Source organism: Dermacentor silvarum, chromosome 4, assembly GCF_013339745.2.
Source record: "Dermacentor silvarum isolate Dsil-2018 chromosome 4, BIME_Dsil_1.4, whole genome shotgun sequence".
Lineage (NCBI taxonomy): Eukaryota > Metazoa > Arthropoda > Arachnida > Ixodida > Ixodidae > Dermacentor > Dermacentor silvarum.
In genome coordinates, this window is record NC_051157.2 from 13,622,997 (window position 1) to 13,695,085 (window position 72,089).

At 47.1% G+C, this 72,089-nt stretch overlaps 1 protein-coding gene across 6 annotated transcripts; it reads left to right on the forward strand.

Annotated features, from left to right (window-relative positions):
* The first annotated feature begins 2,192 nt into the window (after positions 1 to 2,192).
* LOC119449472 (uncharacterized) lies at positions 2,193 to 57,127 on the forward strand. 6 transcript variants are annotated; one of them, XM_037712648.2, is made up of 8 exons: positions 2,193 to 2,345; positions 16,264 to 16,318; positions 19,345 to 19,365; positions 30,683 to 30,700; positions 32,711 to 32,835; positions 38,572 to 38,706; positions 40,249 to 40,365; positions 56,890 to 57,127. In XM_037712648.2, exons 2-8 carry the CDS (start codon positions 16,270 to 16,272, stop codon positions 57,022 to 57,024), a joined length of 600 nt encoding a protein of 199 aa, XP_037568576.1. In that variant the 5' UTR covers positions 2,193 to 2,345; positions 16,264 to 16,269; the 3' UTR covers positions 57,025 to 57,127. The 6 variants fall into 6 exon arrangements, with proteins under 6 accessions (XP_037568576.1, XP_037568582.1, XP_037568578.1 ...); XM_037712653.2 differs by lacking the exon at positions 56,890 to 57,127 and adding an exon at positions 51,803 to 52,136 and having other exon boundaries at positions 2,195 to 2,345; XM_037712654.2 differs by lacking the exon at positions 38,572 to 38,706.
* The last annotated feature ends 14,962 nt before the right edge of the window (positions 57,128 to 72,089 follow it).

The window sequence follows — 72,089 nt, forward strand, 5'->3', positions numbered from 1 at the left end:
AATGATGTCGCGGTGAAAAGCTTGGCAGGTTGGCAGAACGCGCTCTGGCAAGGAACAAGACCGAATAATTAAAAATCAAGGAGGAAAGAAACAGAACAGGAGAGGCCCTGACGTCGCGTTTTTTGAAGCCGGAAGTGCAGCCATGTTGGTGTGCCATCTGCCTTTACGCCTCCAATCGGAGGTTCTACAGCTCGCCGGAGCAGATGGGCGCGAACTTGGAACTTGCATTGTTACGAGCTGCCGGAAGTGTGTGCTGCCGACGCGCGTCAAAACAAAGCCTACGAAACTTCTGTAGCAGTTTTAGTGAAACAGACGTGCTCCTGTGTTTTTTCGTGGCACGTTGAAGAAGACGACGAAGACCCGCGCCATGATTGCTTCAGTGTATCTGTTGCTGGCTGACACTCACTCTCATAGACCCAAAACACAACTTTCAAGCTTACACACCCCACTCCAAAGTCAGCTTTTCTCGCGAACAAAAGGTGCTACGAGAAAGACACCAGCGTAAAAACCTTATCTCACTTTTCAGAGACCGAGAGCAGCAGCGAAAGCTTCAGGAGCGCGTTTGCTATGGCAACGTTGACATTTGGGGCATCCGTCCCAGTGCTCCTTTACGAAAAAGAGCACGTGACTTCCGCCACACTTTCTCCAATATGCCCGTGCGGGGCCTCTCCTGGGTTTCCTTCGTCCATGGTAAAAGTCAACGGTTGCGTGCAGTTAATTATAACTGAGGCATTTTATTCTGCTTAGATTCGATCACTTACAGACGACAGGAAAACAGAACAAGCCTAATTGACGTTCTCATTTCAACTGCGTTGAAAGTCGAGTCAGAAATTTATACATTGGTTTTGTTTGCGTGCGTGCCTGCGTGCGTGCGTTCGCGCATGCATGCATGCGTTCGCGGGCGCGCCCTTGTGCATGCCCGCGAACGAGCACATTAATTCGCGCCCACGTGGGTGCCCTACACACCTACGTACTCCGCGGCACTATTTGATTTCTACCATTCCAGCAGTGGCGGATTCGTTTCCTCGCTTGCTACGCAACGTATATACGCCGAACGCGGCTTGCCGGAAGTGGTCCCAGAGCAGCTACACGCAAGCGGCGCGCAGGTAGCCCGAGATGAAAAATTGAAAGAATATACAGCTCACGCACCCCGTTCAGCAACCGCGTGCGTGTTTCCCAAGCGGTAAATTACTCACGAACCCCCTTCTCCACAACTGCCTATTCAGTCAAGCATGTTGCGGCACGGCGTTCGAGTGAAGGAGCTCCGCGTAGCCATCGACAAGACGTCTTTGTGCACGCTCCGCTTGCGCGTGGTCCGGAAAAGGCAATCCCGCCGCATCGCTGGCCGTAAATCCGGCCCTGACTCCAGCCCCACGACGAAAGGCCAGCGCCCCACTGGGAGCGGAAAGAATGGACAAACATCCACTCACGGACGGCGTAGCCTGGAAGCGCCGCCGCTGCCTCAAAGAGTGCGGCGTCGGCGCTGTTACGGGCGAATCGTGTTCCGGCGAGACTCATTAGAAGCTGCGAGGTCGTCAAGCTAGCGCCTCTCTCAGCAGCATCAGGCTCGCTAGCGTGGCCCTTCTTTAAATGGCCGCCACCGGACTCCTCCCGCTGTCTCCGCGAGCATCACTCTTTTTCTCTCTATGTCCTCTTCCTTGTCTTTTTCTTTTTTTTTTTTTTTTTTGCGGAAGCCTATTTAATCGTTGTCGCGAGTAACTCCGCCCCTTCCCTAAACTCCTTACGCTCTCAACTGTGCACGGAGAGCATCACATCCCCCCCCCCCCCTCATCCCTCCCCTTTCCGCTGCAACTATGTTCCGTGTATAGCTAAAATCGTGCAGTGAGAGTTTGTGGGAGCCCAATCTGCCGTCAGCCAATCCTGAGCCAAATTCGTGGAGCCTGTTTTCACGCACAAACGCTCTGTGATTGGCAGGGCAAATCGGCAGTCGTGTCGCTTGCAATCAGTCGAATCGCTCAGCCTGGTCAATCACCATTCAATAATGTCCCACGAGCACATAGGTCCGTGAGTGCGATCTCTCGTCAGGCCAACAGCTCGATAGTTCCCACGTCGCTGCACGGTATTAGCGGCGAAGGAGAGGCATTAGCATGCCCACCTCCTTGCTAAGCGAGAGCCCTCTGGGTCCAAAACCTTGTGCGGCGGACCCCAGCTGTCGCGAGAAGCGAGTTGCTCGCGCCGTTTACGAGTCTCGTCACGAATAGCCATAAAAACGGCCGTCCGGCCCCCACGCAGCAGCGGCATCGTCAGACGGGGTGAACGCTCACACAATCAGCGCGCGGCGCCGAGAAGCCTGCCAAAATCGGGACGCAGCCGCGAGTGAGCAGGTGAGTTGTGTGCGGCCGTGTGGAGCGCTCGCTCGCGCGGAGAGATCAAGACACGCGCGCCAAGGCACGCACCGACACAGAAGAGGCGAGCTTGCCAACGCTCCAATGGAGGATTAGGAGCGTACGGGCGCGTCTTGCAGCTCTCTACAGGATCAGATCGTGGACTTCATTTTTTATTTTTTTATTTTTTTTTTCCTTTGCCACCGAAACTACGATTGCTCGAATGTGGACGAGAGGTAGCGGGCAAATCATTCATGTTAATTTCCTTGGCAGGCGACGCGCGATTGTAATTACTGCGAAAGCTCCGACGTGGCCCCGTTAGACATGTCAGTTTGCGTTCAACGCCACCGCTCTGCACCGATGGCAAATATAGGAACACGGCACGTGACGGCGCTTGAGCGAGATACCCTGTTGTGGCAGGAATCGCGTTGCCGGTGAACTTTTGAGCCGAGGTGAGGTACGAACAAGGAACGAAAAAGGTATGGAACCTGCGCAATTCCGTGTCAAATTCAGCATGCTTTTTGACATAGCTCTATGCATATAAACAACTTCGTCGACTCGTTGTGGATGTGACTCTTTGGATGAACTCCTTGTAGATGCGACCAATGACCTCATTTTAATTCATAAAGCTTTCACAGTGAATGAATGGTCTCACTCTGATCCAAGTGGCAAACGCTCTCCACTGACTTAGTCCTCAGCTGATGGGCATGTTAGCCACTATAGATTCATTTAACTGATTTCCCAGTAACTTGTGCTGACTCTGCTGTGTACGGAACTCGTTTGCGCATAGCGAGCCCCAGCTGTTTCGTTGCAGGGCATTGAAAAGCTAAAGCACTTGAAAGAACTTATTCTGGCCTTTGCGTGTCACGATCGCAGCGATGTCGAAAAGTAGGAACCAGGGAAACACAACACATAGAACACCATAGCGCTTGCTCAAGCTTTTCAAGATGTACCAATTAAGCCTATCTTAAGTTCGAAGCACTTGAGGGGCCCGGGCTGTGGGCGTCTAATATGATGTCATGTCGTCGTGGTCGAGCACAAAAACAAGAGCTACCGAAAACTAGCGTCTCGTTCACTTGGTATTTACCAACATTGACCTGGAAGGGTACGAATGCTTGACTAACCTGACTGGTAGGTCATGACATCAATAACATCGCATGCTCGTCAGTTACGTCACAATTAACATTAATAAAATCACGTGTGGCGCATACCCGCATTGGATATGCGGGTATATGAGCCAGGGATATGCGGGAATACGTAGAAACTCGTGAAAATCGCTTCCGAAACGCCAGTCTGGTGCCAGCGCAGCGCAAGAGAGGGCGCCGCCACCCCACAACCGCTTGATTCCTCCTCACTTGTGCAAAAACAACACAAGAATAACATCAGGGTAACACCGACGCATCACTGCTTCGCACTTCCCCAGGTTTCACGGTAGTGGAGCTGCATTAGCGCTGGATTTGAACTACACAAGCGCAGAATTTGAGCAGAATTGGAGCTACATTAAGCGCAGGATTTGAGCAGGGTTTGAACTACACAATCGCAGGGCCTACACAATCGCAGGAATTTTTTCACCCTTCTGCACGCCACATGTTTCGAAGATTTGTTCATGTTGTTTGAAATTCTTGCAATTAGCAGTACAATTTAGACAAGGTCGTTATGAAGAATGAAATGAAGCACGTGCCACATGTTTCTTTCTGTCATTACCCCATGTTTCTTTCATTACCACATGTTTCATTACCACATGTCATTACCACATGTTTCTTTCTGTCATTTCCCAGTTTGGCACATCGAAGTTCTTTTAGTGTCATATTGATGCTGGCCAGCCTTCTTTAGCACCGTAACAGCACTTACGAAAAGCTATGTGAATACGAAACGATGGGCCTCATTCGCAAAGGCTTTTCACACGCGTAAGACCTGTTCGCTATTGGCCGGCCTCCTTCGTTAACATGTCAGACACCGCGAATCCCACCTGCTATTACGAACAGTTCTAGCGTATGGATGGAACATCTTTGTGAATACGGGCCCTAGTTTTTAGGATTGACGTTAGTTAACCTTCCACTACTTCCGTTCAACGACCGGCACGAAAGTATACACATGTTAAATTTTCAAATTAACTCTATGTCAACTCCCCGGTGGCTAACTTCACAAACAAACCAGCTTGGCATCTTTTATTTTCTCTTTTTTTTTCTATTGAAAAATATCCACATATGGTCTTCATGTGCGAACGGCAATAGTTTAAGCTGTTAAGGGCGCTTGTTTCACAGCTTTCACCTTCGCGGCGTTCAATTTTATCCAATCCCAAACCAACAAGTGTATTTCAACAGCACGACGAAAAGTAATGCATGCCTAAAAAGTGAGGCGCAAATAATAATAGTAATTGCACTTCGTGAAAAGGTTTGAGGCAATTTTCGTCCTTTTATGTAGTGCCTCAGCCACTGGTGCGCGATGCACTTGCAGTTCACGTCTGAATCTGAACGTGTATGGTGGAGATGTCGCGCTGCTTGGAGAGCATTTTAAGCACGTGATAAATGGCATCACGCAAGCAGAAGCAGTTCGCATCAAAAAAGCGGCGCATCTAGAAAGAGGGCAGCCAGACTTAGACCACTAAAAATTCCCCCCGACAACGCCACTACAGCTCAAGCCATCAGCTGCGATGTCCTTCGTATGGAAGAGCGTCTACCAATTTAGCAGTTACTTTTTTTTTTATTACGCCAATAGCTGAGCGCACCGAGGCTTACTTGGTTAGTTTTAGAAGATATAAATTCATTCAAACAATTTTGTGCTCTTTTCTTTCGAACGAGAAAGAAAGATTCCACAGAACTTCATCACGGATGAGTGGGAGGCGACGAATGTTTGCACCCAGGAAAGCATGGGCGCGAATTCCATCGTTTCATCTTTTTTCCAGAAAATGAAACAAGTTTGAAGGTACTAAGTTAGTGCATGTAGTTGTCCCGCTACTGCCTCCCTCGTCAAAAAACAACGCGAGCTCTCTTTCTTGTAAAATGAAATTAACGAACTCAAAACTGAGCCGAAGCTATCCGCGCATCGCTCGCTTCGAAAGCATGCTCAAAAAAAGAAAGAAAGAAAAAGAGGGGGGGGGGGGGGGGTATCGCTCTCCGAGAAGCCGTGGGCAAAGCCGAGGAAAATTGCACTGACCGAATCTCGCTTTTCAGCTCAGCCGCTGCGACCACGTTCTAACGCACGGAGACACGTTTTGACAAACCGGAGTGAAGCGTAGAGGGAGAAATAAGTCATAGAAAGAGAAGGAAACGAATAAGCCAAGAAACGACAACAAAAATATAAGGAGCGCTCCTGAGATTCAGGGCCGCGACGAGCAAACTAAGGGTGTTTAATTGCATTGCCAACAGACGCCACATGCTTTACGCAGAAGCACACCGAGCGGATCGCATTCGCCGGCAAACGCCTACAAAAGAAGAAAAAAAATGGAGAGAGAGAGAGAGAGATGGGTGAGGCTTAAGCTTGACAACAAAAGGACAGACGCGCGGCGCCGCTCTCCGCGAGCAACGAAAAATAAAGAATAAAGCGCAAAATAAAAGAATGAGCCCGTAGAAGGGAGATGAAAGGAAAGGGGAGCAGATTTCCTTTCACGCAGGCGCGCACAAAGCAGGCTAGAAAGAAGAGAGGTGGGAGGGGATGGGGGGAGTGGGACGTCGTCGTAGATCTGTCGCGACAGCGTGTACGGGTGTCCACGCAACCGCGAGTGAGTGAGAGGGTGAGTGAGCAAACGAGCGCGTTCAAGCAGCAGCGGCGGCGGTGGCAGCGGCGGTCTAAACGTTCAGTCGCTGTAATACCGTGCAGCAATTCGGAGACCACAAGGAGCCGCTGGTCGATCACCGATGCGAGCATATGTTTCTCCGTCCAGGAGACCGCATTGTCTGCTCGGTCAAGAACAACGCACAGGCGGCGGTTCAGAGTGCGCGCGTTTCTCAGTACGAGCTAGGCCGTATCGTCTGCTTTGTCGAGAAGAGAGAGATAAACATATATTGCGCATAAATCACAGAGACCCGCAGGGGCTGTGCGCGTGAGTGGAGCTGGACCTGATGAGCCAGGGCCACCCGGCGCGCTCTCCGAATCAGACCGAGCTGGCCCCGCGACTCAACGTTGGGCAGCAAGGGTATGGTAGGCTGTGCTAGGGTAGGGTGAGGGCTACGGATGAAGGTTGTGGAGTGTAGGCCCGCCCACGTGGCGAGAAAGCAGCAAGCAAACGACGCCGCTCGATGCATGCTCGCGAATCGCTTGCAGTCAACTGATAGGTGTTTTATGTGTATCTTTGATGAGCACTTTTCATTGCAGTTCATATACATTCAAGCCTCCGTAATCTTCTTGTCCGTGTCTTCAACACTGACGATCAATATGAACGTAAGTTTGACTCCGTAACGAGAGTCATAGAACTACATGGCCCTGGTAACAGTTATTTGTCAAAAACGCCAATGATGATCAGTTAGATAGCAGGGACGTCACAGCGCCATGCAACAATTCATGTGGCAGCTCGGTGCTTCATCTACTGCACAGCTGCCTTCCCTCATGCTACTATTGTAGTTTCTTAGTCAAACACAAGTTTCTTGAGTACTTTTTATAATAGATCAACAGCGGTCTAACAAGCGATATCTGTGAAGCCAACGTTTCGACGTGTGGACGACTCCTTGTTTTATTGTCGAAATGTTGGCTTCCTCGACATGCCTTGTTCGGCCATTACTTATCACTTCAGCCTCCATCCTCCTGGGAATATCTGTCTCGTTTGGATTATTATAATAGAGACTTTCCCAAATACGGTCTATTGTGACTACGTCTGAATCTTTCACTCATGCAGTCGTCCAGCGCAGCTGCTGTAGCAGCGCTCGTGAAAAAATTATCGTCAGTCTTGGAAGCGGAGAGCATCAGTAACGTTTTCAAAAACCCACTATAACTGTGCTCAGGGGCAGCTCCAGTCATGATCCACGAAGGCCTTGTCGTACTGGCAAAATGTGTACGACAGTGAAATCATTGAGGCCTTACACCTGGGTCAGGTCGCGGTAGCAGTGCTGTCGAAAGCAGTCAGCTTTATAGCGATGACCTGCATGTGGCTCTACTTGAGAGCGAGGGATTTTAATAGTGCGCAAATACAGAACTTGAAACGTGAGGACAAGACAGTGACAGGAGGACGTGGTCGAGTGCTTGTCCGTGTTCTCCCTCTTGTCCCCTCGCTTCAAGTTCAGTATTTTCTGACAAGGCCAGCACCGGGGAAACCTCGTTTCGCTGTTTTCGAAATGGGTTCACTTGCGGTCTCCAACATATACAGAGATCAGCAGCGTATTAGTACAGAGAGCAGGCACCATAAGCACAGAACAGGTGACAAGAGAGATAGAGAGAATAAACGTTTAATGATCTGGACCTGTGAGAAAGAGTGCTTATTTTTTCAACCAAGGGTGGGTAGCTTTCGCACTCCAGGTACTCATTGGCAGCAGTTGCTGCTTCTCTAGCCTGGTTCACCAGCTTGCACTGGTCCTTCAAGTACGGGATCACGAGCGTGGCTTCCCATGGTTATTGACGGTCCTCTTCTGTGCTTATGTCTTCGGTTCTTCTTTTTCCGTCTTCATTGCTTTGATTGTTGGGTTCGGGAAGGTTAGGACAACCTATCCCCTTGTCACGAAGGATGTCCGGTGCCCCGCAGGACCGGTAGAGGTATGGGAATTAGATTGGGAGCATTCTATTCACTATGATGCCGCGTACGTAGGAATTTGTTTGGAGACGCCCCAGAGCGACTGTCCATCTTTTCTCTGTTTATGGGGTGCGGTAAGGGGTATACTCTTCTTTCCAATTTATAATGCTGCAGGAAATCCGTATATTTCTGGGGAATAGCCTCCGACCCGTCGCCTTTCGGAACCTCTCTGGCAGGAATGCCCGGCTTGTATGATCTCGGGCTGCAGCGTGTGCTGCTTCGTTTCCCGCCAGTGACTCGTGGCCAGGGGTCCAGACGACGTAGGTCTCGGGGACTTTTGTGCATTTCGATACTTCGTGTTGCAGAGCTTTGATAGATATGCTGTTCTTTTTTTCAATTACGACACGCGGATTGCGAGTCGCTCAGTATTGTGGCATTTTCGGTGCACATGGAGATGGCCAGTGCTATCGCTACCTCTTCGGCCATGTCTTGATCTCTTGCGAGGGTTGTGGCAGTGGCCTTTTATTCGCCATGGATATTAACTGCGCTTATTGCGAAATAAGTTATCCTTGGATAGTCTGCCGCATCCGTGTATCTTGTGATAGGGTCTGCAAAGCATTTCTTGTGGACTGCTCGTGGTCTTGTCCATCTTTCATTGTGAAAGTTTGGATGTATATTTTGGGGTACTTCTACCACTGATATTGAATCTCGTATATGCTTTGGGAGTCTGTATTTGTCGTTCGATCACGCAGTTGTCTATGCATCGTAACCTAGCAGAAGTAGCACGCTTCTGCCAGTGGGAGTCGATTTGAGTATTTTATTATGGCTTGTTTTGGGCACTTCTGACAGTTCTTCCCACGTGTATTTTGGAGACCGAGTGTGGATAACGGTCCCGTAAATGCCTTTTCTGGAATTACCAATGTACTCTTGGTCACTTTCGTAATCCTAATGTTTAGTTTCTCAATTTCTCCATTCTTCAGGGTCATATAGGGGGTGCCATACGTGACCTGGCTCGTGATGAGCGCCTGTACGATACGCAGCGTGTCTTTGAGGCCATGTCTTTGGCTTCCAACTCGCCTAATGGGGTGCGTCAATCGGGTCACCGATATTTGAAGTTTGGGGAGTGCCGCGGCTCCCGACCTGTCTTATGTATGACGAGGTCAAGGATTCACAACGACTCCACTCGTGGTATTTCAATTCCGTTAAGTGTAAGGCTCGAGTGGGGTTGCTCGTAGGCTACAGCCTCGAGTTCTCACAGTTGGGCAGTTTTTCCAGTTTGCAGTTTGCAGTTTTTGTGGGGCGCATTGTAGCCCGCATTTCTTCAAGTAACTTTCCATGTGATTTACTGCCTCCTGTAATGCGTTCTTTTGTTGGCCCGTAGATGGTGCTTTGGTCCACAGTGTCATATTGTCCGCACAGAAGGCGAGACTGAGCCCTTCTATTTCCTTTGGCTCTTTGGGCAATTGCATCATTGCGATGTTGAAGAGCAAATGCGAGGTGACAAAAAACAAAAGGTGTTTAATGGAAGATAAACATATCTCTATTGGTGAGCAGCGCGTCTTTGCACGTAATTAACCATCAATCATTCCAAGTTTGTGGGGTGCTACACGTGCCGTTTGGCCAATGCAAGTGATTGACGACGCACGCTTGGAGTGATCCATCAGTGCCGAAAAAGGGACGAATCCCGCCCGAGTGAATTATAATTCCGCGCCGCGCATCCTACCCAATTAGTCAAGTCATTCTAGGGTGTGTGCTTTCATTTGTGTTCTGTATTATTTTTTTAGATTTTTTGTTTTTGTTTTTAGGGTAGGAGCCACCCCCCTTGCCCTAACAACAAGAAAGGTGGTGCTGGAAGAGGTTTAAAAAAATGTTTATTTTGTCCTGACTCTCTAAACGCTAACATCTGCACATACCAAGTTCACATAGTTTAAATACATAGCTGGACAAATTAACCCGGGGAAACGAAAGTGCGAACTTCAATATCTAATGGCATAATCAATACAAAATAAAAATACAATATCGGCTGGCAAAATCAATAAAAATCAAAGTACTCATAAAATGGACTGTCACAGGTTTCCATCAGGAAAAAAATAAAAAGACACTGTTATACCGATCATAGTTACTATCCCTTCTGGGATTTGATTGCAATCCCTGATTGTGTTCCTTTAAAAAAATGGATTTGGCAAAACTAAAGGTTTTGAAGGAGTATACTGGCACTTTTTTCGTGTGCTGACGACGCGTCGAAAGACATGTTACTCTGTTTTGTCAATCGCCGTTTTATTGTAATATATGCTGTCAAAAATTTTAATCTAAGTTTCCGTCTTCTAATTTGTAGCGTTTCCAATCGTATCGCAGCCTTTATTTCTGAGATGCTGGCAAAGGTATCATAATTATTGCTCCCGAATCGGACTGCCTGGTTTTCTCAGTCTCGTCCCAGTATTGTCCCAGACAAAGCATGCATAGTCAAGCATTGAACGCTTGACTACGCATTTAAATATTCTGCGAGTAAAGAAAAACATTTTGCCAGCCTTTGACACCATTTGATCGATGTGCCTGCTTAAACTAAAAGATTCCGTCAAATAAATTCCCAGGTACTTACATTCCAATACATCTGTTACTGCTACACCGTTGATGCTGTATGTACAGTGAAATTTAGGAAAATGTTTCATAAAACTAACATGATTACACTTGAGATATTTACACACATATGCCAAATATCACACCAACGAACTACCGTATTTAAACCACTCTGAAGTAATTCAGCTCAGCTATTGAAATAATTTCTCGATTAATTCTCGAGCACAGTAATCTGCGAACAATTATATCTGAGATTGCATATTATCTACTATGTCGTTTATTAAATGGAAAATGAGACATCCAATCAAATCTAGACCAAAAATAAGATCAGACCCAGGACGCTACTCTGGGGCACATCAGAAGTCATACTTACGTACGATGGCTTTTCTGCATTTAAAACGACACGCTGTTTACGACTACTTAAATAATACCGAATTCAAATTTGTACTTTTTTACTTTATGTTTAAGGAAGCGAGTTTAATGTGTAATAGTTTTTGTGGACCGGTGTCGAGTGCTTTACAGGAATTAAGAAATGGAGCATCAACAAAATTGTTGTTGTCAAACGCTTTTAAGTATGTCATGTTGAAATCTGTTGCGACTCGGGATCCGGGACGAGAGATTGAGTCTTGAAGCAGGCGAAGAGGAGACGAAAGCTTTATACAATATGTACAAATATGTACAGATATAGCAGGAATAGCAGGTAATAGCTGGTAATAGCTGCCCTTAGCTGGGGATCGCTGGTCAAAGCAGTAAGAGCTGGTAAGAGCGCACCAGACCGACGGGGCGGCCGGTGGCGACTCTCTCTTTAACAATGGGCCGGTTCCTCCTTAAATCCCCTTGGCGGCGGCTCCTCGTCGACAGGAGGAAGAGGGGACGGTTGCTGACGTCACTCGCGTCGCATTGTGTCGTCGCGTCCCCCTGGCGACTCGTCGACAGGACCCCGAGGTGGCGATGATGGCCGGGGCTGCTTGCACGTCGGCAGGACACAGACGGGGCAGTTGCCGAGGTCCCCCCGCGCCGTATTGTGTCGTCGCTTCCCCTTGGCGACTCGTTGACCGGATCAAGACGGTTGCTGAGGCACCCGCGTCGCATTGTGTCGCCGCGTCCCGTTGGCGACTAGTCGGCAGGACCTAGAGGGACGGGTGGCGATGATGGCAGGTGCTATGGCACAACAGCACCCCCGCCGCCAGACAATGCATCCAGAGGTCGAGCTGTCCGACGCAGCTCGGAAGATTGGATGCGCCGGTTGGGCGACGTCCAGGATGGTCTGGAGGTATGGGCTCTGCCGCTTTTCCCGCCGGTGGTCTTTTCTGCTGCTCGGTCCTGATAATGTCCACTGGAACGACCAAGAATCAACAACGCCAAACCACTCCGGCCAAAGCAAGCACCCTCCGAATGCTCTCCAAACCGCCAGACCAAAATCATCGAACAAAGCATTTTCCCAGATCTGGCTACGCTAAACAAAACAAAACATCAACAAAAAATTCCCGAACAACACGAGACACGTATCTGAGAGAGAAATTCGAGATACGGACCTCTTTTTTTTTTCTTTAATTGACAATGCGTGAGGGTTATAATCAAATCAGAATTGCTTTGTAAGCGATTCTTAACCGTAATGCAAGCAGGTTGGCAAATATCAAGGTTGCCGAAGATGACTTAATTTTGCCCCCGAAAGCCGTGACGCAAAGGCTGAGCGCCGCTAATCTTTGCGCTTGGGCGCCACTTCGCAAAAGTGCTTAATGAAATCCGACAACTGTCACCGCATAAAGAAATAGCCCTCCACTTAGTGCTGTCAAAATGCGCTCGGCAAAACGAGCACCACATTTATAAAGCACAGAAGCGGTGCTAACAAAAAAACAAAGAAAAAAAAAATACTAAAACTCACACTAACGACATGAAAGCAAAGGTGAACACTGACACTAACTAATGCGTACAATACAAAACAAATCACAATTAAAATTACGCATTTAGGCTTTGTCTCGCCTAGGTAAACGTAATAACAACAAAACGTGAAAACATTGACGTCTTCTCTACTCGAGAGTTCAGAAATCAGGCCTCAGTAAATTAATCATTAACAAACTAAAACAATGTCGGTGTGTCGCGAACAAAAGGGACCAGAGCATAAAATGTGCTCTCCTTGGCATCGCAACTTTTCATACGCTCAACACGCGACTGAACTTGAACGCAAAGAAGAATAAAAATGAATACTAAAGGACAAATAACAGAAGGTGCTTTCAAAATGCCTTGGCTTTCAAAATGCGTGGTGTTCGCAAACACGCCCTTTCAGACGCGCTCGAGCGGGTCGCCCATTCTCGGCTCTACTCGTTGTCCACTCGCGACACCAAAACCAAGCTGATATGTCCGAAGCACCTGCGACTTTCGACCCGTGGCCTCCAAATACTGCGACAGTGACACATTCACGGACCCGCGTGCACGCTGTCCCTTTGACCGCTGGGCAGTCGCCTGTCTTTCCCCCAGGAAGGGAGTGGCAATTAAAGCAGACTATCAAGCATACCAAATGCGTCGCTACGTTCCTCTGCTTACAACTCCTTGACATCGCTGTGAACCGGCGGCATTTGCGGCGTCTGAATTTCCGAGAAATCCTGCCTTTACAGATGCGCGTCACGCCTATTATAGATCGCAGCAGCCGCCTAAGCCTCGGGTTCACCCTACTGCGCTTTTTACCAACGTGTTGGCGCTTGGCGCGCTTGACCCGGCTCGTATCGCCGCCCGAGTCCGACTTTCTCGGCTTGCGCCTTCGTCGTTTGCCCTCGGCGCGGCTCACAGGGCTCGTGGTCTCGGCACGCGTACTCGTAGGTACGCTGCCCTCTCTTCGCAGCGATATCGCTCCGTGCGGCAAAACCAAGCTAGGCTCGTGGTCGTCGCTAGATGTCTGTGCCTTTGACAGAACATGACTGCATCCGACGCCATCTGCGCTAGCCGGCTCGCCCTGAGGTCTCTCCTCAACTGACCGAATTTTATCACTGCTATCGAGATCAAAGGGGCCACTGTCGGCCATTGTTTGCAAAGCGGCCTCTCTAGACGGCGAAACAACAGTGTGTTCGCGCTCATCACTTAGCGCGGGCAAAATTGGCGCCACAGCATTTCCAATACATTCCGAACTAGCAGCCATCTCAATGGGCGGTCTGTCCTCGTCAAGCTCGGCATTGTCGCTATCAACCCGGCCTTCGCAGTCGGCCTGACTTAAAGCATCAAAATGCCTCAACAGTGCCATCTTTCCCTCATCATAGTGCCGATTCTCTGCATCAAGCAGGTGTTCCAGAACACACGAGAGTCTACGAGGAAGCAACAGGATCAACCGCTCGGACCAGAGGTCCCGGTTGACACCTTCTTTCTCGCAAACCTTTTCAAAGTCCGCAAGAAAAGTAACAATGCTATCGCCCGCCTTGAAACTACAAAGATGGTATCGCGCTGTGCGCCATATCCATGTTTGATTCTGTCGACGGCTCTCTCGTCTTGCCCTTTCCTCGGGACTTACGTGCTCTTTCGCTTCAAGCTCGCGCCTCTCACGTCGCTCGCGTTCCTTTGCCTCCAGCTTTCGCTCAACAATCATCTCCCAAGCCTCTTCGGCTTCCTCGGTCGTCACGTCCTCCGCTCGCATCACGTCGAGAATCGCTTTCCTTGCTTTTTCGGAGCCGGCGGAAATGCCCAACTCCTCGCAAATTTGAATGAGGTCCTGAACTTGGAATTCCTCCATCGCGATCTCGTTCCTCGTGTTGCTTGCCCACTAAATTTACCCTTACCTTAAACTAGAATGGACTATTGAAGGAAGGTAAATTCGTAATGCTAGCTTACCAAAACAACAAAACTCTACTAACATCTGCCTGTGCTAGAGAGGTCTGGCGACCAGAAAAGCAAACATCGGGCACTCACCCAGCCAAAGTGGTTGACGCCGGTCGATCTGGTAGCTGCCATCGAGCGGTGTAGCAGGCGTCTTCGCTCCTCGTATCTCGCAGCTTGCCATCTGCTGTTCAGATACTGGTTCGCCAATCCCATAGCTGCCATCCACTGTTGCGACTCGGGATCCGGGACGAGAGATTGAGTCTTGAAGCAGGCGAAGAGGAGACGAAAGCTTTATACAATATGTACAAATATGTACAGATATAGCAGGAATAGCAGGTAATAGCTGGTAATAGCTGCCCTTAGCTGGGGATCGCTGGTCAAAGCAGTAAGAGCTGGTAAGAGCGCACCAGACCGACGGGGCGGCCGGTGGCGACTCTCTCTTTAACAATGGGCCGGTTCCTCCTTAAATCCCCTTGGCGGCGGCTCCTCGTCGACAGGAGGAAGAGGGGACGGTTGCTGACGTCACTCGCGTCGCATTGTGTCGTCGCGTCCCCCTGGCGACTCGTCGACAGGACCCCGGGGTGGCGATGATGGCCGGGGCTGCTTGCACGTCGGCAGGACACAGACGGGGCAGTTGCCGAGGTCCCCCGCGCCGTATTGTGTCGTCGCTTCCCCTTGGCGACTCGTTGACCGGATCAAGACGGTTGCTGAGGCACCCGCGTCGCATTGTGTCGCCGCGTCCCGTTGGCGACTAGTCGGCAGGACCTAGAGGGACGGGTGGCGATGATGGCAGGTGCTATGGCACAACAAATCCTACAAGCTGCGGAATGCATGAGCGACCCCGCCGCAATCAGTGCTGGGAGTTAGCAAAAAAATTAATAGATTCAAGTTCTTTAAACGATGCGCTGTAAAATACATGGTCTAATAATATGCAACAAATTGAGATTAAGGATATAGGATGGTTATACTGTACTAGTTTTTTACTACCAGACTTATGCACAGGGGCGATGTTTGCTGTCTTCCACTCATTTGTAACCTCAGTTTCAAGAGACAATTTGTGCATAACGCATAAGTATGGAGAAACAATAACGTGGTTAAGTACATAGGATGATATCCCGTCTAACCCTGTAGTCTTGTATAGGTTTCTAGACCACACAGCAAACGATCCATGCCGGTATGGTCGAACTCGATATCAGCTATTTCATAACCCAGTTTCTTAGGAGATAATGCTGAAGAGCCTCGAGTCCACTTAGTAAATGCCAACTGAAGATAACTGTTAAATGGTTGTGCTTTTTCTATATCGTCCGTTATGACTTTGTCTGCAGTTATTACATATGGAATAGCTGCGACATCTTTTGTGACTTTTTTTGCATATTTCTAATATAATTTTGGATTATGCTTAAGGTCACTCTTAAACTCGGGAAAAAATAATGTTCTGCTTGCCTTTGTTTTGCAAGTACTTCCAACTGCAATTCGAATTTATTTATTTATTTCGGGCAAAACATTCAGGCTATAAGAGGTCAACATCAGTCGTGGCATTCAGAATGCTGCACGATTTTTTGGGTTAGGGAGCGCGGTGTTTTGCGGCGGAACGAACGGAACGGCAGCAACACCTGGCAGCAGCAAGGACCTTATGTGTCACTCAAATTTGCCCCGCCTAGCGGGCACGGGTTCATTGATTGGGGTTCTACCTGAGGTGTCTGGTAGGAGCCGAGCGCGCGTGTGCAGCCGAGCCGCGACATCGTCGGCGCTGTCGGCGAGCGACAACCCGACGAACACGCCTGCTCGCACCGCGTTTCTCCACGAAAGCGTCTCGATCGGCAGCTCCCCCCTCCAAGTGGTGAAAACATTCGCACCGCCCACTTTCTCTTTTTGCAGGAGGACATGGCCGACGCCTTACGAACCGTGGCGGTGGTCGCAGCCGCATTGCTCGGTGAGCCGCCATTGAAGCAGCATTTCCTTTAGGAGCACAGCTCATATAGGCGAAGATGGGAAAGACCGCATGCCTATACGAAATGTTGCGCCACAACAAGGTTCAGAAATGTTACCGTCGCCACTAAGTTAAAGGAGGGTCTGTTTCTTTACCGCAGGTTATTTTAGCAAAGGTTACCATCAAATTTTTAATCTGTAGGTGCCCAAAAATGGTTAAAATATGCCTCTTTAGTGAATATTACCGAGCTAATAGTAAATTGGGCGCTTTGACGCTTATCTCCATCGCTAACAATAATCGTTAACATTCTTGCAGTCATGTCCTTTCTATAACGCTGTTCCTTGAGTACTTTCAGGTTACGAAAGGCATGCGCGTGCAACTATATATGACATATCGTTCCTGACAGGAAAGTGTCGAGAATAGAGTACTGAATACGAAGGAAGTGTACGCAAGATTGGTGACCATTATCGACGGGGACAAGATAGGCCCCAAATGACGTAAATGTTTTTTACTGTCTCTCATAGCAAGCGGCGCTCGAGCATGTCACCATTAAGCGGCGACCAAATGAAACGCATTCCGGCGTATATTATAGTCGTGAAAACATACATCGTCGGGGCCGCGTTGACCGCTTTCTAAAGCAGGGGAAAACGCATTCCGTATGATTAGTGGCTCAAACTGAAATAGCCTGCCAGTGATAGGGGGTTACGTAGAACTCCATATTGAAGTTGCTAGAGGGAATTCTGGCGCTTATATCGTTCAGCTAACATGAAAATGTTAGTTAGTACATGGATTTATCTAGTCTTCGTGCTGGTGCCTTCGAGCGTTCTTGTGACGTCATTTATTATATCTTATCCTTGTAAATTTTCTACCCCTCGTAGTATCATAAACACGATAAGACTCGGCGCAACTAAGGAATCATGGCGAATTGTTGCATTTATAAGCCAATATTTTGTTGGAAATAATCAATTTGCAAGGTCACGAAGTCGTTTGAAGCCATAAGGACGTATTGTAAGCAAATCAATGCACTGTTAATCATTCCCGCGCTGGGGTGCTATTCTGGACCTTGTAAAATTCCACCATATCGTCAAATTCTTTGATGGTGGCATTTTCAGCCAATCAGAGAGGCTGCAGCAGCCCTATGGACCAGCCAGAGTTGATGAAACCACGAATTCGACAATGTGGCTGAATTTGCAATATCCAGAATAGCACTTCTAGTTGAGCTGCCATACTACCAAGAGAAGGGAAGCGCAGTCGAGGACGGCAGAAAACTAGGTGGGGTGATGAAGTTAGGAAATTTGTAGGCGCAAGCTGGAATCAGCTAGCGCAAGACAGGGGTATAATTGGAGATCACTGCAGGGAGAGGCTTTCATCCTGCAGTGGACATAAATATAGGCTGATGATGATGATGACTATATAGCTACACTATAAGGTCCCGTAGGCACTATCACTAGAGTTCCCTCTAGTAATTTTGGTTATGAAAGTCTGTGATGGTACTCTCTTAGGAAAAACATATCATTGGCAAGTTATTACGACAACGATAGCAGGTAAAGTTTGACATGGAGACTCAAAGGGGGCCAGGGACTGTACTCTCGGTCGATTTCACTTTATGGGACACTCTCAGTTCTGCGTGACGTAACGTCGAGAAACAACACCTCGAAATTCGTGCACGGGCATCCAGTGCTACTACAGCTTATCCAATAAATGCGCATGCGCACTCGTTAGGTATTCCTTTCAGTGCACAGAAAGGGTTATCCTTGAAAGTGATCGACTGAGAATACGAAACCAGTCTCCTTGAGAAATGTTGGACTTACGCGCCCTATATCGGCCACTTTCTTCAACAAAGGAGAATAAAAAAAATTCTGAGGTTTTACGTTTCAAAACCACGATCGCATTATGAGACAGACTGTAGTGGGGGACTCCGGGTTAATCTTGACCATCTGGGGTTCTTTATTATGCACCCAATGCACGGTACACGGGCGTTTTTTGCATTTCGCCCCCATCGAAATGCAGTCACTGCGGCCGGGATTGGATACCGCAAACTCGTACTTAGCAACGCCGTAGCCAAAGTAGAATAAAGTTACGCGGTTTGGAATGCTGACAATAGTGAAACACTCTGGGGCCCTATTCTGAAACGTTCCACTTCGGGGAAATTTCTTTTTCGCTTTCAGGCACGCGATGATTGGCTGTTTAAGCAAAATTGGATGAGCTGATTGGATGATTGAGCCCAACGTCATTCAATTTTGCTCAAGCAGCCAATCAGTGCGCGCCTGAAAGCGAAAAAAAAATTTTCGCCGAAGTGGAACGTTTCAGAATACGACCACTGTACGCATATCGGCAAAAACATTTTAAAAAAATTTAAAAGCGAGCAAAATGTAATTATGGCAGAGTAGAAAATACCACGCTGCCTCTAATAATTGTTTGTTTACACAAGCACTTCGCAACGCATTTACGTCGGTTACAATGTGTTTATATAATGTTGCGATGATTAGATTGCTCATTCAGTGAACATATTTTCTGCCAGGTGTTTCAGGTCTATCTATTTTTCCCCGCAGGAGAAATTTGGCTGCGCTAAGAAAGGAAAACTTGATTTTTCACTGTCACCCATAGCATTGCAGCACTTGCAACGCCAAACTCTCCTTCTCGAAACATGCGCAAGTGGCTTCTTTCATCGCATATGCCTGTTTATTTAGAATCTGCTTGCGGGAACTTAGGCAGAATTCACAAAGTTCTTTGTTCTTAAGAACTATGTGTCATTGACCGGAAACATTTGCTAATCATGCCTCCAAAATTACGACTGGCTGGCACCTACTCTTAAGAACAGTTACAGCGTAAAATCCCTGTTTTTGTTGTGTGTGTAAATACCATCGTGCAGTTCGTTGACCCAACCCGGATGATTACAGCGTTGATAAATTTTGTCGTGATACATTATGCAGGGTCACTCAACGTGCAAAAAAAAAATTTCTCAAAGGTCCATACACGAAGCATTCTTGTTCTCTTTCTTTACAACCTATTTAATTTTCTCTTAACAGCAATGCTTGCAGAAGCCTCTGGTGAGTACATTGATACCATGTCTGCATTTTATTTAATTCCGCACTACTTGTGGGGGTCCTTTAAAAGCTAGTCGGCCTCCTGTGTATACAGTGACACCCTAGGAACCTTATACGTTCTATGAATAATTAACTGCCGCGCTATTGAGAAATGGAAGTTTGAATAGCACCACCACGTAAGATTGCACTATCTACGTTGAATGCACAACTTAACAGTTAACGGGGGTGCATTTTTCCTCCCCGAGTTTGTTTTTCTCTTGCTCGCAGTTATTTTTTCGTAGACTTAGTATGCTTGTGTGTGTGATACGTGTGTGCGTATTTCTCAACTGTGTATTGTGATAGCCGACTCTAATGGTATCCTGCTTCCCACCGTTGTGCAGTTATTAAACCACATCAAATAAAAGAACAGCCACGCGGCAATGCGTAAAAAATCTACGTCTTTCCTACCACTGAAGCGATGACATCAGTCCTGGCTATTGGCGTAGCAAGAAGTTGTCAGGTCACCAGGATTTGGGAATGAATTCGTGAACTGAAGCCGCTCTCCAGTGCCCTTCCTGCACGCCACGTGGAATAATTCTGTGCGTGTTTGCGTTGAGAGTTGCTGAGCAACCAGCGTATTACATCAATACGATTAGCACCACGAGAAACTGAAACACGTGCGTTGTGTGTTTGCAAGCAACACGCAACTAAATCAGTGCTTGCACGGGTACTGCAGTGTAAGGCCAGTGCACTGTACATTTATGCATCTACTACGTTAGCAATCCTTTCGATTCACCAATGTTCATGTGGCAAACTCTGCAAACAAACCAGACACATTGGTCATATAGACAGCTAGGGACGTGTGCACTTCCGATCGCTTTTCTACCGACCTTTTTTAACAGCGCAGCTGTTGTAGGTCGCGGCTGCCCGTCCGTCCGTCCGTCTGACCGCAGGCGTCACGCAGGTCACGTGACCAGCAGAGGAGGAGACGTGCTGGGGGAGGAGGCGACCAATGAGAGGCCGCGCTGAGCGCGAGGAGGAGAGACGATGGGTATAAGAGGTGTTTCTGTGTGGCGCGCCCATTCGGATAACGTGCAACGCGCAGAGCTGCTGCCGACGCCTTCCGCGTTTCCTCGCGTTCGCGCCGAACGCGCGCGGTGTCCGTGACTGCAGCCGATGCCTCTGGCGGCGGCTCGGCAGGTTTCGACCAGAGAACTGGCCACTCGTCGAGTAGTGTCGGAAGTCACTGCCTCTTCTCGCCTCGCAATGTTTCAATATAAGTTCGTGTTGTGGGTCTGCGTTTACTTGTGTTTATGCAATTGCATCACGTGCAACACATGCACATGTAACACTCGTAACACTCGCTGTAACTAACACAGCTTCGCTGTTCGACCATCTTCCTTGAGTGGAAGGGAGGTATAATTGTTTATTACATTCGATAACAAGTCATACTTTGCGTTTGCGCTGGTTCATAAAGCCTCTTTTCTGGAGCCTATTATGTGTCATGTGGGCCTCCGAGATATGTAATAACGCAAAATTGTACTTCTGATAGCAAATTATACCTAGCATTAGCGCTGGCTCGTGCCATCTTGTCTGTCTGTGTGCTGTACGTCTAATCACGCAATATACAAGAAAAAGGAACGGGAAAAGGTGCGAAGGTGTGCACTTAGATTTCAAAGGCAACAGCCGTCATTCGCGGTATGCCCTCTAGACGGCGCCTCTATAAACACGCCGCAGCAAACACAGAGGTACCAAGGCGCGTAGTATCTGCACTTTGCTCTGGAGTGGCGACTCATGCGCAAGAGCAGCTACGTCAGCCCCATGTCTAAGATAGCCCTGGACTCGCTAGATAATCTCTTTCAGTCACTGTTGTACATGAAAATCCTCCCCTTACTTTATTTTAGAACTCACTTTGATGTATACCTGACTTTGTATGTCTTAGGCACGCACCCATACAAGAGTACTAAGTTCGTAACTGGGCAAGGAATTGGTCCAATTATGTACTCTATTTATCTGATTCGCTTAGTTTGCCACATCCTAACGCCCCGAGCAATCCAAACACATTACGTAAGCCTTCTTTCATTTGATACGTCACGATAATTCAGCACGTTTACTAAGAAAGCGTTAAATTGGGGAAATTCAAATGTATTCGTACGCCACTTAGAAACGCCCGCAAAAGAAATCTCCAAGCCCAACACTCCTTTTTCTCTTTCTCTTTTTCTTTCTTCTTTGGTTCTTTTTTTTTATTCATTCTTTTTCTTGCTGTCATAAAACGCAGGCTTCCTACCAGCACAGTGTTCGACGACGAGTACACGTCATGCAACAATTATTTCGCAGAACTGATCACGAAATATGATCTTACACCACCATTTCTTGAATATCTCGTATACTTTCCCTGAAGCACCACACACACCTTTTCGCTGAAAGAGCCGCTCTAAAAGCCACACACGCAACAAATAAAAACAAGAAAATGAGCCGGCGCCTCAGATTTTCTCAACGGCACATCTTCCAGGTGTGAATAGCCCATTAGTAACGCATTGACGATATCTTGTATGCGCACCCGTTTCTCGGGAATGACCACCGCCAAAGAACGGCTTCCGTCGGCTCAATGCCGCTCGATCGCGTGCGGCTAGCAGAAGGCAGCGTCATGCCCATCGCCTTCGAGGCCGCGTCGTTATTACATCCATCGCACCTGACGATCCGACCAATGATTCACCGTCATAAACAGGGCGACCGCAACTTGCGACAGGCTCTGCGATGCCTCTTTTGCCATCCCTCTGTATGGCACCCATTTCGCGAAAACGGCGATAATTAACGATCACGGTCGCCTTTCACGCCTCGAATACCTCGTTAGCAACGTGGTGCTAGAAGAACAGTCGGGACACCCAGAAAAGAGAGAGAGAGAGAGAGAGTGTGTGTGTGTGTGTGTGTGTGTGTGTGTGTGTGTGTGTGTGTGTGTGTGTGTGTGTGTGTGTGTGTGTGTGTGTGTGTGTGTGTGTGTGTGTGTGTGTGTGTGTGTGTGTGTGTGTGTGTGTGTGTGTGTGTGTGTGTGTGTGTGTGTGTGTGTGTGTGTGTGTGTGTGTGTGTGTGTGTGTGTGTGTGTGTGTGTGTGTGTGTGTGTGTGTGTGTGTGTGTGTGTGTGTGTGTGTGTGTGTGTGTGTGTGTGTGTGTGTGTGTGTGTGTGTGTGTGTGTGTGTGTGTGTGTGTGTGTGTGTGTGTGTGTGTGTGTGTGTGTGTGTGTGTGTGTGTGTGTGTGTGTGTGTGTGTGTGTGTGTGTGTGTGTGTGTGTGTGTGTGTGTGTGTGTGTGTGTTGTGTGTGTGTGTGTGTGTGTGTGTGTGTGTGTGTGTGTGTGTGTGTGTGTGTGTGGGGGGGGGGGGGGGGGGGGGGGGAGAGTGCATTTTCGTGGTAGCTCGTAAACCTAGCTTTACCAACGAATGCCGAAGGAAACGCAGCCTGAGGCATCGGTGTGCCAAGTGGCGTAGGGACCATGTTGAGGCCAAAAAGGAAACGCTGGCCTAACTAAACCACGTACTGATCATGTCGATTGCAAAAGGAAAAGTAACTTGTTAGCAGTACAGACTGATGCAATCTCCATATATCTATGAATACAAAACCATGCGGGAAAAGGTGTAGTCCACGACATTGGGAGAACGACTGTCTGGTCCGTAATCGTGGACGTACCAGAAGCGCCAACACAGTTGAGCTCTTCCGAAAAGCGAAAGAAAACGAGATATGAGCTCATTTGGCCTAATGAAGGAAATGCGAGTCGCGTCTTTTTGGCGCGACAGTTATTGACATTATGTGTCTTATTTTTACATCCTCTGCCCATTATACGATTTCTCTGGAAAGCAGTTCTTCGAAGCTGGAAGGACAGCGCGTAATCAGGGTGTTATGTTTTATTATTATTATTGTCTCGGTGCCAATCTTTCGTACAACTACTAGACAACCGGCATATAGCGCCAGCTCTGCTTTTTCGTTACTAGTTTTAATCTCGTCCGTTCATTAGCACTTGCCTAGTTGCGGATAGGCTGTCTCAGTTCAGTTGTGCATGAATTATATGCGTGAAGTTGTCTGAGGTGTCTAATAGTCGCGATATAGCTAGCATGCCAGACGACATTCTGCGATTCCTTCTACTGATGGCGTCACTGCTGCCTCTACGTTTTCTGGGAACTGCACGTAGCCTGATGAGCTTCCTCATTAACAATTTATCAGATCTCATCGAAGCCCTAAGCAGAGTTAATTACTCATGTTAAGAAGAATTTCTTAGAACCTTCGCCTATCCGCTCTCTTAAGTATTTTCCAGTTACAGACTTTCTTATGTTGTTAGTATTTTAGAAGAAAAAAATATGTATTGGTCCTAAAGAGACGAAGATATTGTTCTGGGTCAGGAAATGAGAGAAAGGTCTCAAGCTACGCATTCTCGCTAGCTGCTTAGTGTTTTGATAGGGGAAGAGGAAAGAGAAAAATTAGATTAGGGTCATCATGACGTTGATGCTAACGTCATCAGGCAGGCTGGAATGTATATATATGGAGCCAACAGGTAATAATGTGAAGGAAAGCGTAGGGCTAATTGCTTACTTAATTACTTAATTTAAAATGTTGAAATTATATATAAAGGGAAATGAAAGTGGATGAAAAAAAAAACAATTGGCCGCAGGTGGGACACGAACCCACGTGTTCGCATTACTCGAAGACGTGGGTTCGTATATTGGTTCTATATGATTATGAGGAGGAGGAGAGAAAGAGAGAAGGCAGACATGTTCACTAGAATGCATCTGGTTGGGTACCCTACTCTGGTGGACGGGAAAAAGGGAATAGAAAGAAAAGGTAGAGAGGAAGGGGGAGGAAGGACACGGTGAGCTCGCGCACGCACGCACGCAGAGGGCCTGAGCAAGTCAAAGTCGTTCACATAGGCCAGCCGCCGTCAAGAAAGACAAGATTGCTTTCACAGTTTTGTGGGCCTACGAGCGATGTGGACGGTCTTCAAGTAGCACCTGCACGGACAATGGCCGATCATTCAGTCATCGCAATGTGTTAGATAATGTTTGTCTTTCCGACTGAAATCAATCGCAGTGACACAATAAATGTTATATGTTCTCTTCGTCGCCATAGACGTCGCACGCAGCACTTTCGGTCATTCCAATCAAAGCAGAGTACGCCTCCGTGAAAGCCACTCCCAACCACAGCCGGTATAGAAGCAATGCCTCACATCGGTGAAGCCCGTGGGGGAGGGGGGGGAGGGGGTTAGGGGGGGAGGGGGTCGGAGTTGGAGCGAAGGGTTCAGTTTGTTTAGCCTGGTGCGCCTTATATTTGGGGTGTTCCACTCTGTTAAAGAGGGCTTGCGTGCCAGGTGACGAAGCTGCCTTGCAGCGTCTGTCCTGGAAAGAGGACTGGGAATACTGTGTTGTTCTTGATGTGACTCACGGGCAGTTTTGTCTGCGTGATCATTTCCACTGATATTGCAACGGCCAGGTAGCCACTAGAAAATAATTTTGTGGCCTTTCTGTTTGACGCCGTGGTGAAGTTTCATCATTTCGTACGTTAGTTGTTCGTGAGCTCCACATCGGAGAATAGACTGCATACTATGTAAAGCCGGTCTCGAGTCGGAAAACATGGCCCATGTACCAGGACTCTCTGCGTCAATAAATTGAAGTGGGCTGTGCAGAGCCGCGAGTTCTGCAGGCGTGGAGGTCATGACATGTAACGTCTTGAATCGCAGTGCAACTCCTCTCGTCGGTATAAACACAGCACCTCCAGAACTGGTCGATGTAGTCGATCCGTCAATATAGACGCGTATGTGACTACTGTATCGCTCATACAACAGGGGTAAGCTCAATTGTTTTAGAGCAGACGGTGATAGACCTGACTTTTTCTGAAGTCCTGGAATTCTGAGCTGTACTTCAGGACGGCACGAACACTATGGAGGAGACACCGGCCTGGCCGCAGGTGCGTACCCCGATGTAGGCGAGGCACGGTATGCACTGACAGTTGTGCTATATAACGTGCGGGGTCTTTCCACGGTGAGTGCGGCGAGGTGGTGGCAAGGAGTCCGGGCAATGTGCCTCACATATGTACGCATTGTCTCGACGGCGATGTGCGTCGTGATTGAATAATGTTGAGTAATGGCTATAGTTTCAGCCGTTGACGCACTGCGTGGTACTTCAAGGCATACCTTAAGAGCTTGCACCTGAATGCTCTGAATTGTACGCAAATTAGCTTTGCAGTTGTTAGATATAACAAGTAGGCTGTACCGGAGGAATCCAACAAACAACACCCTGTACAAGTGTAACATGGATTGTGTGGACACCCCCCCCCCCCCCCCCGTTCTTTTCTGCAAGGAAATTGAACAGGTGACAAATAGCCATCAGGCGCTTTTTCACGTGGTGAGCGTGAGGAGTCCAGGACAGATCTCTGTCAATCACAACACCCAAGAACCTGTGACTTCTGCTTAACGATATCATTTGTCCGTTGATTGATATGCCGTATGCAGACATTGGCTTCCAGGTAAATGCCACCACTGCGCACTTTTCCCCATTCACCTCCAGTCCTTGGTTACGAAGGTAGCACGATTTCGATGAGGCCACCTTTTGAAGTCGAGCGCGAAGCTGAAGCCATGTCACCCCCAACGTCCAGATACAAATGTCGTCGGCGTGGATAGAGAGTCGAACTGTGCTTGGCAGGTTCTCGATTAGTCCAATAAGGGCTAGATTAAAGAGCGTTGGGCTTAGTACTCCGCCTTGAGGGACTCGGCGGTTACTGTAATACTGGGGTGTCGGGCCATCCCCGGTGAGCACGTAGAATGATCGCATCTGCAGGTAGCTACGAACCCAGAGATTTGTCTTACTTCTAGCGCTTTAAGGATGGCTTCATGAGTGGCGTTGTCGTAAGCCCCCTTAACGTCTAAAAACAAGCCAGCAGACAAACGTTTGCAGGCCTTCTGGAATTCGACGTACGTTACCAAGTCAACAACGTTGTCTATAGACGAACGGCCGCGCCTGAATCCTGTAAACGTGTCTTGGTATATTTCATAGCGCTCTAGGTACCACTCCAGTTGCGTTAGAACCATCCGTTCCATTACTTTTCCTACACAACTAGCAAGCGCGATTGGACGGTATGACGAAATCTCCAAAGGCGACTTGACAGCTTTGAGGAGTGGAATCAGGCGACTTGACTTCCATTCCTGGGGAACGGTGCCAGTCTGCCACGAGTCGTTGTACAGGAGCAGGAGTGCCGTTCGATCTCGTTCACCAAGGTTACACAGAGTGTGGTATGTAATACCATCTGGTCCTGGCGCTGAGGAACGCCTGCGTAAAGCAAGCGCAGCTTCAAGTTCTTCCAGAGAAAAAGGGCACTCCATATGGGGATCACGTGAGGATGGTGAGTGGTCGGGAGTCCGCGTTCTAGAGGAACTTCCTTCACCGGCAATTCTCCTACAGAAGGATTCTGCGGCGTCAACCTCGCTGCATTTTTGGTAAAGAGCCAGGGAATTAAATGGGTGGTGCTGTCCAGGGGTTGCACGGAGGCCACTAACAGTTCTCCATATAAGAGACAAAGGCTTTCGGGGATCCAGATACTCGCAGAAAGACACCCATCATTGTGAAACCAGCTTATTAATACGACGCTGTATTTTCTTCTGTGTGCGTCTTGCCAATCTCAAATCGTGAATGGACTTTGTGCGCCTATATCTTCGGCAAAGTGCGGCAAAGTGCAAAGCGGCAAAGCGCGCGAAGTTTCTCTAGCTCGAAGTCGAATTCGGTGTTTGTGGAGTTTTTCAAAATCGAATATGTAGCAACCTGTAAGGTACCTTTTATTGGGTCCCCAAGGCTGGATGGTATGTCGTCTCGACAGCAGTCTTCCAAGAATGACTTAAATTTCGACCAGTAGATGGATTGGACGGCACCGGATAACTTGGAGCTAGTGAGCCCTCAATCCTGAGATAAGTTGGGATGGGGTCACTTCCCCGCGTTTCCAAGTCCGAGAACCATTGAACTCTGCTGTTAAAGGAGCGCGAAACAAAGCTAAGGTCGAGACAGCTACTATACGCCGTTCCTCGCAGGTAGGTGGGTCTTCCATCATTTAACAAGCAAAGTTTTCGTTCGGAGGCAATCGGCACCAATTTTCTGCCCCTCGAGTTAATCTTGGAGCTTCCCTGAGGTAATGGTGGGCATTGAAATCCCCAGTGATCACCCATGGCTGTGGAGTCGTTAAAATTTCCCGTAAGCGCTCGCAGTTTAGACGATATGATGGTGTTAAGCAGGCTCCCAGAATTGTGAAGCTGACCTTGCTCTTCTTCACAGTCAAACACACGTACTGGTTTTCATTGTCAGGTGACACTGGTTGATGAACATATATCAAGTCACAGCGTATGAAAACAATAATCTTGCTGCATTGCCCGTGGGTGGAGGACGTAATGCACTCATACCCGGACAGCCTGATGGGAGATGAGAGGTTTGGGTCACAGATGACAATAATGGGAAACTGATTCACGAAAACAAATTATTACAAACTGTCGAAAGTCGGACATGCGTGACTTAAGTCCTCTGGTGTTCCATTGAAAGACAGATGCATTCTGGGCCTCCTTTCGAAACGATGGCTTCTGGCGTGCCATTGCTTTACCCTATGGCCGCAAGCACTGGACCCAGGGTGTTCAGCACCTGCAGCGCGCTCTGCGCAGACGGGGTTTTCATGTTGCTGAGTAGAAAACGAATAGCATCCATCAGTGACCGCAAGATTATTATAACCTGGCGATCATCAGTCGTCGTTGCAGCAGCAGTTGGTGAGGGTGTCGATGGAGGTGACATTCGGGGTGTCTCCGTGGCAGGTTGTGCGCTTGGAAGTGCGGGCCACTCTTCAAGATGATCGACTCTTGCCACTTTCTTCGGTTGCACGGCATCTTTGATGGTGGCGCTCCACGTTGATGCAGCAGCCGCTTTGGCGGAAGACACCTTGCTTGGTGCGGCTTTACGTTGCGCTCTTCGGTGGCGATAGCGTCGCCGCCTAAGTGTAGCGCCAGCCTCGCTGTGTGTGGAATGATCCCGAACCATGCGCTTTAGGACCGCGAATTCCTTCCACACCCGCGGGCAGACCGTCGATGAAGCTTCCTGGGAACCGCGGCAATTAGGGCACTTCAGGACGGTCGCGTGGCAGGCGTCTTCTGAATGGGATTCAGCGCACCGCGGGCACACAACATTGTTCACACAAACGCTTTTTACGTGGCCAATCTTGCAGCGCTTTTGACATTGCCAGGGCTTCGGTATGTATGGTCGAACTGGATGACGGACATGACTAACTCAGACGTGAGAGGAAAGGCAGTCTCCCTCAAACACAAGCTTCACGCAGCGTGTGTTTTTGAGTCTGGTGAGATGAGTGATGAGCGTGCCTTCTGTTGCTGGCTTTATTAATATTGACAAGTCGTCGATCGATATGGAAATGTCGACGTCATAAATGACGCCAACAATATCCTTACCGCATGTAGGAATCAGTGATCGCACTTTTACTTTGTCAATTTCCGTGACATTCCGAATGCCTTGTAGTGCGCTACGATGTAAAACGTCTACAGCCAGGACATTCCTCCGTGAGTTTATTCTCAGGTCATTAATCTCATTTGGCGCAATACCCTCGCGTAACGTAGAAAGAGCCTGCCTATTCTGGAGCCGCAAATTGGTCATAGGGTCCACGGGCAAGAAGAGCACAGTGTGCGGCCAGCGCTTGGGTTCACGGTTGAAACACTTGGCCGGTGATGACTCCCGCAGCAGTCTTCTTTTTGCCGTTCTGCTCATGACAACCTTGAAGCCGTCGTCCGAAGAATCGCAGTTGTCCGAGTACAACTCGGCGGCATCGCTGTCTGTGTCACTGGACTTTCTCCCGCGTTTCCTGGACGCGTTTCAGGAAGGTCGTCGGAAGTATGTTCGTCCATTGCCGCAACAAGGGAGCGGCAGCTCCCAGAGTTTTCAACGAAAGAAAACGAAAACGCAGATACAACAGTGCAAGCGTTCTAGGAAAGAATCACTTCGTATCATTGGCATTTACAAAAAATCACCCCTCTGTTGCCCTGCTTCTCGTACACACTTCCTGTGCCCTGCTCTCTCTCTCACATACACACACACATGCGCACGCACCGATATTTGCAGGGGCTTTCGTTGCCCAGTGAATATGACCGACTGCCATCCGCGCCCAAGGGCCAGTCTGTTCTGTAAAGGGCACTTCCTATGCGACTATTCGTCTTCCGCTAGAAGAAAATAGGAAGTAGGGTAGAAGAACTTTCTGTGGGCCTAGTTGGTGCATACTTGATACACTTTTTAAAGCGCAAACAAGAGACAAGGCACGAAAGAAGGGTCAGACACAGGACAGGCACTACTTTCAACTGTTTATTCCACAACGTCGTCAGGAAATATATATGAAAAAGGCACATGCGCAGAAATTTTAAAGAACGGGAAACATTTAACATTTCTGCGCATGTGCCTTTTTCATATGTATTTCATGACGACGTTGTGGAATAAAAGTTGAAAGTAGCGCCTGTCCTGTGTCTGTCCTGTGCCTTGTCTCTTGTTTGCGCTTTAAAAAGTTTATCAAGGAAGTGGGGTGTCGGGGTGGAGTTTGGTAGGAGGGTGATGCAGAAATTTGACAGCCGAATGGACAGTCAGTGAGTGCAGAGGGCACGTGCAAACCACATGACCAATCCTCCCCGGCACAACGCGCTGCTCACAGTCCAGATGGACAATGAGGTCACTCAAAACGTATTTGAAAGCAGAAATACGTGGACAGATCTAGCTTTTGTTCCAGCTGCGCGTTTTAATTTACGCTCTTCACACGGGAAGCATTCTTCAGTAGCTCGTTAAAATTTTTTCCTTTATCTATACTATGGCCTACGCGTCCAGTGTGCAGAAGATCATTCTCTCTTGGTTGCATTCGTGCCATCGGTAAAGGCGTCCTGGATAGTAGAAAGCCTGCGATAGTTTAGCTTAGTTAGCTTAGTTAGTTAGTTAGTTAGTTAGTTAGTTAGTTAGTTAGTTAGTTAGTTAGTTAGTTAGTTAGTTAGTTAGTTAGTTAGTTAGTTAGTTAGTTAGTTAGTTAGTTAGTTAGTTAGTTAGTTAGTAACCTAGAGGGCCCTATGAAAGAACATTACACGAAATATAGGCGAGCACAATTAGTTAATGAGTTGGTGGATCTGAAGCGATGCTTTGCTCGCCAGAATTGACTCCTCGCCCTAAATCACTATTGTACTTTCCATTTTTCGTCACACTTGAATCGCTATTTGTACAGGTGGTTATTTCCGCGACATATTATGCTTGCACGAAATTTGATATTCTTTGTTTTGTTGTTTTCTTTTCCCACTGCAAGTATTCAACGGTCGCATGGGTAAGCTGACACCACAACACCCAACACTTTCAGTAGTAAACGTTCGGTTAAGCTTCAAGCACATTTCAGACTTCATGAACTCGCAGCTTATTAATTACGCAGCATGCTGTTTTCTGCAGTAGTGACCGGTTCCTTGTCATTCATTTGCGCATAATGTAAAGCATCATGCTTTTAAAGTGAAGGGGTCTTGGATGCACCTGCTTATCTCAAGAAAGGTTGCAGATTAACAACCAAGTTATTTCATTCTTCGTTAATTTATTCATTAGCTTGTACTGCTTCTTCTGGAATAATATGGGTAGAAACTAAAAAAAAAAGAACGTTACTTAAACCAGGCTACCAGGCTAATTAGGCAAAAATGTACATGAATACATTTTATTCGTGCAGGAATGCTACGCGAATAGGAGATAACACGAAGAAGCAGATATTTAAACGTCTTGGTTCGCGCTTGCGAATAGGCCAAAACACCGTGTGCAGTTTATAGAGTACAGAAAATACACTTCTACAATTAATCAATGCACATCTCCAAAGTGCAGGGGACGCACTATGTTCAATGTTACAAATGCACTATATACTATATAAGGCTCTCTTTTGTTTTCTGCATTTTATTTCGTGTACTGATATAGCCTTGTCGTGTTCTGACTGTCAGATGTGCTTTTAATGTGGAGTAAAGGCCTTGACGTTTATGTGTGACCCGTATCTCGTACACTTTGACCATGCATAGAGTATGGGGCCAGCTTTTAACATAGTAATCGCAGGCTACATTTCACTTATGGGATGTCTCATTTCATTTTTTACCACCTTTCTCTATTTTTTTTTTTACATTTATTTGTCACTAGCGTTGTTTATTTCTGATGAATGTTGAATAGCTGGCCCTTCGGTGGTTCACCTTCCCAGTTTCACGTTATTTAATAAACAACAAGTAACAAGAAAAGAGTAACACACATGTGTCGCAAGAGCACGCATCCGCAAGCCCGGTGGTAATAAAATAAATGTAACAATACCGCGACACTTCTAGCGACGTTCTTACGTTCTACCAACCATTTTCTAAAGCACCTCCCTGTCTCTCTGATGAGCATATTAAGGCACACGAGACGGGGATTATGCATACGACATGTGATAAAAATCGTACTTAATATGCGCACGAAGTCGATAACGTACAGCTCGCGTACTAAGGTACAAACTGCAAAGACGGGCGACTGCATTAATAAGCAATTAGGAACAAATCTGCATTATCATCATCAGCTTGTTTAAATCCACCGCTGAATGAGGGCCTCTGCCAATGATCTCACGTCATCCTGAGGTCAGCCAGCTGCACCTTATACGCGCGAAAATGTTCTCTCCAATTTATCCTCTCAGATCCGTGCCTTCGTATACGTGCATTCGTTTTATGAAGTCAAGATAACAGTGTTTTAGCTTTGCGTGATCATTACCGTGATAAGTGATAAACGTCAAGACATCTGCTCATGCGCTGCCTCTACACGGAATCCCTGTAAACATGCCGAGATCAACGTTTCAGCATGCCGTCATTGCGCACCATGCTATATCATAGAAATAAATTAATGATGCAGTGAAGAATTGGGGTTTTTTTCTTGTTGTCATGACAGAGAGCAAGTAACCAGTGTGAATTCCGATCGAAGCAGACGGTCTGGGTGCTGCCATGTTACGCAGCCACGGTAGACGTCGCGATAGACAGCGTTATAAGGCGCATGCGCAGTAGGGCCTTACGCATGACGTTTCAGAGTAGCGTATCATGTATCACTCAATGCTAAAACGCTATTAACTGAGAGTTGCGGCTAATAGAGCGTTACGACACCCAGTGTAGTAGTGGATACCGGAAGCGTCGATGTTTGTGCCAGGCTGGTACATCATTATAAAAAGTTTAAATAACGCAATACGCACATTCTTTCAGTCGTGTGTGTATCGCGCTGTATTTTAGCCTTTTAGTGGTGTATATGTGGATCAAGTGGCGCGCTTTAATTGTGCCTGTCCGCCGCGAACTGCTCTTCGCAGGGGCGCAAATGGGGATGGGCGCTGGATGCGTTCCCGGTCAGTGCTTGGCGCAGTGCCAGAGCACGGGGAGCGGCGTGGGGACCTGCTCACCGCAGGGGTGCATCTGCGGCGCCGCTCCCGGAGGGGTGAGTGCTAGTGCTTGGCCTGTTGACAGCCGATACGCCAATGCGGAACACATCGGTACAAGAATGGTGCAGATAGGCATCTTGGTTAAAGGGCTTGGTCCAAGTCCCATCACATATCGTTGCAAAGCATGTTCAGAATGTTATGAATATATCTACAAAACTTAAATAATTACGGATAACACCAGAAAGCTTAGACACTTGGGAATGTGAAAGAATTTTATACTAGCAGCTCTTTCGAGCATGAAGGAAACACCTTCTTGCCCTCCGATTCCATGGGATATGCCCTTTATTGAAAAGGGACTCTGAAACATTTCGGCAGCATCCCAACTCATTTCATCATGGCAAGCGCTTTTCATCAAATCCTTCTACACTCTTATCGTGGTAGCAACTGCAGGTTTGCATATTTTCAGATCTAGAAGTAACAGCTTGCTGATCTTTATGCACTAATTATTTTTGGTTGGTTTTAAATAGCATAGCAGTTAAATTTACAGAAACAAGTTATAGGCAACTACAGCGCCAGATGCCACGTCATGTATAGCATAAAACATGGTGCCGCAGTGGCCTGTGAACTGCTCTTGTAAACTATACTGTCATAAATCATACATTTACACATTACAAAAAAAGAACCACGAAAGATTAAAGTGAGTGAGAAAACCTTATCATTCATTAGTTTTAAGGTACAGCTGTTACATTTAAATGCGTAGATGGACAGCTCTATAATGACTACCGTGACAAGAGTGTGTGATGCGAACGTAAAAACCCGAAATACTGGGCCATTTTTGAGCAACCACGCTGCTCCTTTTGCAGGCATGATGGCGCGTGTTGTGCATGTTCTATCAAATTTGGTCGAATAGTGAAATAACAGCAAACTGAAACAAATAGTCGTGTAAGAAAACGCACATGAGGCAGAGATACAGGCTATCATATTCTTAGTAGCTGACCGCATAGCCACTTCTCATAGGTCGTTTGTGGCAGCATGCGAATATAACAGTGGAGCAGACAAGCTTACACGTCCTTTAAATGCGTGGGAAAAGCGAACACTTAGGATCTTTACCGGCGGCACAACGGATTTTTCTGTCTCGAGGCGGCATATATTACCGACCACATTGTGAATGTGCGTATTTCTGACATGTCAGTGTCCTCCCTCACTATTTGTCAGTGTCCTCCCTCCCCCACCGTAAGAAGCTAGTTTGCTGGATATTTAAGTCTTTATTATCGGCTACTCATCTACTGGTTATTTTTGTCGACGCTCAAATGAACCCTATTTTAATTAACGCACCGTAGTAATAGAATAGTAACATCAAAATTCCTATTATTGGGGCTTTGCAATCCACATTTATTAATATCAGGGACATGCGTTTTTGACAGCGACCTTTCTTTCTTCTACATCACAAATTCTACCGAGTACAGCATGCCAATTTCATTTTTGCTAGCGCAGTTATACTAACCCATGCCAGAAACTGTCAGTTCTGAAACTGCCGATAATGGGTTATTTACATACCCACATAATCCATACGTTCTACAAAATTAAGAAATAGCAATCTGATCTACCCTGTTATCTCGGCGTGCTAATCAGCGTTCTGGATCTCGCTCCTTCAGTTGCTCTCCTGCACAAATCACTAAAGATTTCAGCACAAGCGCTGCTAATTTTGCACATTGCCGAACGCTAGCCGCCGAATTTGTTTTGTCAATGCTCGAGTCTGAAGAGCCGGCAAAAAATATCGGATAGCGCGCTGGTGGAAGAGGACAGAAAATCGGTATTTGCACAAAGCCGAGAATAGAGCGGAAACCTTTCCACAAACCTTTTCGCTGAAATGAAAAAAAAAAAGCAATGCTCCAGTCCTGCCGTGCCATTTTTATTTCCCCGAAGCTGCTCTGATGCATCAAGGCTATTATACCCTTTTATCCCCTACGTTGAGCCTGTAGCGTTGAACTGGACGAGGCACAGTCAATAATCGTGCAATCCTCAGATTACTTCTGCGAAAGCTTGCGTGTAAACGAGAAAGAAACCGCCCTCACATATTTGCAGAAGTTGGTCGTAGCCCTTGAACAACTTACGTAAGATGAGCAAATATTAACACTACTCGCTTATTTTGGCTATTCCGTTAACGTTCCATCCATGTAGAGGCCAGAAATGCGTACTTCGCTTGTCACCAACAAAACGTCGAACCCCTTGAATCCCCTTATTCTCCTGGCTCACTACTATTCTGATATTCTGAAGCAAGTTCTCTCAGAATATCGTCTCATCCCTCTGTCAAAGAGGGAAGCTATGACTTGTTAAAATTTAGGTTCGAGAAGTATAGGAATCGCTGATTAAAATTTAAAAAAAAATAGCGTAGCTTGCACTGGAGGCACAATGCTAAGGAGACAGCGAAGCTGATGGGCAAGTGGCTAGGCAAGCACTACCAAGTCATCCCCAGTATTATCCGGAATTTATTAACTATTGAACGATTATCGATTACCTATTGATTAGCTATCGCAAAGTATTGACCACGTATTTGGTAGGCTAAGCACTACCAAGTCATCGCCAGCATTTCCCGGAATTTAATTATTATTGATCGATGATCGATTAGCTATTGATTGGTTATCGATTAGTTATCGCAAGGTAGAGGCTACGTATTTTGGCTAGGCTAAGCACTACCAAGTCATCCCCAGCATTTTCCGGAATTTATTTATTGATCGATTATCAATGAGCTATTGATAGGCTATCGCAAGGTATTGGCCACGTATTTGGGCTTGGGTAAGCACTACCAAGTCAACCCCAGCATTTTCCGGAATTTATTGATTTTTGATCGATTATTCATTAGCTGTTGATTGGCTATCGATTTGCTATCGAGGACTGACTAAGCTTAAGTAGTCCCAACCATGCTTGGCTCGACTTAGCCAGACTCAGCTTCGCTAGTTCACAGGGATATATGCCATTGCGCTTGGACCCTTTCTGCACTACCGCCAGGATCGGCCCACATTTTTTGTCCGCGACGGACGAACAGCCGGCTTAAAAGGGGCACTGAACCACTTTTTATCGAAGCGGAGAAAGACATTTGAAGTGAAAATGGTTTATTTCAGAAATACTTTGACGCAAAAAGTACTTCAATGCGTTCAGCAGAACCGGAGTTATTGGCAACCAAACACGGCTTCCGCTGTGTTCCCCTTCCTCCTTCAATGCCTTCTACTGCGAAGGCTATGGCGGAGTGGGGCGGGGCCACAACGCTCCGCCTTCGAAATGTCACCAAGGCGCGCCGTTCAAATTTTATTTTGGATGTTAACATAGACGCCAGGACTTCAGATTTTGGTGCCTACGACGCACTAAACGTAAGCCAAACGCAGTTGTCCACAGCGAGCACCAGTGGACTCGTGGCGGCACCCCTCGGCGGCCGCGGTGTAGCCGACCGCAACGACCAATAGCAGCCGTATATTGGAATGTGCCTTATTACGTAATAAAGCACACAGAAAAGAGTGAGGATCATGGCTTTTGTTGAAACGAGAGCGTTTAAGAGAAAGGTAACTTCGCGCTCCGCTTGCGAGCTTCACGCACCGCCTACGACAGCAAAATTTGGCTAAGATGTTAACAGCAGCGTATGGCTACCCGCGGACTATAATATTTCACCAAGCCCGAGCGGTGGTTCAGGGCCCCTTTAAACAGCTCTGCTGTTTAAATATTGCAGATCCTACACACTCTGAGAATCGATTTTATGCGAGCCATTTTGCAGGTAGCGGGTTACAAGTAAGGTTTGGGCTTCTGCATAGCGCTACCAGGTGGTCGAACATATTTGTGCACAGCAAGAAACTATGTGGGCGTGACGCGAGCGCATGTGTGACGACAGCAGCAAAGCGACGACGACGGTGGCAACGATAACATGATGGCGATGCCATGGTGACTGACCTTGTTTCATGACTGTCAGTGTCAGTTGCACTATACAGGGCGTTTCATTTTAGCTGCACCATAAAAATTGCCTGTGGCAGATAGCACAATTTTTATCCTTGATATAAACTACTCGATGAGGCGGTCATTACTTCCACGAGAATCAAAACGCCTAAATGAATAATTAACATAATTACGCTAATTAACCTTTAATGAATTCCATTACTCCAGATATTTCAATCTATGAAGTCTAGCCGGTAAGTTCGCAAGGCATATCCACTTGAAACGAATTCTCCGGACTGAACCAGTTTCGAGATCTCAATTTTCAAAGTGTACGACGAAATGTATTGGCGTTCTAGTTAACTTTTTATAGAAAACGCTGTTTTATGTATTGAAGCACAAAAGTAACTGGAACACCAATGCACTTCGTCGGACACTTTGAAAATTAATATCTCGAAACTAGAGCAGCCCAGAAAATTCGTTTGAAGTGGATACACCTTGGAAACTCAGTAGCTACAGTTTGTTGATTAAGTGATGTGCTGTGAAATAATTAATTCGAAAGTTAATTAGCGTAATTAAGTAAAGTATTCAATTGGGCATTTGGATTTCTCGTGGAAGTAATGCGCCACCTCATCGAGTAGTTAGATCAATGATTAAGATTGTGCTATGTGCCACAGGCAATTTTTAAAAGTGTGATGCAGCTAAAATGAAACACTCTGTATATATACATTTCAAAGAATAGAAGCACGTAGGAAAAAATATAACAGGACTTTACTGACGTTTACTGACTTTACTGGCCTGGTCTTCAACTATATATATATATATATATATATATATATATATATATATATATATATATATATATATAGTACAGCCGACAGTGGTTTTCTCTGGACCACCGTCAGTTGCGTTTCGCTCCACGAAGAGGCAGAGCGTGTGTCCAGTGAGCTCCTAAACAAGCATTTGCAATGTGGTGAACGTGGTTTAAATCATGAATCCGGGACCTCAAGGAGATGCGACGTAATGCTAACATATTTCTCTCAAATTTACCGCTAAAGCTCCGCTGATTTATATATATATATTTTTTTACTCCGGTGAGGGAACGTTATGGTCGTGGGCCGCACAGGACGCAACTTTAATCTTGTGCTATGTTTATGCTTACGCAGCCCACCGTTCACATGCCAGGCCGGAATGCAAACACAAATCAGGCTGGTGCACGGTGCTAGCAGCGGCGTGAAGAGGACTAAGAGTGTTTGTGACGCTTGTCAAGGATAACGTGGTCATGAGAGGTGTATGCCACATACATTAAAATATATTTAAGCATTCTATACTCCTTGTGTCACTATGGTACAAACCCATTCTGGAGGAACGGCCATGAATAGGCACGAACCTATAGTGACACCTAGTGGCCCAAGAATGGGATAGCCCAACTATAGGAATCTCGGTCGGTTCACTCACATTCCTAAGTACTGCTGCCTTCTTGTTGACTGAACGTGTGCTAACTTTGCTTTCGAAGTTCCCCAAGCACATTTCGAGCTACATGCTTCGCCGCGAAGCTTGAAAGCGATTTTCTAGTGGTACTAAACAGGCGGCGCCATTTCGCACAAGGCATCACCCAGCCGCCAACCACCGCTGTTTATTACAGCGTTTGCAGTAAGTGTATCTCATCAATGGTCTGTCAGCTTGTTAACGTGACGTCTAGGTCCCAAAATTGTAGGCCTCAATTGCCTTACATATCGGAGGCGGTGTTCCGGTTGCTCATCACCACTAGGACACCTTTAACGGCTTGTCGTGTTTTTTGTCCCGTTCTAAGAGTGTCGCAGGGCTTCCTTAAGAGTAAGGCTTAACGACTCCTTGTACACCTCGCTTCGCAGAGCGTGCCGGGGGGACACCCAGGCATGCCGTGCAATAACGCGCGCTGCCTGGTGACCTGCCGGGAGTACAACCCTTCCGTTGTGAGGGCTTACTGCAGTAGCACGGGATCTTGCAAGTGCGAGTGGCTACAGCCGGTACGTGCGACAATCGATTCTCTTGACGTATACACTTTGTACCTCAAAAAGAGCTGCCTTGGCGCTTGGCTTCGCAGTGAACTCGCAACAGGTGGAATATCTGAATACGCACTGTAATAGCGGATGCTCCAGGTTGTTATCATTGAAGAATGAAGAAGATCCTTATGCTGTCTTATCAATGTCAGACTATGCGTCCATATCCTCGCCAGTCACAGACAAACAAAAATTGTTGTTAGCAATGAGCAAATTAAGTAGAAACTTTCGGATTGTATTGCCCAGTGTCGCAGATAATAACGTATGAAATCCAGCGCGCGACATTAATTGCCTCAGAGAAGATGAAAATTCCAGAAATGGCACAGGCAACTACTTCTTTCTCGAAGCCACTGGGTCACCGGCAGAGCCGTTGCCCGGCTTGGCCTATAATTGCAGCACGTCGGGCGCTCATCCCCTAAGGCGTTCGATGTGCGGAATGTTTTGTGGCCGTCTCGATCCCACATACTTTGGCTTCTATTTTCGTAGCTCACGATTTACATCCGGCACGTCTACTGACTTGCCATTACATTCGACGATTATATTCCAGCCGTGCAGTGTAGCTCGTACTTTCGTTACTTCAGAGAAAGTAATCCGTAATACAATACCAACGAAAGTACGGCAATAAATTTAGACTTCGTCCATCAGAAAACACCATTGTACCGTCTCAATTACTAGGTTATTGTATGTGCAATTTCGTATGCTTTGCTATTTCTGAGCCTAAAGTTACCAAGTAGGTCTATCTCAGACAACCGAGGTTAACAATAAGCGAGCAGTTGGCCAGTAATTCGCGCTCATGCTAACTCAACGTGACTGCGGCGTCCACAGATTCGTTTTGTAGCACAAAATATTGATTTCCTTCTGCGCATGGCCTTTCAAAAGGCTTTTCAAACAGTACTACTGTTTCGCTAGAAGTGTCGATTTGGCTCGATTGAACTGTGGTGTCAAATCTCAAAGTACCCAGACGCCAAGCAGAGCTCTTTTTGTGGTTACTCTTTTTGTTCCGGTAAACAACTTTCATTTTCAACACAACCTCGATTTTCCGATAATCCAGCCACAAAACATAACACCTGTGCATTGAAGACGCCAATATGGGACCAAAATCACGAACAAAATCACGCACAAGCATCATCTATACGTAAAACACAAACACTCCGGCTTGGTGACTCGCTCTGAAACTTGCGTCTTCTACCATTTATATCTTTTTAGTCAAAGATTATATAGTTAAACACCATGAATCAATTAATCAATCGACCAAGTTATTTTCCCCACTGACGGCAACTCTTAGATTACTCACGGAAACAACATGAACATAACAGCGATCCCCAGCCACAAGCAACTTAAAGACTCATTCGCCAATACAACACCTGTTGTTCACACGTATATCAGTAGTGATAAGGTAGCCTTCACTGATACTATTATGCGCCTCAGTGAGCGGCAGCGCTCTTAATTAGTTTCGCTAACAGCGCACATGTATCAAATCATTGCGTCAATCCGCCTGTTCTATTGCAGCCTCACGAGCCGTGCAACGTCCTCAAGTGCGACAGACAATGCCGCATGGATTCCAGGAAGCCGCTGATGAATGCCCGCTGCGCACCCAACGGCTCCTGCCGGTGCACCTACCGGGAGGTGAGCAACGCACTCGCCAAACGCGAGCCCGAACCACACCCACACGCTCTGAATGATCGTTGACCAGTGGGTGGACACGCCGGACCAACGGCTATTCTCTATTCGACAAACAAAACACGATTTCTGTATGACGAGCTGCAACACACTAGGTACTTTGCTTTAAACGCATCGTATTTCCAGGAATTGCCTTACCGTTCTGGTCGTTATTGTCAGGGCTGGAAACGATGAAGAAGGAATGTTTCCCCAAGCACCATAAGCGTATTTTCATTTGAATTTAATTCTGGGGTTTTACGTGCTAAAATCACAATTTGATTATGAGGCACGTCGTAGTGGGGAGACTCCAGATTAATTTTGACCACCAGGGGATCTTTAACGTGCCCCCAATGCACGGTACACAGGCGTTTTTGAATTTCGCCTCCATCGAAATGCGGCCGCCGCGGCCGGGATCGACCTCGTGATTATAGCAGCGCAACACCATAGCTAAGCTATGGCCGGGTGTATTTTCATTTCCGCAGCCTGCATTTTTACGCATTGCTTTCCAATCACGTCAAGCACACACTGACAGCTGCCACATTATCTTCGTGGCAATTGCATGTCAAACGTCTTCATTGTTGTGGAAATTGTTGACTGTTATGGAAGTATACTGTACTTTGCGTGGTTACAAACTATTTATGTTGGGGTGCTATTCTGGGCACTGCCAAATTCCACCATATCGGCGTTTTGAGCCAATCAGAACTTACAAGAAGAGCGAAGTTGACATAATAGCGTCCAAGCATTCCCATGATCGACCTAATTCTGCGGACAAGTATCATGACGCTGCTCAGTGCCACCGAGTGACGTCGCACAAAAGGACGCCGCAGGCGAAGAGCTAGCGGCGCGATTCGTTGCAGCTCAGCTGACTTAGCCAAGTCATGTTCGTCAGCGTAATTCGGCCCGTCGCGTGAATCCACATTTAGCGTTTAGGGCGAGAAATTTTGTGCAGACGGCACCAAGAAGATTTCTAAAAATTGAGTACTACGGAGAGGTGGGAATAGGCGTAGCCTCTGAATCAAGCACATTCGAGCAGCACCTATACCGGTGGCGCTCAAAGCAACCGCAGTATTCCAGCGAAAGAGAGAGAGAAAGCATGCATCGTGGAATACCCCGTGCATGCATGCGCGCGACAACGCAACTGCCTGCTTATACTATAGATTGTGCTGCGAAACTTCAGGATTCAGGACTGAGCGACCAATTAAGTCAGGCAAAAGGTGCGACAGTGGGACGCTGACGACACGCAAAAATTTTAACGTTTTACGCCACAATTTCAAGACAGAGAATGCAATTTTTTTATGTGGTTTAACGTCCAACTAAAGTTGGCAGCGTTAATGAAAGCGGGTTATTTTCGCCCTACGTATTAACGTTTGAATTCATGATTCGTGTACCGTCTTTAAAACTGCTCAGCAAATGCTATTATAAGTGGCATAGCATTTCCTCTTCTTTCCTTTTCTTTCTTTTTTTTTTGATGCATGTATACTTTAATATTTTATTTCTCAAGCTACCGCGAGTTTTCACAAAAAATAACTAAATAGCAAAACAAAGGCGCCCCTAAATGAACAGCGCAGGTACGTGAAGCAGCAGAATTCGTGGCGCAAAATTATATGAGGAGGCCGATTGTTAACATTGGCTCAGGAACATGGGAGGAACAGACAACTAGAACATAGGTGGTGATTCATTGCTAAGACATTATAGAAAACATTTCCCGCTTGCGGCTCGCTGAAATTAAGTAAACCCCATTGTCGCGCTGTGGGAATCAACGTTTCCGACACTATAAGCAATTGGTTTCCGCTTCCCGCACAAGTTTCCCGAAACGTGCTCGTTGCCTTAACATTCCCATACGCCTGCTTTCCCACCTGTTACGTGACAAGAATCAGGCTAGCGAGAAAAATGCGCATCCTTCGCACTGGGATTTCAATTTATTTACATAAAACCATTTTACACCATAAATTTATGGCGCGGCTGTTTCTAGCCGGCTTTAGGACTTTAAAGTGCTGCTTAACTGTCGCGCAAGAAAACTTTACGAGCCTGTCTTCACTGCTTTTCTTTTTTTTTTCTTTTTTGCCATGTTAAGCTCACAGAGGACGCAATGAGAGCATTTTATGTCCTACAAGAGTTGCGTGAACAAAAGCACTAAAGCTAATTGTGTCTTATAAGCCGACATGGTTCTCTGCTGAGATTTCAAAAAGAGCACAGTTTCGGGAACTCGGTGATAAACTTGTAGCCGGAAGGCCAACAACAGTTTTCGCTGTGGCTAAGTAGTGGCCGTAAAGACGCGTAATAAACGAGGTTTAACGGACATTCATCTCTTTTACGCAGCACTATATGCGGTCAAACAGCTTCCCGTGAAGCTGGCGTTAAAATTCCGTGCTCTCTTTAGAACGCCGACCACTTCTTTCGTCGTCCGCAGAAAACACGCGTAACGCTTTCCTGGTTCGTTTGCATCCCTTAAGGCCAGTCTGTCCGGTTTATTTGTTTGTTAGGAGAAAGCGTTAGCTAGGTGAAACTTGAACTGCCCTATTCGAGTACGCGTGAGACGAATGAAGGCTCTCATTGGGTCAGCTCGTTTCAAAGACAAATTCATATTCTGGTGACACCTAATTGTCATTTGGGAGCTCGAACGTCTATAAACGTTGAAGAAAGTCACGCGGCTTCAAGTAACTCGAGACACCAAATTTGCAGCTTCACAACTCCGCAGCAATGAGATATCGCCATTCTGTAAACTACGTCTGACAAACTGCATGAAGGGAATAAATTCGACAAGATACATTTGGCAATAAACTGCGCAGTTACCATGTGAATACGCCTTTCTTGCATATCTCACAAAGAATATAGAACAAACGCAAGTAAAGCAATGCGACCTGCCGAGTCTGTACACTTTTTATTTCTCAGCGGCGCAACTTACATGACCTGCTCTGGCACGGAGTCAAGCAGTTTAGAAAAAAAAAAATTTTTTTTTTGCTGACCATTCTTGTGAATCTTTATAACGTACCCAACCAAACTAATTTGAAGATTTCTTTTAAGTTGCTTTTATAATGGTTCAGCGATTGCTTTCAAAGAACTTGAGAAGTTTGTCGCATGCTTCCGTTCAAAACTTTATTGTACTCCCGTCGTGCTCCTTACCCGATTCTCCTAAACAACGTGTCCTTCGTCAAATCAGATTTGCCGGTAATTTACCCCAAAAAAAAAATATATTATTTCCCAAATCTCCCCACAACCGGTAAGAAAAATGGGATGCTCGCCGAAGCGGTCTTCTCTGCATTCTTTGTAAAGTTGAGGAGAAGCCACTCGCGACCACGAGTGAGCGCCCGAATTCAGAAAAATAAGTCGTTAAAGTTTTATTGGTCCGTATATCACTTTGCTTACAAGGTTATTGTTGGATTTGCGCCATTACTTATCTTTGCCTCTGTAAACAAGGAGCTCTGTAATCAGCATCCCGACAACGTAATGCACAGCCGCAAAGAACACGTAAGAGAATGTGATTAGAATCATTGCAAAAGTATGATCGGGGAATGCACCACAAAAAAAAATACGCAAACATTGTCTTAAGAAGCAATGTTAAAACCAACGCCTTAATTGTCGTTCAGAAGGCCTGAAGGATACACGGCGGCCACATTTTGATGGGGGCAAAAATGCAAGAGCACCCGCGTGCCGTGTATCGGGTGCACATTAAAGATCCCCAGGTGGTCATAATTAATCGGTAGTTCCCCACTACGGCACGCCTCATAATCATATCGCGGTTTTGGCACGTAAAATCTGCGAATAAAATCAACTGAAGGTAAAAAGTACAGCTCTTTCTGCGCTACAGCTCTTTGTAGCGCTAAAACACGCATTGATTTGGCATCAGCCAGCTTTTGATCTTAGTTGATCGTCCAGGTCTCTCACTCTTCCAACTATACGTATACTGTCCAGACATCAAGTGTTGTGTCCACATCTTGATTCATTTGCCCGTCTTCACAATGTCACAACCACGCCTGCTGTATCAGGGCGAGCGCCGCTGCCACCTCCTGAATTGTCATCGCTGATAGTGAGCCCGCGCGCTCACCGGTTATTATTATTATTATTATTATTATTATTATTATTATTATTATTATTATTATTGTACTTAAATTCTCGTTTTTAATTATATGCGTGATTTATTTATTTATTTATTATTTATTTATTTATTTATTTATTTATTATTTATTTATTTATTTATTATTTATTTATTTATTTATTTATTTATTTATTTAATTTATTTATTTATTGCGGAGAAAAACACCACACGAAAGATAAAGAGAAGCAGACTAGCAATAGACCGACTAAACGATGAGTTTCCCTGCGCCGCCGCTGCCACAAAGAATGCTGGTTGCAGTAGTCCTTCCTCCTTAACGGGCTCAAGGAGAACCTTGTTATAAACCACGTTGTTTTTGTACCAACCACGAGATCAAAAGGCAGAGATGTGAGAATTTAAAGAATGTGGGCAGCTTCACTAGTGGTACAAGGATGGAGTAAACAGGGGAGCTGGTGAGCGACCTAGCTTCTTACAGGTTTTACTAGGCTTGGCTACGTTTAGCTAGGACATGCTAAGCGCTGCTAGGCACGGTATTCTGAATCGGCTCGCCGTCGACGCACTGATTCTCGCTTGGCCACGCGACGCGCTTCAAGATGAGCGGCTTCTTCTTCGGGTGTTCGAATCTTCTTTGGTCGTCCCATGTCAAGGCTACATGTACTCGCCACAGAGTCAACGAGAGTTCTGCCGCCATCGCGGCGGCTCCGAGCTTTATCTCCCCGGTGATGTCACGGCGAAGCTGCGCCTCCACACTTGCCGGGGCGTGGCTGGTCGAAACCGGCCGAGCCGCCGCCAGAGGCACCGGCTGCAGTCACGGGCACCACGCGCGTTTGGCGCGAACGCGGGGAAACGCGGACGGCGTCGGCAGCAGCTCTGCGCGTTGCCTCGTTGGTGCTGCTACAATTTCTTTCTCTCTCTCACTCTCATTTTCTCTTTCTCTCTCCCGAGCATAGCATGCGCCGCGCGCATGCTCTCCTTCCCTCTCCTTAACGTTGCATTTCAAGGCAACATGTGCACGGCACGGAGAGCAGGCGATGCAGACGCCGCTCCGCGAGGTGGTTGCTAGGCAACGCGCGGTGACGTCATCGCCAGTAGCAGTTTTTGTTCGCACTACGAGGCGCAACCAAGAGCTTAAACAGCTCCGCTGTTAAAATATTCAGTAAGAGCGGGGTAGGGTAGACGTACCACCCAGCATCCCCCTACACTTTCCTGCAAACATTTACAGTGGCAGTGTCCTCGGCATTCCGCTCAATGTTACATTCAGCTCAAGTACTGCGAAAAAGCGGCGACGAGTGCGGTCATCACGTCAATCCCCGTGTCACTGCGCATGGGCTCTGAACGTGGTGAAATCAGTGTATCTTGTCGTGGGAGCGACACCACACTCGCCTGCTTCGAGAAGACGAAAGAGGGAAGAAAAATAGAGAGGACCGCACGTCACGTCATACACCAGGCAGAGTCAGCGAGCATTGCAGAAGAGAGAGCCCTGTTTCGTAGTTCAGAAGAAATCTACGGCACCCTCGAGTGGCCTCGTATGGAGCTGCAGCTCGATCTTTTAGAAATAAAAAATCGGTAAGGATACACTTATAAAACATCATGCTGTTGGAACTTGTTGAGCAGCACACTAATACGACAATCCACAGTTGCTATACTATGGATCCAGCACCCCATCGTACTTTACACCTTCCCTGGACTCTACGGTACACATTATTGCGATAGCAATTATATGGACACTCAAAAGCAGATTTCTGCCGTCGGCGTCGCCGTCGCCGTGAGGTTCCGTATGACGTCAATGGAGATGAAATCGTCGCCGCGCGCCGAACGCTATATGTGCGAGTGAAAGGGCGCGAGGGACGCGCGCTTTCACGGGGAGTGAAAGCACGGCGGAGAACAAACGCGCGTTCTGCGCTGTGCTCCCTTAAGGGCTGCAGAAGTAGGCGTCTCGTTCCTCCTCTACAATCACCATATATGTAGAGCAAACGTACCTTCTTCCGACGCGCGAAAGGCCATGAGGGAGAGGGGGGAGGGGGAGGGAAGGGAGGCGACGTTTATCTGCGGCACCAAGTGCCTATTTATATCAGAGGCTCCGGCAACAGTCACCAACGCCGCACGCATTTTGAGCGAACGCGGGCAAAACGCCGACGGCGTCGACAACAGTTCTGCGTGTTGCCGGTGCTGCTGCATGTCCAAGTTTATACAGCTGATAAAGCTGCTATCATTACTCCGTATAGCTCTCTTCAAATTTGCTATCGCAATTGATGCTTCGCCTTTCAGGTGAAACTGCGACAACTTTTATTTTGCTTTTGCTTTAAAGATTTCGATAGAGGCGTTTCAACTCCACCTCCAAGTCATACAAGTATTGTGATGATGGTTACGAAAGGTGGAGTAGAACGGTTATTCCACTAGACGTAATAAAAAAATTGTCCTTCCCGTCCCAACGTGGAAGCGGCCCGTAGTCTTGCCCCTGTAAAAACAGGGGGAAGGTTCTTCCGGACCTCAATAAAGTTTACTACCTACCTACTTACCTACCTACCTAGCTACCTACCTACCGACGATTACGATAGTCCCTAATGCGAAATTTGAGCGCACCTCTGTACGTGTTTTCATTTTGCGATATATTGGCTGGCGCGGACAGTCTATCTCTTGCGGCACGTTGCAAACGGAGTGAAGTGTGGCACGACTGCCTCGCTAATCCGAAGATCACGAGAGGCAGCGCGTGGGTGACGCGTAGGCGCGATTCACAGCAACCGCCGCATACAGACCTCCGTTCATGCAGCGCTTTGTTTTCATACAGACGACGCGCGCTACTCTGGCGCCATCACGTAGGCATCGTCGCCGCAAAACCCGTCTTCCGCGGCACTACGCTTTTCCTCTCACGCTTTCCCCATATCCTCCTCCTCCACTTTCCGTCTCATGGTTCCGCTGCGCCCTCCTCCTCGCGCTCTCTTCGCTATCGCCGTCTTTCATCTCCCGCTCCACTCCGAATTCGCTTATATCCTTTGCTGTGATCGTTCGCTTGGTTACGAGGGACAACGCCGACGCTCGCCGCAGGAACGGGTGCCTAAGAGCTGCGCTCTAAAATGATTGCCAGTTTAGATTAAACGTTGATAAAATTACAACAGGCTTAGAACTAAGGTCTATTTGTGGGTACAGTACGTATTGTCACATTGTAGTGACAGTGAACCACAGTGGCACAACGCAAGGCACGAAACTATCTCTTTATTGGGCAAACATGTGCCCCGCAAAACAAGTAACACCCTGCACAATGACAGTGGCGAACACACTCGTCGATCGTAGAAATCTGATTTGCCGGACAAGCGCGTCGGCTTTTTCACACGACTCGTGGAAGATTCCAACGTAATCGCTGGTGCCCCCGTGCTTTCCGAAAAGTACTACACAATTCGCGTCGCGAATACAATGAGATTACACAAGGTTCGGTGACAACAGACAATGGATAGAACCAGCGATAACATTCGAGAATCTTCCGATAAAAAAAGGCATGCCTTGCGCTGAGCGATAACATTGCAACACAGACTGGCTCGTTAAAAACTCTCACCAAAAATATACATAATTTATACGCATGTTAATAATGTCATATTGTTTTCCTCTGTTTTGTTCTCTCTTTACATTATTCCCACTGACTACGTTTAGTGAACCGTTCAGTGAACATTTACCAAAGCATTACTGATACACACGCAAGATAATCTAGCACAGTAATTTATCGTTCCCAGTAAAGATTGGCGAGAACTCGCATATTATATGTCTGCATTGCCCCCCCCCCCCCTCCCTTTATAAACAAAACAAAAATATGCCATTTCTTCACCACCGTAATGATACACACTTGTGGAATTATACGTTGGCGGTTATGTCCACCTTTCTTTTTTTTTTTTTCAATTTATCTGCCTACAAATTTCAATCGTTGCCGCCCACGTGTTCAGCTTTAACACTTACTGAACAATAATTTGATCATATATCATAGTGCGTTTCAGTGCAGACCACGCAAATACCTTGCATCACCAAGAGTTTTTTTTTTCCTTTAATATTATTCTTTTCTCCAAACATTCAGCCCAGAAGTGCCAGTCTTCTGCGCAAGGTTATAGGCTGGGACTGGCATCTACAATTCGTAACGTGCATTCAATGCAACGCGCCGAGTCTCCGGACAGTCAGCTGAGTCATGTGCATGAATCAATAGACCCTTTTCACTGGTTAGTTCGCTCACTGTAAACAGATGGCGCTTGCGACGTGTCTAGCCATTTGTTGCCTCAAGACCCACCACGTCGCCTCCGCGGTGGTTCGATTCCCTGTATGCGGCCGGCGCGTTCCAATAGGGGCGAAGTGCAAAAACACTCCTGTGCTTAGATTTAGATGCACGTTAAAGTTCACCAGATCGTCGAAATGAATGTGGAGTCCCAGCGCTACTGCGTCCCTCACAACCCACTGTGCAGTTGGAGAAAGCTAAACCCCAGAGTTGTTTACAGCGAACCTGTTAAGGGCGAGTTCCCTCAGGATCGTGTCCGCGTGTAGAAAAAAACTATCATCATTAGCATTGGCTCGAGCATCGTCGTCTTCTTCCGCAGCTGGCTCGTTGGCGCCCCTCGTTTAGCTCGTGCCGTTAGATGTTGGGCTGAGCACGCGCTGCACGCGCAGATTGCGACCGTAGACCGACCGGCGTGTATACAATAATGTCGGCTCCATGTGCGTGGCGGTTTCCCGTCAGTTGTGCCTTAGCACAGGTGTCAAAACGAATGACTAACATGACTGATAGGTCATGAGATCAATAACATCCCATGCTCGTCAGTCACGTCACGATTAACGACAATAAAATCACGTGTGGCGCACACCCGCATTGGATATGCGAGTTTGCCAGGGATATGCGGGTATGAGCCAGGGACAAGAAAGAAAGAAAGAAAGAAAGAAAGAAAGAAAGAAAGAAAGAAAGAAAGAAAGAAAGAAGGAAAGAAAGAAAGAAAGAAAGAAAGAAAGAAAGCAAGAAGGTGTGGCTCATACCCGTGTTGGATATGTGGGTATGAGCCGCCGAGAGCAGGAGCGGGAGAGATCTCACAGGATCCTGATGCTGCAATGCAGTGTGCCGCGGCTATGAACGTTGTGGCTTATACGCTATAGTCTATGACGATGGGGCGGACTTGGCGCAGCAAACGCACTACTTGGCCATCGCGCCGAGCAAGAACAAGACGCTGGTGTGCTTGCTCTTTGACGAACATGCCGAAGACGCTCAATATAATGAATAATGATAATGTATAAATTCGCTATAGCAATATTAAATATACCAGACCCACCATAGTCCCAGCTTCGCTGGCTTCCATCTTCACTGTAGTGGAAGGGCTCTGATTATATTCTTTTATCTGCTGAACAGGCTGTACAAGCGCGTACACATTTGAATGAGGCTGCTTCCTGATCAGTGGATTGACAACTGTGGCATGCTCACATGGATCTTTGTATTAAAAGCTAATCACCTCGTAGCGTTTTCTGTCCTGCTAACTCTGCTTTACTGTAGCTACTGTCCTCTCAGGTTTTCTTCATCCTTGTTTCTTTGTGCCACAACCCTGACATAAAATGTCGAACCGTCATCCAACTCAAACAAAGGTTTTGCTGTAGCGGAATAATTTTGGAATTATTTTTGATCGTTCCGGTACAAATATGATAGCCAGATAGCCCCGCAAATTCAGTAGACCTTCGCTCGCGCTTGTAAATATTATTCTTTAGGCCTGCACTAACTTCCAGCCCCATTCACTGAAACTCACTGCGACTCCCACTAACGTATCGTACATACGAATGAACTCGTCGGAGAGTATGTTGACCAATGAGTGGTTTACATAAGTTACGTAATAATGTTTGAAGCTGAACGTCTCGCCACGAGCCACTACGAAAAAATGTGGTGAAGGTATTACGCCTTTTCTGTAAGCTACTTCCAAACATTGTTGCTTTCAGCTCGGTGCGCGTCATAAACAAATCTAGTGTAATTGACACACTCATGAGTGATTACGTATCAAGAAATAAATAATGTAATGGCGTCGCACCATAAAAAAACTCTACTGATCCAAAATCGTGACAACCAGTGGCTTACAAGCCATTGGCAATAAATTTAGAAAATGAAGAGTGAATGACAGTAATCCTGATTTAATACAGTACGTGGCCGAGAGTACGTACCAGTTTGCCTTGAAAAACAATTTACTACGCTGTCTTCTAGAACGCGCACCGTATGACCATGCTCGTAGCATTAGGACAAGGCATGATGAGCTCGGAAGGATGGCTATACGGCATTTACATGTCTCAAAGCTTTGGCCAAAGTTTCGTGCCGTTCACGCTGTCGCTGTCGGCGACAAACACCGGAACAGAGGCTTGCTGCGCAGCACCTGCATCGTGCGCTGCCGGTGTAAACGGAAACAGCGGAGGCCGGCTGAGGCAAGGAATGGACGCGCCACCACGGGACGCTGGCTCATCGCGGTGAAAAGGGTCTATAAAGAATGGGCTACGACTGGTACGAAGTGGAAGAGTGACAGAGGTCGACGTAATAGTTCAGCGGAAACCCGCCAAGTGGAGAGAAGTAATTAAAGGGAAAAAGAGACATCCACCTATATGCACCAATTTCTACAAAGGAAACCCATACGGGTTCCTCGAAAGAAAGCCTCGCAGTTGAAGAAAAATTCGTCCTGGTCCGGGACTCGAACCCGGGACCACCGCCTTTCCGGGGCAGCCGCTTTACCATCTGAGCTAACCAGGCGGCTAGCAGATGGCAGGGCTAAGTCGAATTTGTCAACAACTCGAAGCAAAGGCAAGTGTTTCACGTAATAGTTCAGCGGAAACCCGCTAGGTGGAGAGAAGTAATTAAAGGTAAAAAAAAAAAAAAAAAAAAAAAAAAACTCTGTCCCTTTAGTGACGGAGGTTGACTGATGATACTGCCCGTCTCGCCAGTGAACCGTTGTCCGAGAATGTTCTAAATTGGGCCCGTGGCGTCCTGTTTTCAAGCCATCCAGGCCTTACTTGACATATTTAAAGGTACCAGCCTGGACTCCAGGCTATGAGTATACTTACCCATTATGTGTTTTGCCCCTTCCTTCTGTCATCATCGTCAGCCATCTGCACCTCTTTAATTCTCTCCCACTTGCCATTTCCCCAGCGCAAGGAGAGGAGAAAAAATGAGAGGGAAAGAGAGGGAAGTTAGCCAGTGTAAGTACTGGCTGCAAAGTAGCTCGCTAGAGTAAGGTTCATCAGGCGGATCGCTCTGTTTTTCATATCATTAAACTTTTTTTCTCTTTCATTATCTCCTCCACGTGCTAATTAGAACATGTTACTATTCTTGTGTGCTATACTACTGACATATTCATTCTTTTCTAGATGTTCGGATGACGCTGACCAGCAAAGCCGTGCGAAGGTGTTCCTGCAGCACTGTCTAACCTTCACCCACGAATAAAACGAAGTTCAGCTGAAGCTTCGTGAAAAACCATTGATCCAACGCGTTCCATGGCAACACTGCTGTTACCTTTCGCTAACTAAAAAAAAAAGAAAAAAAATTCAAATGTTTGACTACGCACGATTGATTGGACGCGTATTTGCGCGCATTCTTGTTGCGAATAGGAGCGATCCAACGTTTTACAGCCAGCAGCAGGCGCTTCGGTAGTTTCAGTACATCGTTGCCTATTTAGATGCTCGAAATAAAACTTGAAATGTCGTCTCATCGTTGGCATTTACATTGAGGATTGTGTGGGAGATAGGAGCGAATTTGTTACGTATTTGTTATGAGAAACCTAAGGTTTTAGAACTTTTGCAAGATATAGTTTTATCTGCTAGGGCGCAAAAAGAGCTTGAAACTTGGTTCTCAGATGACTGAAGCAATCGGACAGATTGTGTCGCAATTCAGGCTGCAGAAAGTTCTGTACACGGCAAACATAGCAGCCGGCCGTTTTCGGCGAGCGGCTGCGATCATTGTTTCAAAAGCTGTGTCACACGTGCACAACGTCGAGCGGAGATGTCAAAACACTTCCGTCTCTACTTCCGGTTGCGGCATGTTCATCGCTTCCTACATAAAAGTTTACGCTATAAAGCTTTTTAAGGGAGCGCGAAATTATTGTGAACACATCTCCGTTCTCTGCCTTCTCGTTTTGGTGCACGGTATTCCGGCAGTTTTTTCTTATGGCATCCTGCTGTTACCCTCAGGGTCTGAATATAGTTTCCCGTATAGAACGACAAATTTTTCTCCCTCTCCCTCTTATTTTTTTATTCGAAGAAGGCGCATATTCCAACCAAAATTACCGGCGTCATCATGCAAGAGTAAGGCAGGGATTTTTATACTCCTTGCGAAAAAAACAATCCATTGAGTTGACCAAAACGGCAGTCGGGCTTTGCTAATTTTCGTTTATTTTTCCTGCATTGCGCAAGCCGCCGTCACCTCACCGTAACATAAAGGGCAGAATTGGTTTCGAATAGAAAATAAATTAACAATCTTAAACTGCGCATATTTTTTCACTGGGAATTTCAGGTAGATTCTTTGTAACGCCTTACAGGCTATTGACTGCACAACAGCGCAGCTCTGTATAAGAAAATGTGCGATGAAATTCTGAAGCAGTGCGTAGTTTATGCCGCAACATGGAACGCAGGGCTTATTTCACGCCGACGAATATGGTACCAGATCCGTGCAGTTCCACATTTAGTGATATACACTAAACACTAAATGGCATTTGCAGAATCGGATTAGAGCTACGGTGCACGTCGGCCTTACATGCTTGTTAACCTATAATAGCAAAATCCAATGACGTACGCTAAACTGCCACTTATTCATCACCACAAAATCTCCGAAGCACGATGCTCCAAAATCTACCACGAATTCACCAAAGTAAACTAAAGAACCTGGAAGACACACACTTAATTAAAAGAAAAATTAAATTCTGCTGTTTCACGTGCCAAAACCACTGATTATGAAACACGTGTGGGAACCCCGTATTAATTTTAACACGCTGGGGTTCTTTAACCTGCACCTAAATTTAAGTACACGAGCGTTTTGCATTTCGCCCCATCGAAACGCAGCCACCGCGGCCGGGATCGAACCCCCGACCTCGATCTCAGTGGCGCTACCGCGGCGAGAGACGTATACTCTCAAGCACCAGAGCCGAACAAGAGTGTATTTTCAGCTCAGTACCACCAATGAAAACTTTGCTTTCTCTCGGGTAGCCAACCGGGTTCGTCTGGGTAACCTTCCTGCCTTTCTCTTGTCATTTCTATTTCTCTCTCTCTCTCCTGCCTTCTCTCATCGACATTTGTCACCAGCCTCGTCGCTGTTTACCCGCAATTCTTACAATGAAGACATGTCGCTTTGTCTTTCTGCCACGAGCCACTTAAAACGCGTCGAAAACCACTCGAAGCAGGACTAACAAACACAGAACGTTTCATCCAACTGCGCCTGTAACTCGTTGAAATACCGTGACGTCACACTTAGTTTGTTTTAGCCAGTTTCGCTAAATCTACATCTACTACTATGCAATAGCCAAATTATATACAGGGTGTCCCAGCTAAAAGTAGCCGACATTTTAAAAACGACGGATTGGGCTAGGAAGCTCAAACCAACTCAGCGGTGTTCAGGATCACGTGTCCTAGTCTGCAGTATTTTTTTTTCGCTTTGCAAAGTCAATTAATTAGTATAAACTAATTGTCTAACTTTTTAAATATTGGATTCACCAAGAAAGTGCGCCAATACGAAAGTTGTAGATCACATTTAAAAATGGCCGACTGAAGTGTTTGCAACTAAGTACCACTGATGAAGCTTCTTGTAATTGCCTTTAAAGAAAGCCCACGAAATACTAAAGACAACCGCGTGATAGCGCCACTATTTCAGTGCCCCCAGGGCCGGTATTTTGTAGCGATGCGTTATGCTTTATTCTATACTATAGTCTTATCATCCACCGCTCACGGCCGGCTGATCCCGTTGATAACGTGAGCGGACCGTTACTCTGACCACTGACCAAGCGCGAAAAGCGCGAACATGCATTAGCATCGGAAAGGCACCGCTACAAAATACCGGCCCAGACGACCAATCAGTAAAGGACATAGTTTGCATGCCTTTTTTTCGAGACTACTCACTCGCGTGCCCTGTCGCGATCGGGCGCACAGAGCGAGCGGCGGTGATGGTGTGTCGCGCTTCGACGTGACGTGGCATAAACATATAATTCTCTCAACTTGTGGAATGAAGACCGAACGTGCAAGGCAAGAAAAAGAAAAAAAAAAAGAAAAGAAGCTCGGGCTTGAGTAAATGTTGATCGCAGAACTGTTTAGTCGGGAAGAAAAATGCAATTGTCATGTTCTTCTATTCGTTCGCGATCATATCTCACAAGCGAGAGTTGCTGCCGTGCACCTTGCGGCCACCGGAAACGCCAGGCCCGTCCCAGAAACACTGTGTAGATATGCGGATTTCGTTTCTTGATCGGTCGTTTGGGAGTGCTGAAATAGTGGTGCCATCACGCGCTTGTTTTTGTATTTCGCGGGCTTTCTTTAAAGGTAATGACAAGAAGCTCCATCAATAGTACTAGTTGCAAACACTTCAGTCGGCCATTTTTAAATGTGATCTACAACTTTCTTGGTGAATCTAATATTTAAAAAGTTAGTCAATCAGTTTACACTAATTGACTTTGCAAAACGAAAAAAATACCGCAGACTATGACACGCGATGCTCAACACCATTGAGTTGGTTTGAGCCTCCTAGCACACTCCGTCGTTTTTAAAACATTGGCTACTTTTAGCTGGGACACGCTGTATCCATACATTGAAACATTATAGCTTTACTCTTGATGGATCTCTCCTGAACTTACCTTGCCGAGTCGTCAATCTACGTCCGGTCGCCGCTCTGTTAATGCGTTCCGGCAGGTCACTGCCACCGTTCAAAGCTCAACGCGCAATATGCCTTCCATGCGTTTAAGTGTTGGCCAGCCATACATCTTTGCAGCAGAGCGGATAGTTCAACGGTGTTGTTGCACAGCTACACATCAGCTGAGTGAACCTTTTAGTTTTACCAGGCACTGCCGACACGTCGTTGCTCGGTTGAACGACATATTACAATACTTGTACCTTCAGTTTGGTCTTCTGCATTCGGTCTTCCCGCTCACGTACCCTAATCCTCTAAGTATTCCTTCTTTCTTCTTCTTCTTCTTTTTTGCCACAGTTATCTTATATTCCGTTTTGTAACGTATTCTTCGCAATAGAAGTTTATCTTCTCACGTTTCTAGCTGCTGTCTTGTTGTTGCTGTTGCCTCCACACATGACTCGTACTGTCTCGTTGGTATTATTGGTATTAAGCAGAAGAGAATGAAGTGTGCGCTTGGACGAATGGCAGAATGTACTGAAGCCTACGTCACCCTTCTCTGTTCTGTTTTGTCGTAAATACGCCGTTAGCGTTAATTTATACTACACTGACCGCGTTTTGAAAAGCCTGACAACAACAGCAAATGTTGCGTTCATTGTTGTATCATTTGAAGTGGCGAATGTTTACAGCTTTTTTTTTTTTTTCCTGGTCGCGCACTGTATGACTGGGTGCTGTGCCCTTTCACGCTGTCCTGTGAAATTACCCGGCTTCGTGCGATCATTTGCGCTAGTTGAATCCACGGAACAACGCAAGGGTTCGCTATCTCACATCGTGCTCATCCATCATCGACCTATATAACACAGAACCTGCGCACTTGGAGGATTGTCGTAACAGTAGTAGACCAACAGCCACTTAACACAAACGTGGGAATGACAAAACTGTAGGAGCACTTACTGGGATCTTCCTTTCATCACACGACGGTTGGCAATGGAAATGTAGGTTCCTTTGCGTGACGTTACTTTTCCAACAGCGTAGGTTTTGTATTATTTAAGTAATGGCGGCGGAAAATGTAGGTTATAAGCGATCCGGCAAGCTAATCACCGAAACCATGTTTTCTGAGCGTAATGTCGGCGAAGTTGGGCGAGCGACAAGCATTGCATTGCCCGTGCTATGTCGGGCTTATACTTATAGATGGTTTCACGAGCGCGATAACAGTACCGAGCATGCAGCCCAAGAAATTGTCGGTCACGTGTCTTAGCAATCTTTACACTGGAACAAAAAGCATGTTTCTCAGCTTAAATGTACGCAAAGTCTCTTTTTACGTTTTCAGGTAAAAGAAAGGCAGATAATGCCTAAAGACAAATGCTAATATTTTTTCGTATAATTAACGGCAAACGTGACTATTAAATTTGTGGTTACGTACCAGGGAACGGTTTAGAAAATCTGCGGGCTTCCGTTTTTGTGCACTCTTGCTACTCGCCATGGCCTTCTTTGTCCGCTGAATTTAGCGGGCTACGTCAATGGGCAAAACCGGCTGCCGTCCAGGGCCTATGTTTGTTACCAGCGAAAGGGTGTATACCCTCGTAGTAACTTTGCTCCCGCACTCTACTTATTTGTCTTCTTTGTTTCTTTGTAGGTCTGCGACGAAGGCATGTGCAGGCAACAATGCTTGTCACAACAAACTGGAAATGCGCGAACAGAGTCGTTCTGTGAGCGCAACTCGTGCCACTGCAGGTACAGCAGGGTAGTGTTCACACCAAACAAGCGCTAGATGACAGCCATGCACCACGTTGACCATCTGCAGCCTTCCTTCGTGAGGGAGTCGCTAATAAAGCGCCCAATTTCGTAAGCACGAGCATTGTGTGTCTTCTTTTTTTTTTTACTTTTCCTGAAAAAGAACAAAGAAGATAATTATAAGAAAAACACGTCGAGCCACCACCAGCGCGCGGAACTTGTTTCGAGCGATACACATTTTTACATGATTTGTTCGTATACAAAGATAGTCATTTAAAACATAAGAATTCATCCCCAAAATCGTGGGGAATGTGCACACGTTTGTTGATACTCCCATTCTTTCTGCTTGCCATTCAATGACACGCATTTGCCTTAGTCAGGCACTGCAATGACTTGAACCTCTTTTTTTAAGCGTAGAGGAAGGCTCTCCGTGTACGAGTGGGGCAAAACCCATTTTTGGGTGGGACGAGATTGATTTGTTGGTTCGTTGGTTAAGATGTTTACTAAAGGCGAGATAAACTGGTAGTCTGTGCCGGCAGTTGCTCCACCTGTGTGTTTCTTTCACTGTGCAAGGATTTGCCACCACATGTCTATGGGTTCAGGGTCAAGTAGATATGCGAGTAGAAGACATTGATTTGGCCCACGTTGGTGCACCCTGTCGGGCGGTGAGGCACGCCTTAAAGTACTGACACATATTTTAGAAGTTGTAGAAACTACCACACGCTTCTCGCTCGTAAAAGGTGACACTTAGCAAGTCTGAAGGTCAGCAAAAGATTACAAACATATTAATTTGATGTTAACGTGTGTCTCGAAACGACGGACGTGGCGTCATCGACATTATTGTGACGCCTGGTCCGTCGTGTGACGCCAGGTCCATCGTCTGGCAGTAAGGCAAGGCATGATAATGTTCTTCATAGAAAAATAAAAGTGTTTCGCGCGTTTCGTGTGGCTTTTCTCACGTGTGGCAGCCGCTGCGATCGCATGTGGAGCGAGCAAGTGTATCATTCATGACGCCATTACACGCCGACCTCCCGGATACTGAAACTGGTTCGTACAGACAAATATTATAAATTATTTAGGACGTTATGACGATTAACTGTATTTCCCCCCTAAATTTCTGCCCAATGCATTGTTGGCGCTGGTTGGTCTGTCATGCTTTGCAAACAACGCCAGGAATACGCAGGACCAGATAGAACAACCACAAAGCATCTCGTGGTCGCATGTGCCATGCATAAAGCGCCTTGTTACCACAACGTGGTACTAACGCTGGCAAGAATAGTGATTGATGTTCTTCAACAGAACATCAAACGTTCATTTATTCGCCCCATTGACTTCTTCCATAAGCTTTAAAATATGTTCGTTTCCTCCATCAGAAATGACAGCACGTCGCCGAAATGCCCTGTATATGCCTGAGAATGTATACCTTTCAATGCAAACGCTTTTGCTCACATTCCTCTTGGACTAGAATTTCATAGTAGGTTAACTCAGACTAAGACCCTGCCTCCATCAACTATGTTTTCTTTCCTTTAGTACGCATGCTGCTTCTTTTAAGTGATTAATGATGGTGGATTGTACATTACATGACTTGCCCGACTTGTCTTTTTTCCTCTCAATCTCGTCTAGAACGTCTACCCCGGTTCAATATCTAAACCAGGTTGCCGCCTTGCTATCCTTTAAAGGGGCACTGTAACACTTTTTGAACATGTTAAGAGAACGTTCGCGATCTGTATACAATGCTGCCATGAACAAGCGAGTCAAATATTATTCGGCGCTTGTACCAAGAATATGTTACCGTACCAACTCGCCCAACTATCCATCCTTTTGCAGTATTATTCCTATGCATGTAGCAGGGAGCCCGCAATCTAGCATAAAAGATCATTCTCTGTTTCCTGCGGCTTTCGAGGCCCCCTCAATAATGCCCCGTCTAAGACATCCTATAGGCTTCGCGCGACAAGCCCGCCGACCATGCATAAATACACTAAGGAAAGAAGATAATCTAAGAAAGGAGCAACAAGCAGAGCATTGCTATATGCGCAACCCAAGCTGAGGGGAAACGTTGTGTTGGTTGGAAATGGGGAAGGTAAACATTGTATACTCTTTATACCTTCCTTACTAGTAGGTACTTCTCAAAAAATAATTAAGTGGGAATATATTCATTTGAAAGGCATCACAGTCACTTCAGTGTGTTCTCAGCGTGGAAAGAATCATCGTTTGTTCCATAGCTCGCTGCGCATTCCCCAGCTTGCTTTCAAGTTTCTTTGTCTTCCTCTTAATTTTAGCCCCATGGATCAGTATACTCAAATATTCGGCTTTAAGAACCTAAACATGCGAAATACAAGAGGTAATATAGTTCACATACATCCCATCCCGTTGGTGCTCCCTGTTAGTTTCCAAAACTCGGCGCCGGATTTCGAAAAACAAAGAAAAAATAAGAGAAAGAAAATAAAGCTGCGACTTTTGGACTGCTAAGGCTATCTCTCCTCTTTTATATATTTATCGTTCCGAAAGTTCTCTTACCTCACCATGTACTTGAATATTTGTGCAGTCAGGCACTCTTGTCACGGTCCTTGCAGACTTCTTACCGCTATAGAATTCCCGAAGCACATTTAAAAGTTCCCCGACGTGTCATTTGTACACCACCTAAAATATGAAGTGAATCCGGCTGGAAAAGCGGGGAGAAAAAAAATGCTGTTACTGAATAAGAAGAGCGCCAGTGAAAGGAGGCCCACCTCAAGAACACTTCCCTGCGCGGAACGAACGCACGAAAACTGGAATCCACCGCCAACTCAACCTGCGTATACTTGTTGATCTGCGTGGTTTTCGTGCAACGTCTAAGCTCTGAAAATATCTGCATCTGTTACCTCTGGCATACACAATTCGACTCACCGTAGAATATTTGATACCTAAATCTAGCAGTAAAATTACACTGTTCAGCTCGAGTTGTAAAGTTCCGCAGTCACCCATTCGGCTGAGAAAGCTCTAACAAAGCTGAACGCTGTTCGTGATTCCTTGTTCGGCATCAAAGCCACTTACAAGTATATAAGTGAACGACAAAATCCAGCGCACTTTCCCGATTAGTTGAGGCTCAAAGTTGTTGATTAAGATGTACCCATGAGTCAATGCCGCCATGGCTGATTACCTTGCGGCCCGCTGGGGTTCCCGGCTGTCCCAAGTTGCGGCGAGCTGTGCGCACATTCGCGCTGTAAGTGCTCCGCACACGTTTCCCTAGCCTGGTTCACATGCCCAAGTAGAAAAAGAAAATGCAAAAGCGGCGGAAGAATGCGCGGCCCATAAATCACTCGCAGTTCAGGCGAACGTCGCGCAACCATACAGCACTGACCCAAGAGGATCCGTGTACAACACTCGCGTACGTTATCTTCCTTCACAGCTGGCTCTAGAAAGGAGAACGTGCGGCGGAAGTCTTCTCGGCGTTGGAAGAGCGTTAAAGGGCGTTAATCACGGGGCCGCCTTTCATCTCGCTTCCAGTCCCGCCAAAGTTTCGTCTCCGAGAGTGCGCGTGACTTCCATATTATATCGCATATGTATATCCCACTGCGGCCCCGCGGAACGGCTGCTGTTGGTATACACACACACACACACGCGTATTTCTTAGACGAATATACACTTGGCGGAGAACGTCGTCGTAAAGACCACAGGCATCACGGTGAAAGAAGGCCGCGCAAGATGAGAACGAACGAACAAATAAATTCAGGGTGCGCAGCAGTGAAATGGCGCCAGCAGCATATGGTTTTATTGCGTGCGCATTCTAGGGCTACTTCCCTAGGAAATCTGTACGTCAGTCCGTCCGTCCGTCTGTAACGCGTGACACAATGCGCTCCATACGTATACATGAAGTCCTATGGAAGTATGCGTATACAGGGTGATCATTTTTAAGTTTTAAGTAATTTTAAATATCGCCTGTGGCAGATAGGATAATTCTTGTCGTTGAGCTGGAAATTTCGAAGAGGCGGACATTACATTACTAGCACGAGAAATCTAAACACATATTCAACTAAATGCAAAAATTGATAATTACATTCTTAATTATAATTACTTACGGCACATATTGCAATTTACGAATTGTAGCCTGTGAGTTTGCAAGACTCATCCACTTGAAATGAATTTCTAGGATTACACCAGTTTCGAGATATTAATTTCCAAAGTGTGAGCCGAAATAACACAGGCGTTCCCGTTATTTTTGTGCTTCAATGCATAAAATAGCGTTTTGTTAAAAAGTAAGTGGACAAACAGTACATTTTTACGGCTAGACTGAGTAGAATTGAATTCTGTGGTTTTCTCGATCCCCGGCGCATTTCCTTATCCCGCAGTGCTGGTGGTGCTCCACGTGGATTCATCGCTGAATAGCGCGAGGACGACTTTCTCACTTAACGGCATCCATACAGGGAGGCGTGGTGACCTTTGAGTGGTGGGATAGTAATCGGCACTATAAACGAAACCAGAAAATAACAGGTCTTCATTGTACCACGCTGCTTCAGCCAAGTGTTTGTTTTACACTAAAACCCAAGCGAGTGCATTGCATTTTGATGAGTTTGCTCTCCATAGTGTCAATTTGCGCTCACACAAATTGATCGAAATGTATACCCGCACTGGAGCCTTGGTGATTAGCTCCTTGGTGGTTAGCTCCTTGCTGCGCTGGAAGGCCACGTCCTGCTCCTTCTTCCAGGCCCATTGCTGACCATCTCGAAGCATAAGATGGAGGGGCTGTAGATGCGCCGACAGGTTCGGCAGGAAACTCCTGTAGAAGTTGATGAGGCCGAGGTAGCATTGAAGCTCCTTGTTGTGAGGCCTTGACGCCTTGAGCACAGCATCAACTTCGCGGGGGGGGGGGGGGGGGACGGGCGGGGACAGGCCGGCCTGGGAAATGACGTGTCCCAGGTACTCAACACTGGGGACCAGGAAAACACACTTTTCTAGCTTGAGCTTGAGACCGGCGTCCTGCAATCGTGCTAGGACGTTGTGCAGGTTCTGCAGGTGGTCCCCGTCGTTGGTGCCGGTAACCAGGATGTCGTCCAAGTACACCACCACGTGCCTCATGGCCGGGGCTGAGGCCACGCCAACTGCATGGTAAGCGCGTATACTGGAGGAGCCCCAAAGTTGTCGATATGTGACATACGTCCGGGAGGCATCCTGGAGCACCAGCTGCTGGTAAGCGCCTCTGAGGTCGAGCTTTGTGAACTTCTGTCCCCCGGACAACGCTGACCAGAGATCTTCAATCTGGGCCAGCGGGTACTTCGCGACGGTAGCGACGGGGTTAATGGTAACCTTGAAATCCCCGCAGATCCTCACAATGCCGTCTCGCTTGAGGACTAACTATGGGAGCGGCCCATTCAGGCGTCTTGACGGGCATCGGGATACCCTCTCGCTGTAACCGTTGCAGCTCCTGGGTAACCCCGCCCTTCAGGGCGAAAGGCAGTGGGCGAGGATACAAAAAAAAAAAACACCGCATATCAACGAAGTGAATGATGATGAATGGGCGAAGCACCGGGGTATCATTCGGTTAACCGTGAATCCCCCGACGCTGGCAAGCGGACCCAGAGGCGGCGAGAGCGCGGGAAGCGGCGGCAAAACGCCGGAAGCGTTCTCTACCTGAGGTTGGTGGCGCCGATGCTCGGTTCAAGCGCGAGCTTCGCGAGCCCTCAGCTCCGGGTCCGCTTGCCAGCGTTGCCGTACAGCTGCAGCTTTGCGAGCCCTCAGCTCCGGGTCCGCATGCCGGCGTTGCCGTGCTGCTGCAGCTTCGCGAGCCCTCAGCTCCGGGTCCGCTTGCCGGCGTTGCCGTTTTGCTGCAGCTTCCCGCGCCCTAGACTCCGGTTCCACTTGTTGTCTGCGTCGCCGTGCTGCAGCAGCTTTCCGAGCCCTCGACTCCGCTTGCAGTTGAGCCGCCACTCTCGCCTTTTCATCCATAGCGGGCGCGCCGTTATCAGAAGCGACCGTTATCATCCATGGCTGAAGAAAGAGAGTGCGCGTCGGGAAGGATCGCCCTTGCTTTGTCAGATGGAAGAGAGGCCAGCTCAAATAAGTGCTGTCCCGTAGTGAGAATTCAGATCTCAGCCGACCATCATCATCCGTACAACCGCCTCAAGCAAGGCCCCCAACACCGCATGGGTGAAGGAGATTTTCGGTTAGAGGCGGAGGTCATGTTCGGAACGAGTTCAAGCCTCCATACTTCGGCACGAGCGGCTCGCGGTGCCAAGGCACGGCATGTGAGCGCGCTACAAGCGCCTTCGTAGTTGGTGCACAGGTTCTTCAGAACTCCACAACGATCTTTCCCTGTTGTGAGAAAATTATCATCCTTGTGCACCGACCGTTATCATCCATGGCTGAAAGAGAAAGAGAGCGCGCGTCGGGAACGAACGTCCTTGTGCACCGCAGCGACGGAACAGGGCCTGTGTGCCACATGTCGAAGATTGGCAGATTCTCGGCCACGACGTGGAGCCTGACCGCGGAAGGACCCGAGCCTGCTGCAGCACGTCCCCGTAGCGAACCCTTGCGACGGTTACCCTGAACACGGGCTTGTGTGGAACCTGGGCTTGATCCAGGCTACTGCTGCTGCTGTCCGCTGTTCGTCCTCCCCCCTCGGCAAACCCGTGCAAGGTGCCCTGTTTTTCCGCACGTGAGGCATTGTGCTTGGGAGAACTGGCACTATGAAGGGGAGTGGTCACCACCGCAGCGACTGCACGTACCACCCTTAGTCGCCATCTTGTTGACCGTCGCTTCCGTCGACGGTGAGCCGGTCCAATGGCCGGTCGCGCGTGCAATCTAACCGGCGTCCTTGGTCGCAGCGTCCATCGCCTGCGCTGCCTTCACGACGTCGTCCATTGAGAGGTCAGGAAGCTCCAGGAGTCGTGTCTGCATGGCGGGGTTGTTTATCCCGCAGACGAAACGGTCCCGGAGCAGCGAGTCGAGCTGGTCCTCGAAGGTGCATGCACTCGTTAACCCTCGTAACGCAGCGACGAACTGCCCGAGGGTCTTGACCTCCTTCGCGGCGGCTCCGGCTGTTGAAGCGAAAACGCTACATTAACGTGGTCAGTGCCGGGGTGAAATGCGACCGCAGTGTGGTGAGCAGCTCATTCAATGTCTTGACATGCGGTGTGGCCGGCTTGAAGAGGTCGAGCAGGAGACTGAAGACGCGGGTCCCGCAGCTGGCCAGGAAAATGTCCCGCTGTTTCGCCTCGGGTGTGTCGTTCGCCCGGAAAAACACGTGAACTTGTTCCTCGTAGACTGCCCAGGCGGACCCATCACCCTCGAACCGCTCGAGCCTACTGTCTAGCGGCATGGCGGCAGGAACGAGGGGCGGTGTTTCGCCGCTCTCGGTGGCTTGGGTCAACACGTGGGCTTCCTTCGTCGCCAGTGTCACGATCCGCCCCGGACTCGTGAACGAGGGGGGGGGGGGGGGGGGGGTCGAGACAACCTTCGTCCCAGAGACGACACGCAGCGTGCTGGCGGCGAACGGTGACTGAACCTGAGCACCTGTGCTCGTCGGTGTTTATTCGGTGCGGTGAACCAATGTTGCAGACCGAGCTTCGCGGGCCAGTGAGCCTAACGGGCCAACGAAGAATATGGCCGCGGTCGCTAGTATATGACGATGCATGTCGAAACGTCAGTGATAAAACGTAATAGTCTACCAACCCATAGCTGTGTCTCATTCTCTCCTGACATAGCCATTTCCCTAGCGACGTCATCAGTTGCCCCTTGGACTCGGTATGGGTAAGACCATGTCGTTCGTTCCGAAGAGAAAGAGCGCGCCTTCAAGGAGCACCGGCGCGCTCAACAGTGCGAATGGATGCGAAAGCGACGCGAAGCCGAACGCGCAGCGGCCCAACGTGCTGCGGCCGATGGTGCAAAGTGGTGTGAGTGAGTGAGTGAAATAACTTTATTGGAGGTCCGGCGGGGACGCGAACTCGTCGCGCACCCGGCTAGTCCCACGTCGGGACCGGCAGGTCTAGCCCACCGGCCCGGTCGCGGGCACGCCCACGATTTGCTTGTCTAGAGTGGGGCTACGCAGAAGCGAGTCCTACTCCCCCTTGCTGAACTTGGGGTACCTCGACCCGCACTCCCAGAGCATGTGTGCTAGAGTGGAGATCTGCCCGCAGGACTAAACTCGCTTTCACTCGCACATACAACATACGACGCGCGGCGACGCAACGAAGTGTTGTGTCTCTTCAACCATTTAACATAACCACCAAATTTTAAAAAAACCTTAAATATAATTAAACAAAACCAACAGCTTCGCTGGTCTTCTATCTTCCCATAGTGGAAGGGCTCTGAATTTTTAAATGCGAAGCATTTCTTTGCGTAGTCGGAGCCACAGTAGAACGCGAGGCCGTTCAAGGTCACAGAGTTTGTCACCAATGCGCGCACTCCCCAGAGAGATAGAGAGAGAGATTGTGGTTGTGAAGAGGAAGAGGCGCTAGCTCCCCAACGCCCGCTCGCACACCGCTATCGCACACCGCTACCGGCTTGGCGCCTCCTCTCCATGGAGGAAGAAAAAAGGTAGAAGGGAGCATCGCGCAACGCGATCGAAGCCAAGAATGTCGTCCGAACTTGTGGTGAAAACGTTAGAGCACAGAGGATACGTCAGAACGCGCGATGGGTTTTATTACTCCCGGCTTGAGTATCGGCGTCCCTAGGCGGCATAACCAATCGAAAGAGCACAGCGAAGGATGAAAGAGCGAGCGCGGCGCGCAGAGGGGGATGAAAGACTGGGATAGCAGAGAGCGCGAGGAGGAAAGCAGAGGAGGAGGAGGGTATGGCGAAAGCGTGAGAAGAAAAGCGTAGTGCCGCGCAAGACGGGCTCTCCGGCGACGACGGCTACGAGATGGCGCCAGAGTAGCGCGCGTCGTCCGTTCACCGATGACGACATCGATAAGGCATGCGGCGAGCGCGTCCACCGATACCATATATGGAAACAAAGCGCTGCATGAGCGGAGGTCTTTCTGTGGCGGCCGCTGTGAATCGCGCCCACGTGTCACCCACGCGCTACCTCTCGCGATCTCATTAGCGAGGCAGTCGCGCCACACTTCGCTCTGCTTGCAACGTGCCACAAGAGATAGATTGTCCGCGCCAGCCAATATATCGCGAAATGAAAACATTATTAGAGCTGCGCTCAAATTACGCATTAGGGAGTATCGTAATCATCGGTGAATTTTCTTTGATGCCAATTCGCATTTTCCTTCCTCCATGCCCATTCGAAACCAAGCGTCTCGGCAAATCTCGATTCTTGTTCCGTGATCTCGACGCAAGAGGTCACGTGTTGGGCCGATACTAAAGCGTTTAGTCAGGTATGTAAGCATACCTGATTAAATAAAGCACGCTAGGTGACTATTTGTCACCACCCAGTCAAAGGGGATGCCATTATATCATCATCATCGTCATCACTGAGGAAAGAACTGGCGTCACGGAGCGTTCGCTTGCCAAGGCTGGATGCGTGACGTAATGCTCTCTCCTAACTTTTTCCTTCCTCGATGCTCCTCTCCATGTTCACAACCACGGCAATTTGAGCCTGTTGATTTTGAATAGCACAAGGACGTGGGAAGAAAACCTCGGTTACGCTATCTTCGCTATGCAGCGCGTAGGCCTTTACTAGCAGATACAACAATGAACCCTCGAGATTCTACAGAGGTATGCGATTCGTACCGAAGCGGTGATCTAGGAGGAAGCGACGGACCGACGAGATACGCGCGGCCTAAAAACAGTGGCGCACTAAGCGAACGGCCGCTGAACAGGCCGCCGAGACCAAGCGACGCGTGCGTGCAAAAGCACTTCGTCGAAGACGAATTCGGTGCAGAATGCAGCGTCTGCGACCGCCTCTGGTTCCGATCGTACGTCGTCAGGGTGTCGCGACCTGCGCATGTGGCGGTGCTCTAGTGAGCGCTTTCCTAGGATGACGCGAGTTCGTGCTTTGCGGCAATGCAGGCGAGAAATGCGTCGCATAATTTGACTTCGATAATTATCGAGGATGGTTCCTGCCGTAATATTTGTCGATAGCGTTTTTGAAAAGTGCGATTTTGCTAACTTCCACGTTACTTTTATTTCTAATAGTTCACCACGTGATAAAGGGACACCCGAGGATCCCGAAAAAAAAAAAATTGTCAGCCCTTCCACTGGGGTGGTGATGGAAGAGCAGCGAAGCTGTACTATGGTGGGAATTATGTATTTCCAATTATGACTATTAAGATGTGATGGTGTCATTGGTTATTTGAACTACGTATATATTAGGAATAGAAGAGGACCGAGTACAGATCCTTGCAGAACACCTGATGTGCACTGGGAGAGTGTTAGACAGCTGACCATTAACAAAGACTGACTGAGAACGATTAGTTAGAAACTGTTCAATCCATTGAAGAATATCAGGATGTAGGTTCAGTTGTGAAAGTATTAGTAAAAGACGGCGGTGAGCAACTTTATCAAAAGCTTTCGCAAAATCTAGAAAGATGACATCAGTCTTCATGTTACGGCCAAGATTAGTCTGTAGGTAGTGAAGGAAGAGCGCTAATTGGGTTTCACAGGAGAAACCTTTATGAAACCCGTGTTGTGAAAGGATGGAAGAAATATGTGGTCTGCCACATTATTTGGTCTGCCACATAAGTGGTCTGCCACAAATGTCTGCCTTTGTGACGGTTGTTTGATTCCGCTCAGCATCGGGGAAACTTAAGCAATCTTTTTCATCATTGTAGAGCGACACACTCCCAGTTGTACATACCTAGTTGCCCAAGGTGGTGTCAAAGACGTTTATTAAAGAGCAACACACACCTACTAGCACATAACCAGTGACCCAAGTTGGCATCAAAGAGGTTCATGGAAGACCAGCTTGGACAGAGTGGCACATACCCAGTGCTCCAAGTCAGCTTTAGAGTTTCTTCGAACAGCGGCGCTTACCCAGTCCCGCATCTATAGCGACTCATGTAGTGACCCATGAAAGAGCTTTGTTGAAGAGAGACACATATCTACACATTTTGTACACTTCTGAACAAGCTCAGTGATCCAAGTCGATCTGATGGTTGGTTTCGAACCCTGTTACCTCAGCACAGCAGCCTGATGCGATAAGCATTTGACCACGGACTACCCAGTGTACCAGGTAGGTGGGAGGTTAATACAAACATATATAGATAGATACTAGTCCCCAAAAAGAGTGTGAAGTATGCAATGAATACGAACGTATTAAAAAGAAGATAACATTGAGTCCGATTGTGTTTCTCACTGGTACACAAATGGACCTTATTGTGTTGTCAAAACATTGTTGTGCCTAGTTGGCTCTAATTAGACATCATTGTGGTTGCAGTTGGTGTGAAGACAGTTCCAAACGGGTATGTACTATTGGCACATGGAACCAAGGGGTCACTGCTTAGATCCATGTTAGTTAATTGGTTATTCAGGGGTGGTAGCTACAACTACCGTGTAGACTCTTGTAAGAGCCGCACCCGTGTAAAGGCCAAACCCCTAACAGCAGCCCAAAATTTGGGAAAAACATTTCCAATGGAGAAGCAATCGTGTTCGATGCCCTAATGCCGCGCGCTCGCATCGGCGAAATTTTCGCGTGCTGCATACTTCTGTGTGCCGCTACTAGATGGCGAGAGCTGCACGTTGACCTCTGTTGCAATGATACATCCAGGGATCCGGAGTGTGCACTATTTTGACCTGAAGGTTCGGTCCCGTGCAAGCGCCGCACCTCATCAAAATTGTGAAAAGAAAATGTGGCCCTTACGCGAGTCTACACGGTACATATATAAATATATGTCAACTGGCATGATGGGGCACTAAGTGCCAGCTGGTTTTTATTGTTATGTGCCCATTGGGGGCCTCAACTGGAAGCCACATAGATGGGTAATGCCCTGGAATAACAGTATATAGCTAATAAAAAAAAATAGCATTATTAATGTTCAAGTCTTCCAATTAGAAAACTTTGTAGTTTGGCATGGTCAATAGAATGAAACATTTAACTTTCTTTATGAGTTACGAAGTCCACCTTAAAACATTACCTATTTGTTTTGAAACCCAGGAATCCAAATGTTTCTGGCATATATCATGGACGTTAATAAAGTAGGTATTATTGCCATGAAGGAACAGATGAAGCAATCAGAGTAGGGTGGAAGATTTATCTGAGTCCTCATTCGCAGTAACCTGCTGCCATATTTGTCCAGCAGTTATCAGCCCGTCAGTAAGCACCAGAGCCTCCACTTGCACATTAATCTGAGGTTTACCATCGAGCAACGATCAGCCACTCTCTTTTTCGTCATCCAGGCTTGTTCGAGTGCATTGAAATTGTCTGTGCCATTTCACAATAGTGCCACTGTACACTGCCACCAGCTCTGCATGAATCTCTTGGGCATTGTGTCCCTTGAAATGCAGAACTATATAGAACACAATTTTTACATTCTGCTAAATCTAGAGAGACATGCACTCATTTTGACGCCAGCATGTACTCTTGTTCCAAATGGTATTCATAATACAAACTACAGTCGAACCCGGATATATCGAACCCACATATAACGAATTATTGTGTATAACGAACAGCAGTAAAATCCCCTTGAAATTTTTTGTATAAAATGTTATTTCATACATATCGAATTACCTATGTATCAAACGTTCTTGTGATCCCCTTCAGATTCGATATATCCGGTTCGGACTGTGTATGAATGCCCTTCGTGTGGCAGGTGAGCGAGATTACATTCGGCAAATTGGTGGATATCTTTTTGAAGTGAATTGCAGTTGCGTATTTGAGCATGAGTAAGCTTCTTGAAGTGCAAGTGTTTGTCTTCTACAACACAGTCAATACTGCAAGCATTAAGGGCATTTCTTTTTTTATCTGACCGGTCGGACCCAACAGGAGTGAATCAGCCAATAAATCCCAATTGTATTAGGAAAATCAACTGGCCAAATTTGAAATGCAAATGTTTTATTTTTGTGTGTGTGTGTTTTCTTTGTTACCTAGTACACCAGCATCTGTAGGACACATACATGTGCTGTTTTTGTAAATATGTGTTTGTGATGCGTGGAACTAGTGATGGTAAGTGAGCCTAGCATGATTCACTTTCAACCCAGCTACAGGCTCTCATGTGGCTAAATGGAGGCTTGACAGTTGTGTGAGATACCGATAGTGTATAGAGAAAGACGTGAAAATGTCATTGCTATTTGACATGGCAAGCATTGAGATTCACTGAACTATTATGCCTCAATTGTGTAAAATAAAGAATAAAACCACAGCACATGAAGCACAGTGCAAGTGAATAATCATTTTTCCACTTGTTTTCATTCATTTCTGTTTAGTGCAATGTTTACACAGAGATGAGTAAAGCAGTGAAAATACAAACGGAAAAATACGACGCTTTTATAGCACGACATGCAGTGGTGCCAAAATGGTGTCTTGCCGTCAGTGCAAAACAGAGTATACATTCCATAGTTACACATATTTTTACAAGGTAGTTCAAGCAATCAGCAATTATATGACAACAGGTCCTCACAGAACAAACATTAACAAGGAGAAAGAATAAAACTGTATACACGCAGGCAAACATCTGCCTGCCAGCAGACTGATCGTAAAGAAACATCTCCACATATGTGGCTGGGGAGGCGTGCAACGGAACATTGTGTGTTACACAAATGCGTGCGTAATGAGTGTGACAACGTTCATCATTGTGGCGTGATGAAATGATCAACTTTGCAAGTGCTGCCTGGAAAGTGCTTCGTGCGACAGTGTAGGCCGCCCTGCATTTGTGCTTTCGTTGTCATTGAATCAACTTACTACCCTTCCCCCCCAACCACCCCACCATCCAAGGCTGGTCTGGACCACTCGTTTAAATAGCTTGATTGCGCAATATGTGCTGTTGCACATCACATCAGTGGTGTCCACTTAAAGACGAAAATTTACAACTGGTACCTACTAGTTTATGTAGCTCACTGTCATTCATCAGAGAAACCCTGGAAATGAACAAAACCCAACTGTTATCATTTGAGACTGGGCTAATATTTCAGTTCAGACAGTCAAAAGATGTGGCACAGGGCTACCCAACAAAAGCATTTCAAATAATGGGAGGAAGATTGCACCAAATGCCTCAGAAAGGCCATATCATCCTTGGTGTGTTAATATTTCGAATATGATGATGTCATGATAACCATGTAAACCTGTCATGTCAAGCACCATTAGCCTGCCTTGACAAGGACGGATTACAAAATCGTAATTTCAGAAAAAACCTTTCTAGGCCACTCAACCTTCCATTTGTAGTGAAAGGAGTCAATTATTTTCACGTTGCCTTTTTTTTTTAAGTATGGATGCCAGACAATACTATTTTCAGAGACACATTGATCAAGTACCATCTGACATGTGCATTATATCTTGTCATTAAGAACCACAGCCTGCTGTTACTCAAGTGTTATCGAACAGCACTTCTTACAACCAAGTAGTAAACAATGCAAACTTGAAAATCCCTCAACATGCCATATATCGCCACTATTAGCATGACTGTGCAAACAGAGCTGACATGAAGGCACTGCTCATAAGTCATAAATTTGAGCAGTCCATTTTTTCTTCTTCTACAATACCAATACAGTGTATAAATGCCCCACTTTGTGACAAAAAGCCCATGTCTACAGAAATGTTCCAGACCACCATGCTCAACATTATAAATGCATTTCAGACATCAGCTGTTACCTAGCAAAAGGCTAAAGAGCTTCAAACCCCTATAGTGTTAGGGGTCTGAGCATAACTGTTTACATGCCCTAGCTAAGCCTCGGGCAAGTCGGAAGACAGCCGTGAATAAAAGATTAGATTAGGCGCAAGCTTCCACTTATTAACACAGAAGGCCTAAGGTTTATCTAATATATATGTGTACATATGTATATATGACTCATCACACGACTTAATATTACAATTTTGTTGCCTCTGTCATTGCCCCTGCTAATGAGACATTCAGGCACAAATGTGCTACGACATCACTCTTACGAGTATTCCAGCTGCCTTGAGATATCAATGTTGCTACTAAGGAAGAAACTTTCTCATAGCAGCCAATTTGCATAAAATCTTTCCGAAAGTATCGCATGGCTTCTTTACCAATGTTATGACAAGCATCACAGGGCCTAAGACACGAA

Bases quoted from the DNA above. Each gene is read 5' to 3' on its own strand.
- LOC119449472 (XM_037712648.2), top strand. From the start codon at position 16,270: ATGGCCGACGCCTTACGAACCGTGGCGGTGGTCGCAGCCGCATTGCTC. The intron at 32,836-38,571 runs GTGAGTGCTAGT...CTCGCTTCGCAG, and splicing joins GCGGCGCCGCTCCCGGAGGG to AGCGTGCCGGGGGGACACCC. The intron at 40,366-56,889 runs GTGAGCAACGCA...GTTTCTTTGTAG, and splicing joins GCCGGTGCACCTACCGGGAG to GTCTGCGACGAAGGCATGTG.